This window comes from Centroberyx affinis, unplaced genomic scaffold, assembly GCF_046629955.1.
Source record: "Centroberyx affinis isolate AG114_WGS23_722 - 3 ecotype Tasmania unplaced genomic scaffold, CSIRO-AGI_Caff_v1 ptg000602l_1, whole genome shotgun sequence".
NCBI classification, from domain to species: domain Eukaryota; kingdom Metazoa; phylum Chordata; class Actinopteri; order Beryciformes; family Berycidae; genus Centroberyx; species Centroberyx affinis.
The window spans coordinates 19,395-91,139 of NW_027279238.1; the positions used below are offsets into that span (position 1 = coordinate 19,395).

Below are 71,745 nucleotides of genomic sequence, written 5' to 3' on the forward strand. Positions count from 1 at the left end.
GCTCTAAAACTGGAATATCAGATGGGAATGTTAATCTCAGGTAATCACAGGTTTCAGTGCTGCGTCATGTTCCACGTTAAAATGGGAGATCCTTTGTCTGGGGTCTCTTAGCCAATTTAAAGTCAGCGTTAAACCTGCAATAAGCAATTTCAGACCCTATAACTAATCCTGAAGCTAACGTGTGGAGATTTTTTTGAGAGGTAATGATGTAAACAAATAGCCACTGTGTGTGTGGCTATTTGTTTACATCATTACCTCTCAAACCAGCTGTGTTTTTGTTTTTACCTTGTTGTCAAAGTCAGCCCGAATCGAAGCTCCTCCCCCTGCATTCAGTAGCTTTTCATTTTTTAAAAACTAGCTTGTCTCCTGCCTCGCTGTTTGAAAGCAACGCTCTCCCCCTCCCATCCCTGACATAAAGTCTCGTAATGGCGGAATCGATGGCGAGTGAGCGAGTAAACTTGTTCAACTAGTAAACTTGCTACCTGCCTCTTCACTTGTCATTGTGGGACATGTGACCTTCAGCAGGAGAAAGTTCTGGCAAAGTGAGACTGGTAACCGGTGACAATTCTCAGCAGGTACGTTTATCTTAGCCTTTATGCACTGTCCTTCGCTAGGTTTGTCTTTTGGGGCTTCCATAGTCCAGAAGCTTTGCTGTGGGTTTACTTACAAATGTGTTGTGGTTTCTGTCATCCTCTAGTGGTCAGAAAATCGCTTTAAGTGATCAAAGGGCAATCATGCAGATCAGGCTAGCATTGAAATGCACTTTTATAGACTTGCTTTTAAATAATTGTTTTGACTGTTAATTAATTGTAACATTAACTATTTTTATTTTGTTGTTCTATTATTATTGTTATATTAACTGGCACGCATATTTAGTTATTTTATGTATCAGTTTATTCATTGTTTAATGCTTTTACTCTTCATTTTCCTGACTTTGAAATACTTTCTAACTTTGCTTTTGAAAGGTGGTCTGTCAGTAAATAGCTTTTTATTCAGTCAGGAACACTTGCCATGAAGTTAAAACCATTAAAGTGGTTACAAATGGTTATACAGTTGTTTTTGGCAGTACATGCTCTGCTCTCTAGGCCACTACCTGTGCAAATATGAGCAGGATGCTAAAGATTCAGCGGGGAAAGTGACACCTCGCAGGGGTAAATAGAACAGAACCCAGCAGACATACTGTATATCACTGAGATTTGGAATATACATCATTTCAAGAGACAAGCCTACAGAAACATACCATCGGAGGCTGGGGCGGTGGAGGGAGAAAGCAGCACAGCCAGTCTGCAGCGTGGCAGGTAGGAACCACGGGGCGAATGTGCATGACTTGTGTCCTGCTTGAACTAACGCAATGCTTCATTTTAAAGGTAAAGAAGGAGGATCTAGGATATCACAATATACTTTTGACTATTGTGGAGGTATTGTGGGCTTAATTCAATGAAACACCTGTGATATGATACCTTTCCTCTAACATCTAAGGCAGGTTTCTACAATACATAGGTCATTCTAATTAGAACAAAGGGGAGTTGCATCAGATCCTATGTATTGGTAAAATGATCTGCCCTCAACAGCGCAGATAGTTGTCCTACTCTATTATCTTAAAATATATACCACAGATCTCTGTTGTCCTGGTTGCTCTTCTCCGCTCTGTCTGAATGTCATCCGGTCCATTCTCATGCTTTTATACTTGTAGCTCACCCCTTGGTTATACGTCAATCTTCATGACGCGTAGCACATTGTACTTTATGTATATTGATTTTAGTCTAACAGCAAAAAAATGGCAAATAAAAAACCAAAGGACAAAGACAGGAGGAAAAAAAATGAAAGGGGAAGGTATGACATTTGGTACACAGCTAAGAGCTAGTCAAATGCAAACAAAAGTTATTCAAATGTAGATAAATAAAAGGAGTGCTTACTCTGAGTTGGTGCACTTTGGCTCTCAGAATTAGAGTTGAATTTCAAAAGAAGGATACCAAGGCACTTGGTATGGATATGGTAAGGATAGGATACCAAGGCACATGGATATAACACAGCGAAGGTTATCCATGCTTTTACATCTTGTTTAGACATAAATCCCTTTACATGGGCCATAGTCAAAAGTGAATCTCTTGCCTTAAGCTTGTACACAATGCAGCAGCCAGTCTTAACTGGTGCTAAACAAAGAGACCATGTTACCCAAATTCTAGTATCTTTACACTGATTACAAGTCAGTTTTTGAATTGCTTCAACTTCTGACTGTTCCTCAGTCTAGACTCAAGACTAAAGCGGATTGGGCGTTGAACCATTAGGGCCTCAAGATTGTGGAACGACCTTCACCGAGGCTCAGGTTAGCCAAATCAGTATCATCTTTTAAATCTCTTATTGAGACTCACTTGTAAAGACTGGATTTTCATTTTGTCTTCTATTCTTTTTACAGTGAAGCCACACTTGCAAGCGATGAATTTGCATGGCATCGCTGCCACCCTCATCGCACTACACCCAGCAAACTCCTAAAACGATTTTGAACGATTTCCTCAACAATTTGGTGCCATGACGTGATGACAACACACATCGACGGAGACTCTTTATCCAGATAAAGGACACACCAGTGACCTGCTCCTGCAAATTATACTAAGAGGTAAGGGATCCTTTTGAAAGCCCACATTACTGTTGCTGTGTGTGGTTGAGGGTCTGTGGAATTGTGGTCCCGAAGAAGTTGACATTGGAAACGTCTCCGGCAGGCATGTTCCAAACATGAGTCGAGCAAGCCGCATGTTATTGGACTTAAGTTGGAGGGATATAGGAAGCTGGACATTCCCCTCAGAGGGCACAGGAAAACACCGCCAAGTATGACCCAGAAATAGAAGCTGAAAGAACTTCCACGAAATGCTGTCTGTATTAGATTCATAAATCCAGGGGTAATTAAGGAACGGGAGGTAGGATTCGTTGAAACCGCAGATACAGTATGTCTGCTCAAGGCATTTCACTCAAAATACTTGAAGTCACTGAACCACTTGGATTGGATCCCTCTCTCTGTGTAGGATTTTGTTTCGATGGTGCATCGGTTATGTCAGGCAACAGAGGGGTGGGGGGGGGGGGGGGTACAAGTTATCCTGAAACCTACATTTACAAAAGCTGTATATGTGCACTGTAATTCTCACCGCCTCAACTTAGTGCTTAAGTGTCGGGACATCTTAGCACTTTTTTTGAAGTTGCGAATCACATCTACAACTTTTTCACCGGGGCCCAGAGGCACGCACGGTTCCTCGAACTGCAGAAAGAGATACACCCAAACCGTCAATGTATGGAACTGGAGAGATCATGCGAGACAAGGTGGAGCTCAAAATCTGGATCAGTGCATACAATACTAGATTTACTAGATGTACTATTGGAGGCACTCGCCGAATACGCCAAATCAAGTGGATGCTGCAAGGGCAAAAAGTTAATATCTCATAATTGACTACATACATTTTTACATTATTTTGGCCTATTACATAACCAAATCTCCATAGATATTAAAATCGAAACTTCAAAAATTCGTAAAATATCAGCCGTGTGTCGTACAGAGTTGGAATTTTCAGAACACATCCACCAATATGTGAAGAAACTCACTGCAACCTGTAATAATAATAATATTTCTCATGTCGGGTCCCCAGAAATCCTCTTGGACCTCTCCCCTCTCCCCTCTGTGGTCATCATCATGTGGTCTGCTGGCTGCATGACGGCTGACTTTTCCTTCAGCCGTTTCAGTCTTCAGTATAAATGTACAAAATATGTTCTTTTTTATATGTGCCTTAATGTCACTAAGGGTTCCTCCTTCTAGTAAGGCACATACCCAAAGCTGCTTGTCTATATATATAGATTACCAACACCTGTGAAGTGAAGTGAATATATTTGGAAGGTGTATAGTTTACTCAACACACCACCACTGTGAATACAAGCACATTTCTGCACATCTTCCATATATTCTCTCATTTTTCATACTTCTCTCATTGTCATATACAATACTGTTTTTTCCTGTTGCAGTAAGGTCTGATACTACTGATGCTATTTTGCACATCCTGGAATCCACACTTTTTGCACATTTTTATTTATACATTTCTACTTAATATGTTTGAGTGTTGAAATTGTCCATTGTGTATGTTAACATAGACCCCACTTGCTCTGTTGTTCTTTATATCCTATTTTTCTTTGATGTATCCAATTACTACTTACTGCTGCAGGTCTAAAAAATATTGATGATCTGTTTAATTTGAACTGAGATCATGCAAAACTAAAATGCATAGATTGGTGATCATTTGGTTTCTGATTATCATTTATGCTTCTAAGTGTTGCCCTGCTGCGTAGCTGTAGGCTGAAGCACTCAACTGATAAACTATGAGGTGTGTGTGTGTGTGTGCGTGTGTTGCATGTGCACTCTGTAAGTAAAACTAGCAGTGTAGAAGTGAATATACTCTCCTGTGAAAACATATAATACTGACAACAGGACAACTCTGAATTAGTTTTTGAATGAATGGGTTTATTTTTGAAGGGAGAATTAATTAATTAATTAATTTTCTTTTACATTTATTCCTCCTCAGGGTTAAAGGGCTATACTGACTTTTGGTTTGGCCCATTGGCCACCTTAAGCTGGGGACACATTAAAAGATTTTTCCAATCATAAATGACAATGAAAGGATTGAGCAGCGCACATTTACCAACTGAAATTTGCAGATGTCCAGTCTCTTGTGATGCACACACACATCATGGCTGTCTCTGAGGAGCACAAATCAAAAGACCATAGCTCGTATACAAAAGACTGAGAATAAGCGGCTGCAGTTCTTCACGAGAATGTTTTTTTTCATGGTACACCTGCACTGGCGAGAATGTATTTTAAGCCCAGTGAAAGCAGGGGCTCTATGGATCGCACTGTCGGTCGGTGGCTCTGTCACTCTGTTCATCACTTTATGGTCATGTGGGTGAAAGTGTGCTGCAGGGAGTTAGACTGCAGACTCTTAATCAGGAGACCCGAGTTTGATTCCCGGCTGGGAATCGTATTTTCTATGAGAATTCAACGTCACGGGGCTGTTAGACTCTTAGTTTTGTTCTGCAATATTTTGATACCAAAACACACATGCAGCCCATAAGGCTCGCAGCAATTATAGTTTGTGCTGCAATTTGCATGGAAAAAGGACTGAGAACACATTCTGATGTCTGTTCTGTCCCGGCTCAGCCATCGTGCACGTGGGATCTTGTGTTTACACTTACGTCTTTTTTCCGTCTTGCTTCGTCTGTCGCAATCTCCATTTTCAAATTTTGAAAATTGCCGCGAAGATGCGAGTCGTTGACGAGCGCAAACCACACGATCATGCAAAGACGAGCCCCAATAAAATCAAACATGTTTGATCTAATTGTGACATTGCCAATTCGAGAGAGATTTGAGTCTTTCACTTTAACACACACAACAATTACAGATGCGACCAAACAACGCGACTACCCGGGACTACCCGGGACTACCCTGGACTACCTGGGACTACCCTGGACTACCGCTGACTCTGCCTGATCTCAAATTGTTGCTAAATCGGGCTTCAGAAATGTGTGATGTGTCCCAGGCATTACCCAATATGTAGCAAGAGGAGGAGTGCTGCAGGCTATCCCAGCATTTAGATTTATGGACAATTTAGAGTCAGCCTGATCTGCATGTCTTTGGACTGTGGGGGACAAAACCGGAGTACCCGGAGGAAACCCACGCAAACACGGGGAGAACATGCAAACTCCACACAGAAAGGAACTGGTGTCCTTGCTGTGAGGCGACAGTGCTAACCACTGAGCCTTCATGCTGCCCACACAGAGAACTACGAAGGTTTTTTAGCAAAACTCCTGAGAACTTGCATGATGGATTTTACACTCAGAAAATACTGAGCCATCCATGTTCTTAATCTGACGACAAAAAATATGGATTTTTTTGTCCAGTTTTGAATTGGACAAAATATGGCGGCCTCACAAGTAATCGCTATCAAGCTTGTATTCAACTTGGTGATACTTAAGCTATTTACATCAAATGAGCTAAAGTCTAATAAGGGACCTTACCACTGGTGTCACACAGACAGGAGAATTACAATTTACAATTTCACATTTGGCAGACGCTTTTATCCAAAGCGACTTACACATGAGATTTGCATACAACACAAGCAAGTTTCTAGATAGGAGAGAACAACGAGAGTAAGTGCTATAGAACTAAGTTCTGGTCCAACAGGACAAAGGTGCTACGAGACAGTGCAACAAGCTAAGTTCTGGTCCAACAGGACATAGGTGCTACGAGGGAGTGCTACAAGGTAGTGCTATGAGGTAATGCGTAGAGTGCATCAAAATGTTTTTTTTTTTTGTTTTTTTTTTTATGAAAGGAGGTATTCGCTAAAGAGCTGGGTCTTTAGCCTTTTCTTAAGGATAGAGAGGGATTCTGCGGATCGAATGGAGTTTGGCAACTCGTTCCACCACCGGGGAACCACAGAAGAAAAGAGTCTGGCTAGAGACTTAGGGCCTTGCCAGGCGCCGCTCCATGGCAGAGCGTAGTGAGCGGGAGGGAGCGTAGACCTGAATGAGGGAGTTCAGGTAGGTCGGAGCCGTTTTGGTTATTGTTTTGTAGGCGAGCATCAAGGACTTGAGCTTGATGCGGGCAGCAACTGGGAGCCAGTGGAGGGATATGAATAGCGGAGTGACATGTGCTCTTTTGGGCTGGTTGAAGACCAGACGCGCCGCCGCGTTCTGGATCATCTGCAGAGGTTTGAAAGTACAGGCCGGGAGCCCTGCCAGTAAGGAGTTGCAGTAGTCAAGGCGTGATATTACAAGAGCCTGTACCAGGAGTTGTGCTGCATGCTCAGACAGGTAGGGTCTGATCTTCCTGATATTGTATAGAGCAAATCGGCATGACCGAGTAACAGAAGTCACATGCTCCTTGAAGGTTAGCTGGTCATCAATCATGACACCCAAGTTTCTGGCAGACTTTGTGGGTATGAGCTCAGTTGATTCGAGCTGGATGCTGATTTGTTGTTGTACAGAGGGACTGGCTGGGATGACAAGGAGCTCAGTCTTTGACAAGTTAAGCTGAAGGTGGCGTTCCTTCATCCAAGCCGAGATGTCGGCGAGGCATGCCGATGTCCGCGCAGAGACTGTGGGGTCGTCTGGCGGGAATGACAGGAGGAGCTGGGTATCGTCAGCATATGAATGATAAGAGAAGCCATGTGAGCGGATCACTGCACCCAATGAGGTGGTGTATAATGAAAAGAGAAGGGGTCCAAGCACTGACCCTTGAGGTACCCCTGTGGACAAGTAGTGGGATTTAGACACTTCCCCTCTCCAAGACACTCTGAAGGATCTCCCTGAGAGGTAGGACTCAAACCAGCAGAGGGTAGATCCTGAGAAGCCGAGCTCAGCGAGTGTGGAGAGGAGGATTTGGTGGTTCACCGTGTCAAAGGCGGCCGATAGGTCAAGTAGCAGTAGGACAGAGGACTGACCGGCAGCTCTAGCTGATCGCAGTGTTTCTACTACAGACAAGAGCGCAGTCTCGGTAGAGTGTCCGCGTTTGAAGCCAGACTGGTTGGGATCATACAGGTTGTTCTCAGAAAGGAATTCAGAGACTTGATTAAAGACCGCCCGCTCAAGTGTTTTGGAAAGAAAGGTGAGTAGTGAAACCGGCCTGTAATTATCAACCTGAGATGGGTTGAGTGTAGGTTTCTTTAGTAGCGGGGTAACCTGGGCTTGCTTAAAAGCAGTGGGGAACACACCCGCTGAGAGTGAGGAGTTGATGATGTGCGTGACTGCAGGGATAAGTGTGGGAGAGATGGCCTGCAGGAGGTTGGAGGGTATGGGGTCCAACGGACAGGTAGTGGGACGAGAGTCAAGTAGTAGTTTGGAGACTTGCTCTTCAGTGAGATGGGAAAAGGACAGGAGTGAGGTCCTGTTAGCTGGTGGCAGCAGACTGAGTTGGTCAGGCTCAGAGAACTGATTACTGATGGTAGAAACCTTATCAGTAAAGAAGGATGCAAAGAGGTCAGCCGTGAGCAAACTTGAGGGTGGGGGTGGTGGAGGTTTGAGGAGTGAGTTAAAAGCTGAAAATAATTTGCGAGCGTCCTTGGCGCTGCTGATTTTATCCTGATAGTAAGTGGTCTTGGCATTTTTTAGATGGGAGGAGAATGCCGACAAGAGAGTTTGATAGTCAGTGAGGTCAGTGGGATCACTGGATTTGCGCCATTTTCTCTCCGCTGCTCTGAGCCCCGCCCGTTGCTCTTTGATGACACCGGTGAGCCATGGGCTAGTGGGGGTTTGGACAACAAGCCTAACTTGCATATTAAGTACATTCCACTTTTCCAATGAAGACCACTGTCCATGGCAGTTAGCTAAGATTACCTTAAAATGCAATGTGTTGTAGCGTAGTCAAGCAAGTGTCATATAGAAGGCACAGCTTCACAGCAAAATGACAATTAGACAAAACAGTCACAGCCATAATGGCTAATAATCTTTTATTATATATTTTTTGGCTGTTGTGTAACTATAATTTTGCTTAGATCCCTACATTAATAGAGCTACATGTTTAGTTTTGCAGTTGTCACGCCATGCTTGCTGATTTGACACTTGCTGAGCTTGGCTACACTACAAGACATGTTGCATTTTATGGTGATGTTAGCTAAGTGTCATTTATTTGGAAATGTGGAATGTGCTTAATATGCAAGTTAGGCTTGTTGCCCATTTTTCTCCTGTCTGTGTGACACCAGTGGTAAGTTCCCTTATTAGACTTTAGCTCAGTTGATGTAAATGGTTTTAAATGGAATCACTAAGTCCCAAACTAATTTAATAGCGAAATGTGACTTGTATTTGTGAAACATTTATTCTCTCAACATTAGCTGTTATGGGCTTGAACGTTTGCAGCCATATTTCAAATACTGATCTTTTCTGAGTGTTTTCTGAGTGTAAAATCAATCATGCAAGTTCTCAGGTGTGTAGCTAAAAAACCTTCATAGTAAGCTTCACTCCACATCATTGTCCTTGCGCACAAAGCTGCGAAGTGCCTTCATCATTCTGGAGAAGAAGCGTCGGGTTCCCTTCTTCTTCTTCTTCTTCTTCTTGGGCTCGCTGACCTCTGAAAATCAAGAAAGCACAGTCAATGCCTCAACCGACCCTAATGCAATTAACTTCAGTGTGGAAGGACTTGGTAATTCAGACACAAGTGGAGGTGAATATCTCCTACCAGATGTGGTGTGAGAGGACTTGTTGTTGTCCAGGTGGTCCATCTGGTTCAGAGCAGCGGCTGCAGCAGCGCTGCTCAGGGGAACCGATGTGGTGTCCACAGAGTCAGAGAACTGAGAGGAAGTTGTTAGTATTAATAATAATCCCATTCATTATTGATTGAGTCCATTTTTCTACTGTACAATATTACTAATATATAAATCATGCTCAGCAAACAGTGATTCCTACCTCTGTGGCGTTCAGTGAGGGAGTCGCCTCAGTTATGGCAGCGGCCATGTCAGATTCACTGAGCGACTCCAACTTGAGCGGCATGGCAACAGCCATGGCAGTTTCACTGAGAGACATGGCAGCAGCCATGTCAGCTTCAGTGACAGACTCCAACTTCAGATACACGGCAGCAGCCATGTCAGTTTCATTGAGAGACTCCAACTTGAGAGCCCTATCATCCACGATCTCCGGACAGCTGGGGGTCTTGTTCAGAGCAGTGTGGGGGCTAAACACACACACACACACACACAGTCACTGTTTGTCCATACAAGTTTTAAAGAGCAGTTCTTTACCAGAGTAGAGGGAAAATGATCTCATCTTGTTAGGAGTAACTTGGTGTTAGTGGGCATGCTTGCCCTAATAGTGGCGGACAAAACACTGTTCGCATACTATTCCTTAAAATGTTATTTGTCACAACGCCTTATAACAATTGTGCAAATTTTCCAGTGCACATACTCCCTATCTGCTCACATTATGGCCTAATTTGACCATTTCCCTCCTCTTCCACCCTTATCTGAGGGATGACTGGAGTGACCAGAGGAAATAATCTTACCTAATTTGGTGGTTGTCACTCTGTTGTTCAGTAGCCCCATCCTCCTGCATGCTGTTCATGGAGGACATGGGCTGGACCAAGATGACACGTGGCTGTGGCGCTGTGGAAGTTGTGCCAGTGCTGACAAATGAAAACACATGCAGTTAACATATACTGCTGCCTCAAATCTGTTGTTCAGCTAAATTCTGCAATAGATTCAGCAACATCAAAAGGTTTGAATCTGATGATAAAGCAACTGTGGCCTCTACGACACAATCTAGCAACAGCAGGCAAATAGAAAAATGGACCAACACCTACCAGTCATCAGCCTTGGTTTTCTTCTGGTCTTGGCATCTGGCCTTGGCCTGGTTCCTGCTGGGTTCCAGGACTGCAGGCTGAGACTTTTCTTTATCCACCGTCTCACCGTCTCTCTGCTCGGTGGTGGCAGGGCGCAGAGCTTCACAGCTACCAAACAACAAACTCACACTGTTATACTCAGGAAACAGGACTTACCACTGAACAAAGTATGTCAGTCAATGAACCAATTGATCAATTTATAAATCATTACAGACAGTGCCTGTTGTTGTCTGATAACCTATACGCAAAGCAGAAATATAAGGACTTGCACGCACGCCACACAACACAGAAAGACACTTACTGAGATCTGTGGCGGGAGCTGTTGAGGTGGCCCATTGTAATGAATGGATGGGCGAGGACTTCACTGGGGGTAATCCTCATCCCGGCATCCACCTGAAGCATTTCCTTCAGTAAATCAACAAACTCCCTTCTGTCCTCGGCACTGTTCTCTTCACCCAGGCTCTCCTAAATTTGGAAACAAGCAAATTCCAACAGAAAATCAGACAAATCATCATCCTGACTGATGAAAAGGGAGTCGGTGAAAGTCATGAATTCAGCCAATGCTATGTCTTGTCTTTTCAGCAGCTTCCACCTAGTTGACCACCTACCTCTTTCAGTCCTTCCAGAGAGCTGAATTTGTAGTGCCTGGAGTCTTTGAACGGCATGTCGGCAGTCTAAAAGAACATAAAGTCTATTTGAGATACCTCTTAATCACTTTACTGTATTTACTTCAAACAAATAATCTTAAACAGAGGAGAAAATGTTGAAGAGAAAATGATAGCCAAAGAAGGGGCGTTGTGGTACCAGGAACTTCCAGCGTTGGCGCCAAACGTAGAAAGGGGTTTTTTCGAAAAACTTCTTTGTATACAGCCCAGCATCCAGGAGATGGTCTGCAGGCTGACCCAGCGTTTCGACGAACAATCACATCTGGAAACAAAACATCACAAACTATAATTGCATCTTTTACATAGTGAACTGAAGAGTATATGTGGATGCAGCAGTACTAGATGTATTAGGAATAGTGTCCAGATATAGTAAGGTACTGACCATGTGATATTCAGTCATCCCAGGGAAGAGTGGATTGGTGCGATACAAGTCGAACATCACACAGCCCAGCGACCACATGTCAATAGCCTCAGAAAATGGCAGACCCAAAATGACTTCTGGAGACCTGAGTGTGGAAGAACATGAACACACAAAATGAAAAAGAATACAACATGGGACATGGCAGAAATCCCTCACAAACAAGGTTGTCACAGCAGCTGAGGATTATGGAGCCCTGAATGCATCACTTGTCCTAACAAGTATGGACAGGAAACACACACTCTGCTACTTATTTACAGTAGAACTGAGAAACTACACGCTGTTTCTATAGACCTCACCTCCAGAAAATGGGCTGAAGAGGAGCGCCAGCCTTGGCTTCACTCGTCTCAATGGCCAAGCCGAAGTCAATCAGCTTGACCTTGAAGGGCTTCCTCAGATGATCCACCAGCATGATGTTGTCCGGTTTCAGATCAGTGTGGATCACTCCGACGCTCTTCAGGGCGTCGAGTGCTGTGGCCAGCTGCAAGTACAAAGTCAGTGATAAAATATAGAGCATGTGCCACAGCTGAACATTTGAATTTGGCTTTCTACCTGATATATCTGTACCTGTTGGACGATGGGTCTGATGTCATTTAAAGGCATAGGGACAAATTCTCTGAGGATCGTGTAGTCATACAGGCTGATGTCCAACGCCTCGAACACCAGACTAGTGCCACACTCCATAAAGAAGACCTCATGAAATCTCACGATGTGGCATTTCTCAGGGTCCAAACCTCTGAGCTTTTGCAGCATGGACACCTCTTTTAGGGCGATGCCTTCTTGCCCTGTGCTTTCTATGGTCTTTACAGCCACAGTCTCGCCGGTGTCCTTTTTCAAGCATTGGGCCACTCTCCCAAAGCTCCCCGCTCCCAGCTTCTTCAGTTCCAAATAGTTCCTGGACCTGCAGCAGCCACTGGAGCCCGGGAGGGGAGGAGGGGCCAGGGGGTGACCCGGTGGTGAATTCTCCTTAGCGTCTGTCATTCACTATTTCTCTGAGAGGAAAATACGGAGAAAAGAGAAAAAAAATAGGTAGCTACTTTCAATCTCTTTAATTAGACTATCTATCTATCTATCTATCTATCTATCTATCTATCTATCTATCTCTACCTACCTACCTACCTTCCCTCCTTCCTTTTAATTATAAGTTAACAGTTAATTTTTCTAATAATCTTCTGTGTTTTTTGTGGAGTAACGTGTTCCAGGCTCACAGCGGCCCCTAATTGCATAGGAAGAAACAACGCTGGCTTTAAGGAGGAGATTAGTTAAATTCCAAAATTAACTCTTTAGTTTTTGTTTTTTCCCCCTTTCAGATCGTTTTCATTGCGTCTTTGAAGCATTTACAATGACTGGAATGATTTAATTAGTGTCTTGGGTGTCTGGAGTGTAGTTTTAAGTTTAGGAAGCACTTGTCAACATAGCCTATTAGGCTACATTTTCATTATTTAGTAATGTAGGCTACACCACTAAAGGCTATCTGTATTTTCTGCGGTTACTCTCTAAATTGACATTGGTGACCCCTAAAACTCATTATCTCTGTCTCTGTCTCTCTTTATCTAAACACCTACATACCTACCTAGCTATGTATCTGCTCACCTATCTACCTACCTACTAAGATTTTCTAGACAAGTAGTTATATTCTCTCTGACCTCCGACCACCAACATGTGGTTCTATTAACTGAGTCAATAATTCTTCCTTTCTTCAACTTGGAGGCTGGACTTGTTTACCTTAGATACTTTGCTACATTAAAGAAGAAAACCATTGACTTACCTTAACCAGTTGCAACAGTAATGTGAGAAAAATCCACATCTTGGACACTTGATGCATTAGTTCCACAATAGATTTATTATGCAATAATCTACAAATTCTGTTTTGATTAGGCAATGAAAATTGGTTCCAACCAGCAGGCTAAGACAGTATCCTCACACCAAGATCACATTTAGTCCAATAATAATGTAGTAAATCATGTATATACTGTATATACATGTATATCATGCATATACTCAATTTATACTGTCACATAAATTGAGCAGAAATAACTTCTAATTCTAATAGAATTGAGAAAAAATGCACAAAGTGGATGGGGTGGGGCAAGGTGTGAATACCTTTTCTTGCCATTATAGTTGATGGATGGGATGATGGATGTGCTGCAAAACAACAAACTCCTTAATGATGAATGTTCACTATATTGAATTGTGTGAGCCCTTTATCTGCCCCTTGTGGATTTGAAATTGATATAAAATTAAGTCAGTCATTGACTAATACATTTTTTTCCCATAACATAATATAACAGCAATGAGGGCCTGGGTTAATATGTTGGAAACCTCAAATCCATTTTGATCAATGGAATGGATGATGACTGATTCAACCAATCAGTGTAGGCAGCAGCAAGTCCACACAAAGAGTAGACGGTACACCTTCACCATGTTCAAATGACAGAGAGAACATATTGAAGAAAGAGAGTTTACAGGCTTGGACCCCACATTTCTGCTAGGTCCCCAAATGACAAGCAAACTAGTATGTTTTAACACATCATCTGCAAGAGATCAGACTGCTGTGCTGTAAACCTCAGGCAAAAGTTGTGTTTCTGGTTAAATATGTGTTTCTGTATATTCTGTATATTATTCAAAACCATGTATATTCCACATGTCATCAATAATCAAATGTATCTGAGTACCACAGCGATGTTAGCATTTATCTTTGACATGTCAAGCACATGAATAGGACAGGCTGACAGATTAAAAGACAAACATTGATGAAGCTCCTCTGGTTGGCAGCAGTTTGGTTTGTATTTGCACAAAAAGTTGGCAGCTCACATACACACCAAGAATAAACGTTTGCAGCAGTATCCCAGTACCCTGTCCTGAACTAACACGATGGAGGGAGAGAAAGCCAAGCCCAACATTTCCTCCAGAGAGTCTTCCAGGGCGACCTGCCTCCAGGTGCTGCCTCCATACCTGCTGGCTGGGCTGGGTATGGTGACGGCCGGCATGCTGCTGGACCGGGTGCAGGTCAGTGAAGCACTGCTTGGTGTTGACTCAGACAGCTCTGCTATACCAGCACAGGTCATCTGTAGCCCTAGTTACACTAAAGCTTTTTACACAACAAATATACGTGACATAAAAATGCAAAAACAAGGACTTCTTCTTATCTTTGATAGTATTGCTTAAACTATATGACTCTGATTGCATCTAGTATCTGTTACCCGATGATTCATATGTTTTATTAAGAAATTATTTCCAAACAGACGCTAATTGGAGAACAGCTTGCTTATTAACAGGAATATGATCAGTAAATTATCACATCGAGTAACCGGAAGGGTGCTGAAGGTAACCCTCTTTCTCTCTCTGTGTCTGAGGTGAGGTGACTGAATGGAGGTGGTGGTGGTGGTGTGTGTGTGTGTGTGTGTGTGTGTGTGAGGGGGGGGGGTCACAGTGGCCTAGTGGGTCTGATAAACTTACCTTGCCACATGGGAGCAAACAAACAGATCTTGGCAAACAATGAAATATTGCGCAGGGGGCTTGAGCTCTGATTTTCACACGTGTATGCATGCAACTATACATAAATCAGCAACAACCCTTGGCTACATGCAAATTATCTATGCATAGTTAATGCCCTCCCACCCATTCTTCCCCCAGTGCGATCCCAGAGACTGGTGGAGTCACTGCTATTGTAAACTGCTGGTAATAATAAGTAAAACCGTACTTATTGCACCTTTAATGCTGAGATTTTGGGAAACCAGGTCCTGCAGAGTGTGTACTTGTGATTTTAGGCACATCACAAAGGTGAATGGGTAGTTAACTTGTTAACTTTGGAAGTCTTTTATCTTGTGACCTCCTTCTTTGAATTCATATTCAACCGTTTGCCCTAATGACAACAAATGAAGCGCAAAGTCTAGACAGATTGCAGGGAGCCCAAAAGAAAAGCCAGTTCCCACTTTGCTTCCTTTTTTTTGTTTTGTCTAATCTGCTAATCAGACAGTGGAGCAGCAGTTAATCAGAAGTGGTCAGAGGCCCTAACTGGACCATTTGGACCGAGACCAGTAAAAGCATTGCACTGAAAGCTGTGGGCAGGCTCAGCGATTAGAAAACCCTTCTATCCCACTTTGACTGATTTCACGCGCTAATCTATGTGTTCAACAGCCATAAGCCCCCAGTTACTGCTCAACCTTTAGGGCGTCCTTGCAGCTGTTGCTCGACAATCCAAATTACAGCCGAGAGTCAGAGGGGGGAGCTGGAGAGAAGATAGCAGCCTTTCTACATCACGTCTCAGGGACACTTTTCAGCTGAGTCACTGTCATTGTCTCAGTGCGTGTCTGTGTGTGTGTGTGGGGGGGGGGGGGGGGGGGGAACACGAACACACACACACGTCTCGTTTCTCCCTCATTTCTGTCACAATTCAACACCGTTCAGATGACAAATCTGCACATGTAGAGGCTGTCGATTTTCATCTCCGTGCCAGACCCTGGCAAATATTTACGTGACGTGGAAGAGCAAATGACAGAAGGACAGAGAGAGAGAGACAGATAAACGAGAAGCGACAGTCTCAAGGAGCCAGTATCTCCCAGGAGACGGCAGTTAGCGGTGGCCTGCGTGTTTCCTCCTATCAGCGAGGAGAACGAGTGTCCTCTCCGGGCAGCAGCAGCACCACGTGTCGGTGACAGGTACAGCACCTGCTGCTACTCAGAGTGCGTCACCCACTTAAGAGTGAGGGCGTCGAGGAACAGGGACAGGGGGAGATCCAAAAGGGGACAAAGCAGAGCTGCAGTATCCTCCAACAGACGACCGAGTCCAGAAGGGCAAGTTACCCTGAGAGGGAAAGTGAGGAAACGAGAGCTAGAGGGAGCGAGAGAGTCCCGATACAGTCTGCTCACTCTGCTTTTCACTGCCTCCCCCGCTCCCTGTTATCCCTCCCTCCATCAGGGAGCGGCGTCACGACTCATCCGTCCCCCTGCAATCAGAGGGAATCCCGGCAGCGGCGGCGGGACAGGTGCTGTGGTCGTGCCTGCCTCTTCAGACGAAGCCTTCGTCCTAGACAACTCGTCCCGGCGTCCCTCTGTTCAACATGAGGAAGGGGCTCCAGAGCGGCCAAGCTCACGCGGGGCATCGGCAAAGCGAGGAGGCGGGGAGGGAGGAGGAGGAGGAGGAGGAGGAGGAGGAGAAGAACCGGCAGGAGCAGCAGCAGAGGAGGGCTGAGAAGAAGCTGGTGGCCTTCTGGATGTCCTTGTCCCAAAGGACCTGGACCTTCTTCAGGCCCCGCGAGCGGGCGGGCTTCCAGCGCTCCGCCTCAGCTGCCCGCCTGCTCAAGAGTGAGGCATGAGGAGTGTGTGTGTGTGTGTGTGTGTGTGTGTGTGTGTTTGTGTGTGGCTGTAGTGTATGCTTTTGTGTGTGTGAATGTGCGTGTGTGTGTGTCTGGGAGGTCCGTCAGTAGCAGAGTGTCAGAAGAGGCCTCACAGACCTGCTGTCAAGAGGTCCCGTATGTGTGTGTCTAATGTGTGTGTGTTCACCATTCTAGAGGACAGAGGCAGTTGGTTCCATTGCTTAGCCTGGCCCACCATTTGTAAGATTACTTGTGTTGTTGCCTTAGCAACGCTGGATTCCGCTGAGTGACAAGTGAAGGACAAAACAAGCTTGTTGAATCCTCTTCTTCAGCAATTATCGGTCAAACTAATTTAAGGAGAACTGCTTTTTTTCACCTTTGCATCAGAAACATTACAGCAACAAACCACCACTTCTCACTTTCGAAGAACCTGGATTGAGGCTGGAGGCTAGTGCAGCTTTGCTTGGGAACAGTCAACAGAGGAAATAATTCTCATCGCGTTCCCTCGGTGAAAACGGATCGTCCATTTACAAAAACACCAATCAGCTTTCACTCCCTACCAATTCCTCACCCAGAGGCTTTCCGGGCAGGGATGGGTTAACAGGGATCAGCCATGGTGGTGACCCATCTGGCGCTGGAGCTGTGTTTCCAGGGGAGGAAGCTGAGGGGCTTCACCTGCAAACTGACCCGCTCGGCCCACGGCTTTCTGCCCGAGAGCTCGTGGATCATCGCCGCCCAGGTGCTGCTGCCGTTCCTGGTGTCCGGACTGGGCATGGTGGCAGCGGGGATAGTCATGGATGTAGTGCAAGTATGAAAAAAAAAAAGATACACCAAAGTTTGCTTGTGTGTGTGTGTGTGTGTGTGTGTGTGTGTGAGAGAGAGAGAAAGAGGGAGAGGTTTGCCATGTTGTTAGACTTCAGTACCCTTCCTGCTACATACATACTGTACATACATACTGGACTTATAGTATGTTTGTGGTACTCAATGGGGAGTTTATAGTCATGTTATCATCTATTCTCATCTTTATGGTACCTCTATAATATTCCTACAGGGACTTATAGGGATTTACTGTAATATATTTGTATAGTACCCTTATGCAATTCATTAGTTCTTCTGTAAAGGGTTTATAGATAATTATGGATAGTATATGCTTTACCCCCAAAATAGCCATTTACTACATTTAAGGGACACTCAGCCAATCTGTCTAAACTTTGCCGTAAAAGAATTATGTGACACACACACACACACACACACACACACACACACACTGCTGAACCCAGAGGACACTGAGAGGCAGATAACAGTATTGGAAACAGAGGCAGATAAGAGAGTGCCACACAACAGCTCTTTCCCTTGCTTCACCTCTTGCAGCAGCAGGGCATGACCGGCTGCCTGAATTATGCAGTAGCTCAGCCAGCCGTGACATGAAGCACAGAGAGCTGAAGGATTGGGTTCCACTGGAAATGAATGGAAATACAGGCGCTCATCAGATCAATCAGCGCTCACTGGTAGAATGATTCAGAATGTGTAAAATTCACCACAGTCTCTATATGTTAGTTATACACTGGATTTTTTTTTTGTCGCACAGGGAATCATGTGGGTGTGTTTTAATAAGTCCTCACTGCGTATTTCAGTGTTGGGAAACGTTTTAAAGAGTCATTGCGGTGTATTTCAGCAATGGGGTGGGACTTTTGCTCTACACAGAATATCCATCCCAACAAGTCGTTTAGGATGGATCACTGTGATGTATGTTAACACTGGGGCGTGTGCTTCACCGGCTCACTGGGGACATGTTATGGCTTTAAGAGACCGCTGTGGTGTTTTTCAGCACTGGGAGGTGTTCAAGGAGATCACCGAGTTGTTTATCTTGGTGCCAGCCCTGGTGGGGCTGAAGGGAAACCTGGAGATGACGTTGGCATCCAGACTGTCAACAGCAGTGAGTGGAAGCACACACACACAGATACACACATATTTATGCGACTGAAAAACTATTATGCTTAATATTCTCTGAGATATCTTATCTACCTTAAAGATACAGAACAATGTTTTTAGTTCAGTCAGGAAAACATTGCTATTGATTTCTACAATAAGGAGTCTTTTTCTCAGGTTGTGATGGTTCATTTAATTTGTTAACCGTTTTAATAACCCAGTCAGTGCTCAGTAGTTAGCTAACCAAGGTAGCTAGCATTAGTGACACTAACTGTACCCCGACTGAACCAAAAGTATTGGTACTAGGAAGGATTAAGCTAAATGTACCTGCTGAGAAGTGTCACCAGTTACCAGTCTCACTTTGCCAGATATTTCTCCTGCTGAAGGTTACAAGTCCCACAATGACAAGTGAAGAGGCAGGTAGCAAGTTTACTAGTTTAACAAGTTTACTAGTTTAGCAATTTACTAGTTTAACAAGTTTACTAGTTTAACAAGTTTACTAGTTTAGCAATTTACTAGTTTAACAAGTTTACTCGCTCGCTTCATCGATTCCGCCATTACGAGAATTTATATTATTGTACCACTTATTGCTGGTTTAACTGTTCTTCCACTGCATACTAATATTTGTTTCTTTGGGGAACAAATATCTAGTGCAGGGCCTTACAACAATGTTAGATTTAAAAGGTTACAGACAGAGCGGGAGACGTGCATTCGGTACACACAAAATGTTTCTTTAATTTGCTGTAGGGAAAGAGAAAACTGCTGCATAGAAACTAAAAGGAAAAAAGGTTAGTCCAAACAATAATCTTTTTATTATAAAAATAAATATGGATAAAATATTGACTAGCCTGATGCAGGTTGTAGCAGCAGAGAGCAATAATTTCGGAAAGCCACCACTAGGGGCAGAGTGAAACAAGCTTATTTTTAACAATACAAGCAGCCAGTCTTCAACAGCATAAAAATCCAGCACTAAAGCAGGAATTGGTTTAGCACACAGTGTAAGAACATACAATTTCCGATGGCTAGTTGGATAAAACAATTTGAATAAAACACTCAATCAAATAAGTCACTAGACAAAATCATACTAGGCAAAACAGCAGCCTGGCATTGGATCATAGGGGAAAAGAATGCAGGTGTCAATCCTCTATATTGGAGGGATGATGTTTATACATTACCTCGGAGGATTAACCCTCCTACTGTTACCACTACCAATAGGTCACCTGCATGGAGCGTAGGCTATGCTTGGTGTGACACAGGGAAGGGTGACTGGCCTATCACTGCCTGGAACGTCTGTCATAGGCCTACAGCACAGGACCAGTCTGAATCCTCACCATAGGAGCACACCTACAGTATTGAACATGTGCATATTGGTAACAAATTAATGTATGAATGTTATAGAGGGGCAGGTGTAGTAAACTCACAGCCTATACCTCATAACCACTGGGCTACAGCACAGGCCACACAAAGGGACAAAGCCACCCTAAAATCTGAATCACCAAAACAATATAAGACTATGAACTAAATATTACAATTTCTGATTCTCAATCCTAGACTTGCATTACCTGCATCAACTGTATTGCAGAAGAAGGAGAAGTACCCTACACACCAAACCTTTGTCAGGCTCAAACAAAGGAAGGCTGGCTGACACACGTCCTTATGAGGGGAATGGACTGTATACAACTATAATTTAATAGAAATATTTACAGTATAAAACGTGGAAATCAGAGATATGCGATTGATTTAGCAAACGTGGTGGTGTATGTGCTCAGATGAGAAAGAGAGAGAGAGTGAGTTGAGAGAGAGGGAGTGTGGTACCACCACCAGCAGGTGACACAAATTACATGCGCTGAAGTGTTTAGCTTTTTGCTAGCAAAAATACTACTTAGACTAGGAAACGGTCACAGAAATCAACGGACCCAGTGCGATTAGAGACATAAATATACAAAGGTAAAAACAGACCGACTTTGAAAATCCTGCATGAAACGTAGGCTGTGACAGAGACGATTATGTGAAACACCATTCATTTTCCCCAAAGAGAAATCACTATGGAACCAGAAGCCATATTTGGGCATGTGGGCGTCTGACTTATGAGGTCTATCCATAATGGAAGTATGGTGACTTATAGTTCAGCAAGCAGCACCTCATTAATTATGCATACTGTCGACGAGTCAGAACATTTAAAAAAATCTGGGTATGTGACATCATTTACACCAGGAAGTAGATTGGACGTCTAAAACAGTTTGATTCTGTTGACAACCAGAGGGAGAGTTTCAAAGGGCGTTAATATATTTTGGACAACTTCACACTAACATGCCCTTTGATAAACAATACCATGTGATCGGGAGATGTGATTCTCACTGCACTGGACCTTTAACACTATCTTCACCCGTTCTTCTCCATAGGCCAACACAGGGCAGATGGATGAGCCTCAGCAGCAGTGGAGGATGGTGTGCAGTAACCTGGCTCTCATTCAGGTGACACTCAGCTCCACCTCCCACTCTCTATCGCATTAATAAGACACTCCGTCACTTTGGTCTTTCTCTGTTGGCCCCTGGACAACTCGGCTCAAGAAGCTTTATTGGCGTGATAAGTTCATCCTTACATTGCCAACAGTTCAAAACGCTTTATCAGTGGATCTCAATTTAGATTAAACAAGCAAGCTAACAATTAGATGGATGGGGTGGTGCAAGAGACTCCATGTTGCATTTATGTTGCGGTCTCTTGCAGCTACAACGTTTTGAACAGGCAAATCAGGTGTTTTTTGCTGCGTTGGTATTGTCTTTCATAATGTGACATAGTTTTGATGAAGTAACATAGCTAGGTAGCAAGCCCAAATTAGGTAGCATAATTAAAAAAGAAATTAAAACTTCAGATCTTACCATCGACCCCAACAATGTATGCAACTGTTCTCCAAGCATTGATTTTGAGCCATTCAGCTGTGGCTAACAAGCATGTTAACCATCTACTATCAGCCAAGTTTCCCTGGACACTGAGCTCTATAGGAAATTAATGGACTGGAATGACTTATTGATTATTGTATTGCTCGCAATGTGAATATTGGGTTAATTATGCAAACATTTCTCAAACATGACTGTTTTCATTAGCTCCCTCCTCTCTTACCCCTTGCCTTTTTTTTTTACTGGGCATAGATAGATAGATAGACAGATACTACTCGTCCACTGTGCTTTCTCCTCCATCCCCAGGTTCAGGCCACGGTGGTGGGCTTCCTGGCGGCGGTGGCGGCCGTGGGGCTGGGGGTGCTGACCAGAGGGAGAGTGGATTTGGTCCAGGCTGCTGTCCTCTGTGCCAGCAGTGTCACCACCGCTGTCATTGCTGCACTGTCTCTAGGTCAGACAATGGCACAATATTGCTGTGACTGGGGAGCTGCAGAGTAATGAATGCCTGAGAATACAACAGATATCAGGGTGTATCAGCTTAGTCTTTATCCCGTGTGTTCCATCAGGGCTGGTGATGGTGGCGGTGATCACTGGCTCCAGGAAAGTGGGCATCAACCCGGATAACGTGGCCACGCCCATCGCCGCCAGCCTCGGAGACCTCATCACCCTGTCTTTGCTTGCCGGGGTCAGCGGCTTCCTCTTCCATTACAGAGGTCAGAGGACTTACACATACACAACATGCCCTTTTAACTAATTCAACCGTTAGAATAGCCCAAACAGCCTCAAGATGTCGCTGTCATTCATTTGCATAGGTCAAGTAATATATTCATGTAAATGTCAGCGTGTCAGCAGTACTGAGGTGATTAAAGAGCATTTCAGTCAGAAGAGGGCAGCAAAGTTCACCTTTGATTCTTGCAGAACTCACCCAGTAGAAAGCAGCAGCAGAACTCCGGTGGCATCTTAAAAGCCACCAGAGTAGAACACGCTTGCCATTGAAATCTGGTCAAAATCTCATAGTGTTTGTCCACTGTTCATTTACTTCTCAAAGCACATGAAGTGTGTTTATTTCCATGCAAATACCCATTCCTTACGTATTTTGTTCTGTGCTGTGTTCCAATCCAGACATGTGGTACCTGCCTCCTGTGGTGTGCATCTTCTTCCTGGTACTTATTCCAGCGTGGGTCATCGTAGCCCGTCGCTCTCCACCAATCAGAGAGGTGCTAAGGTCAGGCTGGCAGCCGGTCATTGTGGCCATGACCATCAGCAGGTAACTGTCTGGGGACAGCATGTCCTCCAGAGGATCTGACTAGATTGCGGTCTGGGTCTGAAAGTTGGACCTGATGAAATCTATCTTTATTTGACTTGAATTGAGTTGTAAAAATTGGTAAAGTTGGGAATGGTATAGCTATTTTACATAGATTACATTATTTTGTCCTATTCCCAGTATTGGTGGTCTGATTCTGGATAAGACGGTGAGCGATCCAAACTTTGAAGGCATGGCAGTGTTCACCCCTGTCATCAATGGTGAGTGGACAGAATACTCAATGCTAAAAAGTAAAGCATATGCTTGAACCTTCAGACTTCATTTTATTCTGCATCTCATTGGATTGCAATTTCTCCAAACATCCTCAAGGAGGCATCTGACATGGAGCAATATGGGTAAAATAATAATAATAAAAAAAAAGGTACTGTACAAAAAAAGAACTGTACATCAGTGTGCGTTTTGTTAATATCTAGATTGTGATTGGCATACAATGAGTCACAGTCAAGCAATATGACCTGATCAGAAGTGGTGAGGACAATTCATCCAGTGTCCTCCATGTTACTATATACTGTATTTCCCCCTCTTAGATGAAAACTTGGAGCTAGAAATCTCCACAATTTGCAAAAAGTGAAATTTACTCTTACAAAATTATTGATGGCACAATATTAAATCACATTTTGCTATTTTTAAAGGATTGTAGGTGGGTGAAGTATGTGTCTGACATTTTTTTTACAGCCTGGATCTTCATTTTAGAAGTATTGAGTGATTATTGGGTGATTGTTTTGTTTTTTGTTTTTTTCCCAAAATGGATATATAGCATTTTGGAAATTAACTCTACAATTGTACTGAGACAAATTAAAGTAGGAATGTGTATTCTGTGACTTTTCTATTTCAGATGCTTTATACATATAGCAGAAAAAATAAGCCATATGACATATTTTGATAGAGTAATAAGCAGAAATGGGATTTGGGGCTGTGATGTTTTCACAGAAATTTAAGCTTCATAATTGGCGTCATTGTTTACAATAAAAAAAAACTCTCATGTAACTGATCTCATATGGAATTTGTTGGAGCATCCAGACTCCCAGCAACTAATCTCATTATTTATAAGTCCTGGTATCCCCACACCCTCACAGTGAACTATTAAGAGTTTTAATGGGTAAGCTCTAAAGCCAGATATTGAAAGGACTCCAGACTATTAATCATTCATAAGGTATTAAAGGGCTGCTAACGTTAAACAATCTCCCGCGTATCAAAGGAACCTCAGGGAGGCGTGGGGGAAAGTCCTGAAGGTGCCAGATCTTCAGTGACAGTAGTGCGACTTGGTGTGTTTGCTGCCCACAATGAGGCATACTAAGTAGAGAGGAATAACAATGGGCTTTACATAAACCACAAGCCTGTTCAGAATGCCAACTATGCATTCACTGGTTCCCATTTCCGCAGCATCTCTGCCAGCCCCAACGCTACCAAAGACTCCTGCATATATTGCCGTCCCAGTCCAGGAAGTGCATTTGCATTCCCATTCAGTGCTCTGCCCTCCTGGCTCGCAGAGCAGAAACACTCCTACCGGTCTCGTCCACATGATCCATGCGGTTCAAAGCTCTGCGAGCCAAGAGGTTTTGTTCTGCTCTTAATGAAGCCAGCCAGAGCGGAGTATAGTGTTACTATGAATGAAAGAGTATGGCACAACACTGCGATCGCCTTTTCCAGTGCTTCGGAGAAAAAAAAGCAACAATGACCTGTGACATTGTGACTTTGGAATTAATGCTAAATAGCTTTCAAGCAAAATTGACTTGATTTACAGTTAGACCAATGTACCGGTTTGCCAGTATATTGGGACACAAAAGTCTTTTATGAAAAAATAGATATCGGCCAGTCAGTGTCGTCCCCCTCTGGTATGATGGATGTGATGCAGTTTGTTACATTACATATTTATTGTATATTAATGCTACACTGGTTGTCAATGGGAAGACCTTAACCTGAATTAATTGTCATGAGACATTTTGATCATATTCCCCACAAGTAAGCATGAGTGAAGTTATAGAATTATTATTAATAGTGTGTTTCAAGGGGGAGTTTTAGTTTAGTACAATTATGTGGGAAACACTGAATACTTATTGTGTAATTTTTGGTGTAAAAATTGTCAAATTTAAAAAATCTTGAATATCAGCACCAAATATTGCCTATGGGTAGTTTCAATCCAAAAAACTAGCCCTCAAAAATCGATGTTGATTGAACCCTACTTTTTCCTACCAGATGAGATCCTGCCATCATCACCAGGACAACTGTAGATAGTTTCTTCCAAACCCTGTTTCCATTCTCAACTGTGATTCATGTCCACTCAGGTGTAGGGGGAAATCTGGTGGCCATCCAGGCTAGCAGGATCTCGACCTACCTCCACTACTGGAGCGTTCCTGGAGCTTTGCCATTGAAGATGGGTGTGAACTGGCCTGGCCCCTGTGTTACCTTCTGCTCCTCAGGTCAGACACCGCAAAAGCAGCAGATCAAACATGATTTCAAGGTGCTACGTGTATTATTGCTGTTCTTCCAGAGTAAACATGGAAATGGCAGATGGTGGAGGGAGTGAAAGGCTGATGCAAAAATCACTTCCCACATGTTTATCCTCCTCAGAAAACCTTTGACCAAAGAAGCAAAGGTCCTCTTTGTGACATGAAGCAACAGGGTTTATGGGTAATGTGGTCTTAATGTGAAGAAACACTAGCATTAACAATACCACTGGTGTGAGATAGAGGCTACCAGTCTTCTCCACCATGGTCTCATTTATTTACAGTAATTATATGCTACTCATAGCACCTTTAAACAGAAACAAACAAACACAGTTTAGCTAGGCCTAGAGAAAAGGAAGCCGAAACATCTGATCCTTGTTAGAGAATCAAGAAGATCAAAGATCTTTGCAGAATACATGCATAAAAGTTAGTAGACAATGGACACAGAGTGGTACACACAGCTCGTTACTTGTGCTCTCATTCTGTTTGTCCATAGAAGTGAACTCCAAATCAGCCAGAGTCCTGGTCATCCTTGTAGTCCCGGGTCATCTACTCTTCCTCTACACCATCCACCTCCTGCAGGGAGGCCATACCGCCATGACACCAGCCTTCATCGCCTGCTACCTGTCTGCAGCGCTGCTCCAGGTCAGATTGCTCATTCAGATGATTGTGCCAAAGCTCCCAGCTCCATTACATTGCAATCTGAAAACTGTGCACTCATTTCTATTAATGAGCGTTTAATAGACAGCTTGTTATTGCTCTTATTATGCCTTTTGGCTTCGACGTGATGGTGTACTTAGCAGTCACTGAACTGCTGAGTGGACTTGCAAGTCTGAAGTGTTGTCCTTTGTATGTATTTGTATTGTTATAATAATATTTGCTGTTATATAGTCTTGTGCTACTTCTGTTCTAATCAGCATACTCCATGAGTGGTGCAAATAATTAAATGATGGGCAGTAAGTGATTGGTTTCACATTCATTATGGATAAAGAATCTCCGTGCTGTGTCGTATTTGTTTTCCAACAGTTTGTACCTGAGGTGTTCTTGTTTCAAAATGTCAACATCCAGGTAGTGATCCTGCTCTCCGTGGCCAACCTGATGGTGTGCTGGTTGTGGCGTAGGGGACTGGACCCAGATAACTTCTCCATCCCCTACCTCACGGCTCTAGGTGACCTGTTAGGAACCGGCTTCCTGGCTCTGAGCTTCAGACTGATTCTGCTGGCCAGTTCCTCTGGGACCGGAGTTTGACAAGAAGTACAGATTGGACCGTACCTTAGTTAAGTGGTGCTGTGTACCCTGAATATAGCCCAGTCTGTATGCAAGTGGCTGAAACACACCGCAAAAGTTGGATTAAAAAAAGGGAATGGGAGGGGAAGAACGCAGAGGAAAGGCCATTGGCTATGTGAAAAAAATACTAAAAAGAGAAACAACTTGGCAAGACAGAGAGAATAAAGCGAGGAAAGTGTGCGCTAATATTGCACTTTGGTCTCCTTATTTGCCAACTCACTGTGGTCAATAGCAATACAATGTTAACAGGAATTTCACTGGCCTCACTGTCAACACCACCAGGCTTACCTAGCTCTTTAGAAGCAGCAGCTATCTAAAAATGGACGGAACAAGTGGGGAACCTATATACTGCAGAACCACTACTGTAGAAGTTAACATTTGTACACCTATTGTAAACGCTTTAATGTCAAATAGCAAAATGATTGTATTAAAGCAATAATAACAATATATCATTCGAGTTTAAAGGTATCCAAGTATATAGCAGATACTGCACTCTCTGGATGGATGTTAGATTTCACCATGTTTATTTCATGTAGATATGTGCCTTTAAACCATGATGAGCCATGAGTTCTCTAATGTGTTCGTCTGAAGGGTCACACTCTATGTTTTGCGCTGCCAAATGTTCCATGGATGATGTTGTGTCTCAATGTTTGTGTCTGTTCTAAGTGTTGGCGATACAGATATTTCTTCATGCTATTTTTGTGTACAAAAGATTTAGTATGCAACTCTCTGTATGGGGCCTTTTCAATCGTTTGATATGCACTTTTAGAACAATGCTGGTCTTTACTGATCTAGGTTTATGGAAACGGTATAACCACCAAAGACTGGAAGAATCATATTTTCAGTGCTTCCGAGCTTAACTGAACTTTGTAGGTATGCGATTGCATTTGTAACACCTTCTCAGTGAGACGACATCTAGAGAACATCTTTGCACCCTCATGTTTTGCTGTTGAAATAAAGATTGACATGTACCAATCTATTGTATGGTGTATGGTGTCATGATTGCAGTGCCATTCTAAAAGGATAGACAGCCTAAATGTCAGAGGTGAAGCAAACTATACAGTACTGTGCAAAGGTCTTAGGCACATGGTAAACAAATCCATGAAGTGAAGATGCTTTCAAAAATAATGAAATGAAAAGTTTATAAATATCAAAAAATGTGCTATAAACAGCAGTCTACTGACACACTAATGCAGAAAACAAATACACATCTAAGACAAAATTTGCATAGTTTTACACAATTGAACATGCTAAATTAATAACTTCAGTATCCACACCAATAAACAATTGCTGAATTGCGTTTATTTGAAAATTGTGAAGGAAACTGTATGTCTATTTTGGTTTGCCTGACTTTGAATAGAGTCAGAAATATCACAATAAATAAAGTCAATGCCATGTTGCATAAAATCTCTTCCTACAGTACAAAAAATAAACTGTCACAGTTACAAAAGGATGTCATATGTCTTTTGGGGACAAAATAAGGCCCAAGGTAAAAGGCACGTACATTTGGAGACATTCATTGTCTAAATGTGATATTAATAATACTTTCATTATGCTACCTTCCTCCTGATGTAGAGATTACATTTGTCGTGCAAAATTATACCTTTGAAAACAGCAGACAACTATGGAAATATAGCAAACAAGTTTGCTGAGGATCAGTTTGTTCCTACTGTATACATTGATGGTGAATGACATGTCAGACATACCAAGACAGTGACCAATATCCACTGGCTCACCTATTACAGTAAAAAGTAATTTGCCTACTTTAGGCAACAACTTTCATCTTGTGATGAAATGTCTTCTCCTACTTTCTCCTACTTCCTCTCCAGAGACGTTTTCCAGCGTGATGTTGCTTTTTGAAAAGCACTTTGAATATAGTTCCCCAGGTTAGTACTCTCAAAAATAAGAATGAATATGCTTTGGAGATCAATTCAGGATCAACTTCTGATGTGTTTACAACACAGTATTTGCATTCTGCATAACGAGGCTTACACAGAGCAATCATAAGGATCTCAAAACTACTGGAAGAACCTGAACTGACCTGCTACAAGAGTTCAGGGTCAGAGTTCAAGCTGAGTCTGTGGATGAGTGAAGTTGCAGCCTCATCTAAACTTGAGGTAGGCTGGCGTGGAGTAGTTGAAGAGCAGGAAGTCCATGCGGTAGAGGTTGTACAGCTTCTTCTGGTAGAAAGGGCTGATATTATGGAAGAACTGGGCTGCCATGTCTCCTGTAGTCCTGGTACTCTTGGAAGAGGCCGGGAAGGCGACCTGGCCCTCCACCCCGGCCAGCTGCAGCACGTAGCGGGAGTCCTGCTCCAGCGTCTCGTACTTGCCCACCACATCATAGTGGATGAGGCAGGGGTGGCACAGCGAGTGCACCCGCTCCCAGTGCTCGTTGAAGGGCTCTTCTCGCTGGGTGGCCGGGTCCACAAGGTAGTACACGAACTCCTCGAAGGAGACGTCGTTGCCTCGCTCCAGAGCCTCCGGCCGGGGGTCCGGCCGGTGGCGCCGGACTATCTTCGTGCCGTATCGTTTATGAAAAGCCGTGTTGTAGCTCCGCGTGAACTTGTTGCGGTACGCCGATACCAGCCGCTCAAAGGGCTCGCGCACAAAGACGAATTTCAGGTAGGAGCGCAGACGCTGGTTGATCTGGGAGGTGGAGTACTCCGACAGCGTGCGGAGGTTCCCCGGCACGTGGGCCTCGTTGGCAGGAATGGCTAGCGGATCTCGGTGGGGCCCGGCGACGCCTGTCAGGACCATGAGCACTCGCTTCCAGTTGGTGCAGGCCACCTTGGGCACATAGCAATACAGCATGCCATGCTGGTCATCCACGATGACGTGCTTCAGGTCCTCGGGGATAAGGACACGGCGTTTGCGGGTGTACGAGCGGCAGGCCTCCTCCAACAGCTCCCGTCGGCCCTGATGAATCGCCTGTACTGCTGATTCAACCTACACAAAAACAGGAAAGATGATGAATCATCAACGATCATCAATGAACGATCAACCCTAAAATAACAACTAGTGCACTTGTGGTCAATCTTTGGACCACTTCAATGTATTTTTACTTCAAGAGATTCAAAAACTGCACTTCATGAGAGTCAGAGCTAACCCTAACCCAGTCAAACAAAACGGGACAAGCAAGGAAAAAAGCTAAAGAAAACTAAACAATGTATTATTTAAGAGTTTAAGTGGAGTAGATGCCCTGCGTGTTTTGCATCAAGCTTCATTTTTTCATCTTTTCCTGCAGTTAGGATAATGCGGAGTATACCGAGTTCTTCTGCAAATATACTCTCCGACACTCACACCCACTTCTCCTCAGGAGGTCTTAATCACAGTCGATCCCCTGCCATCCGCACACCGCCTTCATAACATCACAGGTCACCCAGTTCAGCTTGGCCTCCTCGCGGCACAAACCCCTTATTTACCTCTTTCATTTGCTCAGCCCGGCTCACCGCTGCAGCGGTCGGAGCCCTGAGACTCTCAGCCTGACTCGCTGTCTGACCGTATGTGTGGCTCTCTGTCTTCACTGGAGAAGACACTGGCACATCAAGGACAGACCGGGACTGGCCAAACACTGGCTCCAGTGCCAACAGTGACCCTTCTCTCACTGGGATTTTGCGTACTGTATGTATATAATGCTGTCTTCTAACTTCTATCCGTTGATCTGAGCTATATGCATGATTTAGAAACATATAGGGAGTGCAATCAGTGGACCAATATCTCAAGTGCGTCACCACTGGTCAGTGAGACACTTTCCCAAGTCAACCAATGTGATTTCAACTCAAGTTAAAAAGACGATTCTGTTGATTTAAAATAACTGAGTGACCAGGGAGGACTGATCTCTTTGGTTGGATCTTTTGTGAGCACTGACTGCACTTCCTGTGCAAAGGAACACAAAAGTCTTTACCTAGATATGCCAATTAATAAATCTATGGTATCTGGCGGTAATCCAGTGCACCAGCTGTTTCCATCCAGCTATCATACTAAACTCTAGGAGACTCTGATCCCCCGAGTACGGCAGCACAACAGGGTTCCACTTGGGGAAGCTACTAAGTGAAAAATAAAGAAAATACCAAAAGCGAATAAAAGTAAATCATGTCCTTCGGAGTTGTTTTGTTTTCTGGCATGTATACCTCCGTCCTGCTCCCAGGGAGCTTTAATTGGAAACAGCTCTTACAGAACCGCTATTAGTGGACTCTGTTGCCAAGCATGCATCTCTTTAACATTTATATGGAACAATATTTAAAATTTTGTCTGCAATTTAGGTGGAGGGGTGTTGAGACTCCAATGGGCGGGGAGTTTTTGTTCCAAGAGTATAGGCCAAGTAATCATTGAGTCACTGATTGATGAAGAACCCCATCAACCCCCCACAGATATATTATGGTCATTTTGTGCTATGGGGCAGTAAAAATCCTACTTATTGCACCTTTAATCTATAATAATGTTCACTGCATTAACTATGTAAAAAAGTTGTTTAATTTATTGTATTCAGCGATATAATGTTATATGAAAAACTGCCCTATGCAGAGGTCAAGATGCTTCTTACTCTTAATGACTTCCCCTCCACATAAGCAAAATAAAATGTTGACTTTATTAGACTTCTTGTGTAGCATCCCTTGCATAGCCTGTACTAATTATACTGTATGGTGCAGATCAATGCCTTCACAGTTACTCATGTCCTGAAACGTTGAGATGATTTAATAATCTATACTATTATAATACTATTGTAATACTATTGTACAACACACACCAGCTGGGAAAATAACTGCCGAGGTTATTACTTTTTATGATACTGCTGCATGCCTCCCCCATACCTGAAAAAAAAAAATCACAAGGTGAACGCCATCCTTATCATAACTCCTTTCTTGCCCTCATCAAACGCTGCTCCAAACCACTTTATTAAGCTCTTAAATGTCTGCAGTCTGAAGCTGCCAACACGGGCCCATGAATCCTCCTCAGTAAATGTCATTGGTGTAATTAAACAAAGATGCTTGACCTTTTTCCTGCTGAAACCAGACATCAGAAGGAGCTGTACTAGATCAAGGGTCATTTGTGTGTCAGCCACTGAATTTCTTTTGGGTTTCGACTGATATGAGTTTTTGATGGCCGACACAACACTGATTATTTTTGGATCGAAGCTGCCGATAGCTGATATTTCGCGCTGACATTCAATATCACTAAATGCATTCATTTTCAAGCAAAAAATTCACTCTGAATTATATTCTTGTCAGTGGAAAATCTTATGAAACAGCATTTAGACCATGAGACACTAAAACTCCACATGGAAACCCAGGATGACAATAATAATAATAATAATAATAATAATAATAATAATAATAATAATAACAAACATATACATTCTTGTGAGGAATCTGATCAAAATGTCTCATTAGAATTAATTCAGGATAAGCGCTTCCCATAGACGACCAGTATGGTATTGATCAATTCTACAATAAATATGTAACCAATCAAACTGCATCATATCCATCATATCCAATTTTTAATAAAAGGCCAGTATCAGTATAACCCTATAGAATTTTTTACCTCAAAGTAATTTGAAATAAAAGTTGAAAGCTGAAAGCAACAACGACCAAATTCAATTTCAAACCATTGCATTCAGTTTCAAATTTGACAATACAAATTCAAATTCTGCAATTCTGCAATTCTGCAAAATGGGCATATGCATTTGTAAACCTGATTTAATTCCTGTGGACTGAAACAAATTGTGTCAGACTGTTTGCAGTACAGCTAGGAGATCCTGGTTAGAGGAGACTGACCTGGTCCCCGTCGTAAAGTGTCTGCAGAGGACTCCTCCTGGATTTCTGCCCACTGCTCCCTTCGCCGACTGGATCAGAGGCTGAGGAAACAGAGGTACATCTGTCAGGAAATGTGACGAAAAGAGCTTCTCTGCACCTCTTCTGTACCGGGAGAGGGAAAGATGTGTTGAGTTAAAAGCATCAGAGCGTGTTTAAAATGAAGCTGCATTCAAACTTACAGTGCATGACCATCTATCCACTCGCTCTACAACAGTTAAGTGCTTATGTTAAAGTATGAGTCCTGTCTCTAAATGGTGTGTTTGCACAATATCAAGTGAAGTTTGATGATGACCGATTACTTTAATGCTTGTGCAGTCTGGCTTGAATCCACAAGTAGCCTACAAATCAGCTCCAAAGATCATCTCACCAAACCCAGCAAATATAGTTTCTGACAGAACTGAAGTAGGAAGAAAAGAGAATCCATTAGACGAAAACAGATAAAGTTTAGAGACAAAACTGGAGTAACACTTTTTAATTTGACTTGAGTCTATTGTATGATGTGAAATTCACTTCAAGACGTGTTATTGCCACGGCTTCATATGCTTCAGTGCACTTGTACATAAAAAAAAGGGTTTGGCAGTCCAAAACATGCAATTTTCTGCATTTAAAAATGTCACATTTGTCAGACACTGTGGTTGAAGGGAAGCAGAGAAAGAACCCAAAAGCCCAAGATAAGGTTTCTTTAAGTTGAGAAGGATTGCTGGGGACAGGACAGAGACACAGGATCAATCCACAGTACAAGAGAAGAGAGAAGCCCACTCTTTTGTCTATACATTCTGTGTCCTTTTGCATCTGGTTGCCAACAGATTTGCTTGCCAGGCAGGCTTTTAGCCTCAAGTAAACAGACAGAACTTTTGACCCCATATTATAAAACACCACTTGCCTATGTTGTGGGATATAACTTCTCAGTTACGACCATCATATACATCATTGAGCTCTCTATACATGATCTTAATCCACTCGAGTGTGAAAGTCAGCGGATGAAGACGTGAAGACTGCACAAGTGATAGGAGACAGTTTAACCAAAACCATCAACCGTCTTGATCTACGAGGTTCAGGACCAGACGCTAAATCTCTGCTGCAGTGTTCAGACGTGGCATGTGGAACCAAGCAGGGAACATTTACCGAGGTCAGCCTCTGACCCCAGAAGTCCCGGGGAATACAAGAAGAAATAAACCTTAAGCCATCATCCCTCAAGAGCGTTTGCACTTTTCTCTCACAAAATCCATCTCCATCATTCCATTCTTTTCTCGCGAATGTAAATGCAATCGTCCGCCTGCAATATTACTGTAGTGACAATGTCTACTTTCATTGCCAGTGACCATAACGACTCTTTAATTTTGGGAAAATAGTATGTTACTTTCACATAAAAATCTTGCCTACTGCAGCTTTAATGACATTTTTTTTTCACAAAACAGAGCAAATCCTAGGCAGTGGCAACTAATCTCTCCTCTCTCAAACTTAAAGATGCCAGGACTGGATTATTATTAAATATAGAAGCAAAATAACATGTTGCAATGACCTCTGAAGGGCTGCTTTCTACAAGCAGATTTCATTTTCCCCCCCTACGTTGCTGTAGCTTATTGAGAATGTGATGGACTACTGGAAAGGAATTCTTACAATTTCCCAGATACTGCCCACATTGGACCATGACATATGAATAACTTAATATTTTGTCAAACATTTGTAGCCACAAGAAGAATATAAATGCAGCCTGAAAGTAAGAGTAACGGCAATCATTTAGCCGCAATCAGAGATAAGCTTCTTCCCCAAAGTGATGCAACATCGAATGAAAGACAACAGCGAGGGCAATAAAAGCAATAGAAGCCTCCAATATAAACACCGCCTCCATTTTTGAGCAATATCATGAAGTAACTTACTGTCTGATGTGGAAGTTGTTCAACAGAAACTGAAAAAACTATTGCCAAAGTATTAATGTCCAAAATGATGAAGTGATGAGAGATAACCAGCCGCAAACAAGACACTTATTCAGGAAGTCAGCAGACTCTGTGGCCAATGGAGAAACCGAGGCCTTCATTTCCATTGCTTCCACTTTACAAACCCAATTAAATACGACTTGCATTCCTGAAATGCCAGCTTCTCCTGTCCTTTACGTCTTGTATTACACACATGTGGAATAGAGGCAGCGCTATCCTGAGCAACCCCCCCCCCCCACCCCCCCACCCCCCAGAGAGTTTCTACTATTATGGTTCACATTATCTTGCCACAGTCAGCAGTCAGGTTCAGAGGTCAACATGTGGCTCTTGTCAAGTAAAAGGCAACATTTCAACTCGGCAAGTCGTCACAAAATAGTACAACAGAGTCTTTATTGAAGATGTAGTGGATGCACAGCACTAGAAGAACGGGCATGCAAAAATGGCTAGCAAAGGGTTTGCGAGGGCCAAACTCCTAGAAAATTAATCTACACACAAGTTCCCAATATGTGTTGCTTCCGTGACAATAAAGGATTTTCACTGGAGGAATCGCCTGGAATCGCATGCTGTGGACGGATTAATACTAAATGCACGAATTCAGAGAGGGAATGAAAGCAGACCTAACTGCTGTGTACTATACACACACACACACACACACACACACACACACACACACAGAGGAAAGGTTGGGCACATCAAAACTAAGAGTGAAAGCTGCCACGCAGTCATTTCTCTCTTTCCTTTCTACAGCCCTGTGGATGGATGAGGACATGAATAGATTGCTCAGATAGGGTCCAATTTGATTGAATTTTCTGATGTAGACCTTCTAGTTTAACAAATAAGAGCAGCATGGACACTACTGCACTAAGTAGCCAGGCTCGCATGACAACCCTTAATCTTGTCTAGGTCAATACAATCAAGAAGTGGCATTGAATCCGAATATTTATGTCACCTTTGAACTCCTGACTCTGTAAATACCCTATCTGCACACATGCCAGCCAGCCAACACAGAAGGCCTTAGCAGACCTTCCTTGGGGATTTGATGCACAATTTGTGCAGGGAAAACATCTCTGTGGTGAGTTGCTTGGACTGCCAGAACGTTGCTGCATGTTCACTACATGAACTGAAGGCAATAGTGGCTTTTCAGTTGCGTCTCGAATCTCCCAGCGAGCACGTCCGGTGGCATCGTGGAGGTTCATTGGAGAATTGGCTGTGGGCAAATAACGTCTAAATATAAGACAACCAACCAGTAAAGAGAGATATCGGAAAAGGATTGTTGTGATGTGCATGTAGGTCCATTCAGTGACCATGTTGATTAGATTTTCAGATGGCTGAGTTGTACATTTAGAAATGTAATCAGCTGTTCACATGCAGCAATGGATGCCCAAGAGCTGAGGACCTCCAATATGGCCGCCAGTGGGTGTGTTATGTCAAATGAAAGCCTTCAAAAGGAATATTCTGTGTGTGTGGTTCTGTAGCCAGGATAGGATGGTGTGTGCATGTGTATGTGTCCACCTCGCTTTCCACACCATGGTGAGACTTGGCAAGTCATGGGTGGCAAGCAGCTTATGAGCGGTGAACCCACTGACACACTCCATGGGGCAGCCAGCCAATGGGAATCTCTGCATGTTCAGTACTAAATGTGTAGGTAACCCACCAAAATACAAGGGATACCTGAGTATATTAAACTGGAGAACCAATAAATAAAATGTAATTTTGAGTTATCAACGTTCATCCCAATGTAAAACATGTATGGTGAACTAGAGTGGTGACTATGCCCCAGTCCATAGGGCATTAGTGGTCACTGAATGATTTGATGAGCATGAAAGCAATAAAACAACAAATTCAATTCATGAAGCTTGCATGGGTGATGTTGCATTCCTGCAAAATGGCTCCAGTCAATTCTAGAAACTATGCCAAGGTAATTCTAAGTTTCCTTTATTTTGGCCTTGTAGTACAGTTTACTGTGGGACAAAATTGGCCTGTGGATACACAAGAAGCAAAAAAAAAAAGGTATTAGGGAACACACACATAGATTTCCATCCAAAACATGTACTTAAAGATCATCTGAACTGAATGTGAAGGAACAGTGGCAAATCCGGACACAATCTGGACCCTTTTCAGTGAGAAACTCTTTAAAAATTTAGACGAGAAACCACATCCAAGAGTGTCTAGATGGCCCAGCCGAGGGCATCACGCGGCAAATTCAGTTCATGCATTCAGTCAGTCAGTCATTCAGTCAGTCAGTCAACGCTTAGTGAGATGTTGCTTTGTGAGATGGCCTCTAGAGGGCGTCTCTGACTAAGAGATGGCATCTCGCCTATGGGCTAAATGCCACATTCAGTCTCATGCACTGATAATGCCATATTGGATCTCACATAGAGCCATGCTGTTCACCGTCAATACAGACATCTACATCTTCTTCTGTCCTGCAAACCTTAACGGTAGGTCATGTTATTACCTGTGGTATGTGACGTTGGTGGAATAGGTAACTTAACCGGTAAACGTGTCACGCTAGCCGAGCATTGCTCTCGTCATAAGCATCGGGCTTCTGGGCTTTAGCCGGGAATGTTTTTTTGACTAGCCCCGAGTCTCTTGACATTCGAAACAAATCTAGGCTATATCAAGGGGGTCATTGGTTCGGAATGCACCGTTACGTCGTTCTGGGAGTGAATTTGACTACGTAGCACGAGTTCCGGTTCTGAAAAAATAAATACAGAGCAGTGCTGGTGGTTGTACCTGTTTTAGGAGCTTAAACTCAGTTTGTTTTATGACCAAAGTTGTCTGGCTGGGCGGTGCTTGGACCTTCAGGTCAATCACAGTGCTTAAAACGGAAAACTCAACCGGGATGTCGGGCGACTTTAAACAAACGCACAATCAAATGACAAGCACAGACAGTTTAATCTGAGCCGAGGAGCTGACAGGTTGTGTTGTGAAAATGTCAAGAAAGAAGAAACTAAACATTCTTTCCTATTTTCAACCCAATGTGAGTGATAAAACAATGTGTTCAAGTAAATTCAACTTGTTTCTATGAAGTAGCATCATTAGAAGCGAAGCTAGGCTACTGTATTTCTGCCTCTCCACCATGTTGACGTTCCCAAACAGCCCAATGGACAGAAATCTATCCGTCAATAATTCTGTCCGTTTTCCGACGGATCAGTGTGGCCACAGCTAGTGGGCCTGGACAGGATCTGTACTTGTTAACTGTCATGATGTTAGCCATGCTGACTTATGCATATTGGTCGTCCGCATTGTCAACAGACTGTAAAATATTATGAGTTTTGAATAACTTTGTAATATTTACATGCATTAAGAGAGACTAGAAACAGAGAGTAGAAACAGTGGAGTTCCAACCTGGAAGTGGTACAGGATTGGGGCTCCCACCATTGCCAATAATGGAAAGAAGCCCACATTCCTTCACCTCTGACCAAGTGGCCAAAACCACAGGTGAACTTTGAAGCCAATAGGCCTAATGAAGTGGTGGCAGACGGCTAGATGCCGGCTCCAAAAAGACTCCAAGACGCCCAACTCCATGCAAGTCAATGGGGCCACAACCCAACTTCTCACTGAAAATATAGTCAATATTTTTTTTCAACAAGAGGTTATGGTCTCAGTAGCTAATTTCACTTCTTGTTATTTCTTATTTTGAGATCCAGTGAAATGTTTAACATATCTTTCCGTATTGGTGCTCATGGGAAGTCCCCTTACATGGCGTTTTCCCCTTCTTTCCAGTCACGTCCTTCCCCTCCATTTCTATCTATACACACATGCCACACGCCATGGTGAGACCAGAGATGAAAGCTACCTACTTCGGTGTTACAGCATAGCAGTTTAACTTTGGCCATCTGCAGCCCAGCCACTGTCAACCCAACAGCTGCTCACTAGCTACAACTAAGTGACTGTATGCCAAAAGAGCCATCTTGACTGCCAAACTAGCTCACAGAAATTAAAGCTAATTTCTACCACACAGTCATAAGCTTCTCACTCAGTGGATTCACCTCTGCCAAGATGTCAAATGCAGCCTATTTGCTGGAATGAAAAGAGTCAGAGATGCTGATAGATCCTGCACCCAAGGGAGGCTTTGTCCTCTGCCTCGAGGTACCAAGGTGAGGGGGCATTTTGTGGTGAATGTTGCTACAGTACACTGATTTATTTCGACCTGATTTCTAAACATATTACCACTTCCTTATGGAAACTACCAGTGAGTCCAGAACACATTTCTAATATGACCACTCCCAAAGCCTGCCTTTTTTTTTTCTTTAAATGAAACGCCGGCCAGTCAGCAGAGGTAACGTCTGAAAGAATTTGGGCTCTGACAAATAGCTGGCAGACTATGAGTGAGTATTTCAGCAACAAGCTGAGATGGCACACTTATTGGGCTGAAAGAGCGTATTATGTGTCGTCACTACCCTGCTAATGCGGCATCACTCAACGAGCATGGAAATTTACAATCCACCTTTTGTCATGTGGTATTTCAATACAACCAGACTGCATAAAAAACACATTTTCAGGGAAGAAACTGCTTAAATTGTTGAAGTCAAACTGCTGGGTTTCAGAGGAAGCCAAGGTGAGGTACCGTCCATTTGAAATAGGAGTTTCTCCAAAGTGACAAAAATGTTACCACTGAACCTGGGGAGACCCACACAGCATCTAAAGCAGTAGACTCAAACCATGTGCCATGGGGCCAAGAGTCTGTGGGTCATCATTCCAACCAAACACTACACCAGCTGTTTTCACTAACCAACACACCTAATCAGTAAATCATCTGCTGTAGTGTTTGGGTGGAATGAAAACCTGCAGACTCTCAGCCTCGTGGCCCATGGTTGGACTTGTTCTAAAGGGATTCACCAACACTCAACCTGAAGACCATTCAGAGCAAGCGGACCAGTCCCATTGGTCTAGCCCTCTCTAGACCCAATGCTGTCAAACCCTCTCTTCTGCATTTCGCCTGGCTTGTACAAAACCAAAGGGCGTAGGAAATGCAAAATATAGAAAGGCCAATGTGTGTTCCTCCTGTCCCTGCCATAAACGGAGCTCTGTGTTTAGGTCCCACTGGGAAAACTGGGGCCCCCGCCCCCTCCACGGCCTCTCCTGCCAAAGAGCTTTACTGAGAGACACACTGTGCGAGGGAGAGCCTGATCCTTAGGCCGCAAATGCGTGTGTAAAGGGTGTCAGAGCAAAGGCAGAGGCATGTGGGTGGTGCAGTGTCTGTTTATTGAATCTAGCATATGCAGATGTGCGATATGCATCTTACTGATCTTTCTGAGACATAAGTTCAAGAGGCTGCCAGGATCAAACGTGCATTTGTGTTGTTCTAATACCAAAAAACAAAGAAATCTGGTGCACCGACATATCCGGCAGTAAGACATAAGTAGATGTGTTTCAGCCAGTGAATACCTGCCATTTCCCTTAGCTTTCAATGTTCATTTCTGAAAATGCAGAGTCAGCACGGCCTGCATAAGGAGAATTCTTGTACTACATGGCAAACCTTAAATCTTACTAAAACAATGGGATTCTCTAAAGAGAAATAAAGGCAGAGTGGAGGTCTTATTGAGCAAGATCTACCCTGGATGAACATGCCCACAAGTCATCTTGGTCCCATCTCTCCGTGGGGTAAATCAAAATCCTTTGGGGATTTCTTCCACGCTGACAGCAGCTGGCCTTAATGGAAGCCAACTCTAGACAAAGGAAAACTTGGACTGAGAGGAGAAATCCATGCTCCAGAGTAGTCGCTGAATAATCAGCTCCTGCAGCACCATGTTGTCATGAATATGCAGCTGGCTGGGGGAGGAGAGCAGGTTGGAACAGCAGGGCCACCCTAAGCTGTCATCAGATAGCCTTGGACGGCCGAGGATGTGACAGCACTTACGAGGCAGAACTGATTTCAACTGGCAACTCCAAAGTATCATTAGGAGGATCAAGTGAGCCACTTTGACTTTCTGGACGTTCTGTTCCGAGTCAGATTAGATAATGTCAGATCCAGAACTCTTCTTGAGATTTGTTGGAACGGAGAAAAGACTGATACTGTGCTCTATCTTTGGAACTTTGCTTTGCGCCCTCAAGATTTCCACCGCCATGTCCGAAATATTTCCAAGGGACTCCTAGAGCAAATTTGTTTAGTGTACAGCAGGTGTTCCCGATGACGCTGGTGTGCTGAACAGTTCAACTTTACGACCCTCATGGCCTTAAGTCAAGCCCAGACAAGGAAGGTATGAGGTGGGGGGGGACTCTCCTTAGTGCAGTGATAATGGCAGCTGCCCCAAGGCCTGAACAATACTCTCAGGCTCACTTTTACCTGCAGCTCTTGATGGTTTTGCTTGGAATACAACAGCTTAGTAGGCTGCCTGATAACCATCAACTGGGGCAATTCAGAGTAGGCGTCAACTCACATCTGTATCACTTCCTGACATCATATAAATCAGTGTCTCGAACACCACAAGCAGCTGACTGAGTTTTATAGGGGGATGTGTAGGAGACGATCCTGACAGCGGCCATACCGTATACATTCCACAGACCATGTTGTGCCACGCAAACTTCTCCTCTTCACTCCTTGTGTTTGAGTTACGTTTCTAGATAATGCACAACTGGCCTCATAGGAAGGCCGCACATTGCGAAAAATGTCCATCTTAGCAAGTCATTTCACCTGGTGCCGAGTCATAAAATCCCATATTTCTTCAGTGTAGATTTTTCTAGAGCCAAGTGACGCTGTCTTGAAGTGAGGTGGATTGCTCCACTAATATCAAAATCATGTTTTGAGTCAAGAACAGCCTTGAAATGAGTTGATTTGTATTGAAAACAAGTGGAATTATCTCAACCCAAATGTCATGTTTTTTCACTTATTTTAAGAAAAACAGGGTTTTAGGACTCAAAACAAGCTGGCATGACTTGATATGATGATAATTTTTGGCAATGTATGGTGCCAGGGCAACATACATGACATATAGCCCCCATCCGAGGAAGGTTATATAATTATCCTAACTTTTGAAAGGGCTTTAGATAGCGTGTGCATAGGCAAACAATTCAACAAGAGAATATCCCACTGTGTCATGGCAGTACATTCCTTTGTTACGTGGTAGCTCTCTTGCAGCTTTATACTGTCTTTTAACACTGTGACCTTTACCCCAGACAGAGCAATCTAGACTGAGAAAAGAAGGCGTTCTAAATGCAAATAGGAAACACTGGCTGCATATCTGAAACCAGTTTAAATTGATTTCTTACAGGCAGGTGGGTTTTAAGATAGAAGCATGAGGTGCATTATTCCATGTAGATTGAAGCTAGCTACTTGACACCAAATTCCCAGAGCTTCATCTATAGCCTCAAAACAGTGCTAGATGAAACTTGCATTACTAATAAGCTACTTCAATCGTGTAATAGTGCATATGATGGAACCCATATGGTCTCCATCAGTTTGAGGTTGGTCTTTCATACAGTAGATTCCCAATAAGAATTAACCAGAACTGGGCTCTTTTTTAAAGACATACTGAGAACCTCCTCACAGTACGGGCTATATAAGCCTTTTTGGCTCATGATATAGCTGGGCATGTCTGAATGAGGCCATTGTATGTGGCAGAGAGGGACCTGGAGGAGGTGGAAACGGGTCTCAGTGTCGGGCCAACCCCGCTACCAGCTGCAACTTCTCCCAACCTTCCTCCACGTCGCAGAGGAAACACTCAACCAATCAGCTCGGTAATTAAATTGTTCCTCTATTGCGTTCTACAGCCGGCAGGGAAATGGAGACACAGGGTGGGAACCAGAGAGGAAAATCTTTTAGTGAAAGCTGTTGAGAGACAGCAGGACTAGGAGGGACAGTATAATGACACAGTGTGAATAAATGAACACACACACACACACACACACACACACACACACACACAAATTCCTTCACAATGCTCTGCATGTCCCCAATGGTTCAAAATAGATTTGGGACCCCTTCCTCCAGTGGTGTGCTTATTAATAATTAGATCAGATCAGAATCAGAACAATGTCATCTTTATGGTGAATGACATGAGGACATGTGATCAGCAGACCTCATACAGTGTGGGACCAGTTGGCCTGCTGCACAGTGGTTAAATTAGGACTTTTATTAAAATAATATGGGCTAGCTTTTCAAAGGAAGCAATGTAATATGTCTAGTTAATTCTACTTTATTAATGTTGATGCAATAGGATTTAACTGCAATAAAAGCTGCTTAAATTACACTATACATCACCTAACAGTGACAGTATCTAGCTCTGAAATAAATGTATTGTCTAGATGACACTTCACATACACACTTTAGAAATATGTTCCAAAACATACCAAAATAGTAAAACAAAAAAACACATTTTGAAACAGATCTCTATTCTGAAGTGTGTGTAAAATGTATCCTTTTCTGATGACTCACCTGACTTCAGATTGCTGTGGAAATAGAATATGACCATGATGAAACATCCTAGACACAAGGCGAGAACCATCCGATTTACTTTGGGTTTTCTCATCCTGAATCTTTGGAAATGACCAAGAAGCGGAGCCAAATCCCGTTGAGGTTCATGCGAAAAGGGGCTGTTCGGCTCGGCAGAATCGACCGGGCTGCATGGCATCTGCGTCGTGTACGTCTTATTTTATGACAGATAAGAGCATCGATCCGACGAGCTGACCCTTGCTGTTCCTTACTTTCCTGTTCATCCTTGCATGTCCAGTCCGGGAGTTAGAGCTGCGGAGAGCCTACAGCGGCAAGCCGGAGGAGACGGCTGCACGCGCCGCTTGCCAGCCGCGCATACTTTGTCTTGGCGCAGGGAAAGTTGATCAAGCTGCAACACTGACAGTACAGTCCGAGCCAAGGCCAGTTTGTTTTTGGAAGAGGGGATTTATATGCCCTCAGAGCGTCTCTCCAAAGGTTTGGTTCACTCGTTAACTCCTTACTCCCCAAGAACACGGTCTGCAAACGTGACAACACACCAGGGTCAAGATCGACAGATTAAGAAGGTGTACTTCCGGTTATAAATTTCAAAATAAAATCAGGGATTTATATAGGCTCATAAAAGTACACAAGAAAGACCGAAACACAAAACATATACCAGCTAACGTTTATGGGTTTTAACGATCTTGAAAGAGTTGATTTCACCCATAGCAGTGGTACAAGTGTTCCTATAGACTGGGACCTCTATGCCAACGACTAATTTTACACTTTTATTTTGAAGGCAAAATTGACTAATTTCCGGTGTCATTCTGACTGTTTCTGGCTATCTTGACATAACTATGGTGTTGGATACACCCTCATGTATTAGACCAAAATATGACAAACTGATTGATTAGGCTGTAGCACATCTGGTTTTGATTTTTTCCCCTCTCACCTTCTCAGAATTACTTGATTAATCACTGTTAAATCACTAGATTAGTCAAACAAATTGTTTAAATCTTTTGGGTATACTCGCATGCAGAGGAAGTTATCTATTTCTAATCCTCACCACTTTAGGCCCTGGGTGGATTCTCAGCTAAATTGTGATTGTGCAAGGTCATCCCACCAAACTCAACTGGAAAATAATGAATAATTTCTGTATTGGAATCAGCCTTCTGTCAGGATACATATTGCCCTACTGGAAAAGATCTATTATAGGCTAATACAATATAAATAAATAAAAACAAAACATAAAGTAGGGGTCAGGTCACTATAAACTCACTATTTAGTACCACAAACACACTTTAAGTCCCTATAGGAATATTATATGAATATTAGACTGATTTTTCATTAGGGTAGTATGTTCTTCAAAATTATTTTTTACCATTTATTAATCTATAGCCTATATCATCCAGGTTGAGGAGTAAATGATTATATGCACCAAGATCATTGACATCGTACTTCTTGATCCATTATGCCACTGAAATAAAAAATAAGATTACAAATATTGAAAAAAAATGGAATGAAATTGTGGATAAAACATAATTTTACATATATTGAAAGACTAGTTAATAACGGTTATAGGTGATATTAACTCCATTCATGTTATCATCTGTAAACTGGAATGAATGAGTTTGTGGTGCAGACATTCTTGGTGATCCTCCCACCAGCTAAAGAAACTAATCTGAAGACATTTTGACGATAACACAGTGTGATTCAACCAACAGTTTCACCCAGTGACTGGTATGAGGTCGGCCCACGTGTGGAAACCACCCAGGATAACCCAGTAATTTATGGTATTTTACTGTGTGTCATCTGGGGTCAAGCATCGGAGCAAATTCTCAATTTGTTTCACATTATTGGTTTATGTAGACATATTTTGTATTCAGTCATTTTCAACAAAATGAATGTCTGGGAGAATTGGAGAACCGGATCATGTCGCCACCCATCCCGTCACGCTGTGTGCACGCGCTCGCTTGCCTCTCACAGACGATGAATGGGGGCCAATGAAATGAAATCGCATCTGGTGTGCGACTGGCGTGAAGATGGCGACCTCCTGCTTTGGCTTTCGTTGCATCTATTACAGAGTGCAAAGGTGGAATCCAGGTACGCAGTATGAGCCACCAGGATTCACTCTTACCAATTTGAACAAAGGAGGAGGAACTGGTGCAAACGCTGGGAGTCCATCGCACTATGGGATGGGCCTGGAGGAATAAATATCAACAATAATATTTTATCCACTTATGAAGCACTTTAGAACTTCAATTCCTGCATGACGCATCCAGCAGCAGTACAAATGAGACTGGGACAAAACATAAGAGTACGAAGGGATGATGTACGGAATACAGCGATACGTTCCACAACATCACCTACAGTATATCATGGAGGCGCAGTGGGGAGTGCAGCCTCCACAGGGGGAGAGCACATGACTGCAGTGAGGGCTTCAAAGTTCACCCTTAATCCCCCCCATGTGATAGGGCCGCTCCGTGCCTGAACCTCCAGGGTTCGAAGGGCGAAACAGTCGGCGTCTTCCCAGGTTCCAGCCCGGCTTCGGCTAATTAGAGGAGAGACGACTTCCCGCCGAGCCGCTTTTGACCTTTGACCTCCTCCGCATTCCTCACGTCCGTCCGCCCGGAGTCCGGGGGCGGGCGGGTCCCGAGAGGAGCCAGGATGGGTTAGGAGCCACGCGACTGATCAAACCCGAGGCCCGGTGGCGAGACGGTGTGAAGCCTGTTGAGGTGTTTACTGTCTGAGAACGGGATGATGGGGAGCCGTCGGGGGGGCCAGGGGGGGTCGGCGCGCATTCCCCCGGCCGCCGGCCAATCAGACAAGAGGTGTCTCCTGGCAGTAACGTGAGAGTCAACACAGGCTTCAGGCTGCAGCAGCTTAGAGGTTAGAGAAGCGGGCTTGTGATCGGAAGGTTGCCAGTTTGAATCCCTCTCTCTGAGCCCCTTGAGCAAAGCAATGAACCTCCAACTGCTGCAGTGGAGCTGCTCGGTGGCCACCAGTAGGAGACTGTGGTTGTACTGGGCAGCTCCCAGTGTGAATGTGTGGAACTGTATGAATGTGAAGAGGGTGTTGTTGGAAAAGAGCATGGAGCTCAGCTGACTTTCCCTGGATAAATACAGATTCAAATGAAAAAAAAAAAAAAGAAAAAGTAAAATGTACATCACTGAAGTAAGTTGCTGGCTCGCCTGTAGTAGTTGTAACTAAGAGGAGAAATATTTCTCCGTTGGACTCTGCCATGAAATGTTACTCATATCTGGCAGGGAAATATGAAAAGAAATCACAAAGGAAAAATTCATGTAAGAGTGAGGAGATTTTATGAATTGTAACAGCATGTCTGAATACTCACTCCGTGATAAACAGCATGGGCAACAGTGGCTTTCGCAAGGTGAAAGAGCAAAAAGGGGGGTGTAAGCAAATATTTGCATGACCTGAGAATTGAGTTAGGGTGTTTTCATTCCAATGGCCTCTCATAACGTCAAAAAGCAGCCTCTCGCCACTACACTGAACTCTTCCGCTAACATAAATCTCCTATACTGCGGCTCTTTCCTTTCACTGTGCACTTTCTCATGAACCAGCAAGCCGGGGCAATGTCTACATTCCAGCCTAATGCTTATTGTCAGAGATGAACTTTACTGTCAGGCTACATCGAATGGCCTGTCAGGTGAAGGGAAGCAGGCGAGGGAGAACGGCAACAACAACGACAACAGGAGGGTGATTCGATTTTTTTGTCCAACGTTTTTTGTGCCTCCTCTGTCCAGTAGCCTATATATGTGAAATGAAACCAGTGACATGGAGGAAGGAGCAGCTCTCTGTGTATCTGACACAAGTCCAAGGCTGAACTCCCAGCCGCACGGTCACTCTAACTCCCTCATACGTTGTTTCTCTATCCTCCTCTTTTTTTTTTTTTTTGTATTCCCTTCCAACAAAACCTGCATTGGCCCTGAAGATTCATTGCAAACACATTTTCCGCAGAAGAGGAGGAGGAGGGTCCCGTTTGCTTTTTTTTTGGGGGGGGGGGAGGGGGGGAACATCATGTACCAAGACAGGGGAGCAAACTGCAGCGCTGCTTATCAATTCAAAAGAAGAAGAAAAAAAAAAAAAAACAGCATGGAAATTCACGAATGATGGCACTTTTTTTCAAGCACAATACACGTGTAAACGAATAGAATAAACTCAGCGTATTTGGAATGATTCCAGCTCATTTAGATGCGTGAAGGTTGGCAGACATGTTTTCAAGGTATGTCAGTGATCAATTTTCAGGGCAGACAGTCATTAGCACTTTTCTGTAGATTGGTGTTGGCGTTTATTTGAAAGACATGACAGGAATGCACAAGTAGGAACACGTTATGGTGTCAGGTAGACTGTACAGTACAATGTACAGCCTTCTTATGAGAAAAATATGTCTCTTCATGGAGTGGACTGAGGCCAGAATAGGATGCAGGGATTTGTGAGACTGGGCTGCCCTCTAAAGGCCGATGACTGTCAACAAAACTGACAACCAAGGTGCATGAACTGGGAAAAGGCAGAAAGGAAAGGAAAGGAAAGGAAAGGGAAGGAAAGGGAAGGGAAGGAAAGGAAAGGAAAGGAAAGGAAAGGAAAGGAAAGGAAAGGAAAGGAAAGGAAAGGAAAGGACAGGAAGGTTTGGGCAAAAAGCCTTTTATCTATGGAGGGCCAGGCCTATCATATTAAGGAATCAATGAATGAATCAATAAATAAATAAATGCAATATGAATGAATGAATGAATGAATCAATCAATCAATAAATAAATAAATGAAACAATGTTAGGTATTTATTCATGTATTGATTTATTTTGGAAATTCTGTATTAATTTACGCATTTCCACAAATAATCTCACATGTATTTGACCCTTTTATTAATTAATTAATTTATTCATTCATTCATTCATTCATCATTGATTTATTTACTGCTTTATTTGTTATTGCATTTATTTATTTAGTGATTCATTCATTGATTCATATTTCACTCCAGATTTATCAGGGTTACATGACAAAGATACAAACAAAATCCATCACCCTTCAAGAGCAGCTGAATTTATTAGACTGAAATAGAAAAAAAGATCCAGCCTAGCAGTGGAAAGTACCTTCACATAGCCTATTGAAAATCTACTTTATCATAAGGACCTCCTATCCTATATTACACCCCTAAACTGACTTCATTATCATTTGAACACATCATTGACCACACTTCATTATCATTTGTTATGCATTTATTATTGATTTATTACAATAATAATACATGAAAACAGTCTTGTAAAACCTGCAATGAAAATGAATTTTCTTTGCACATTTTATTTATTTAATTTCATTGTTCAGTGATGTTTTGTATCAGTTTATCCTTCATTTAAATGCATTAATGCATCCCGGAGTTTCCCTACCACTGAATTGGATAAATCCTAAAATTTAGTGTCCCATGACAGTCTACATGCAGTTTCAGAGGCTTTTCCACCCTCCGATACAATCCTGGGGGGAGACACTGAATACATAGCATTTTGGAGCATGAAAATGGTCGAATTTAAAGATGCTGAATATCAGTACGAAATGCCCGTTGTGGGCAGCTTCAGTGCAGAAATATCAGTATCAATACTGTCAATTTCGGTCGAACCCTAGCGGAAAACAAAACCCCAAATGAGGCCGCGACCACACTGCTCCACTAAACAGCAGGGTGTGCCACGATGAAGCTCGAGCGCTTTGGGAACGCTCACGCGCACCGTGTTATGATCCATGTATCCAGGTAAACACACTGGAGATTGCATGACTCGCTTTCTGGTAAAGGAAGTCTCTCATTTACGAACCAATCATCCTGAGTTTCACCATTAGTCTGTGTTGTGGGCGGCGTTGATAAGGAAAACTAGCAAGTCATTGTGAGACAGGGATGACTTTTGACTTCTGATAAGGATTGAGTTTCTTTCTGGAAACTTCCATGCTTTCCCAGAACACTCTACCGCCTAACAACCATATCCACCCTGCTATCTCCAAAACGGAATCAAAGAGAAACGGATCAGTTTATAAGGGTTTATGTGGCAGCTTGGTCCTATCATTTTCTAATGTCAGAGAGATTTGATTCACAGTCGCTGTCACGCAAAAAAAAAAAAAAAGCAGACACGACTGAGGTTTAAGGAAGAGGTTAAAGTGACGCCCTAGTCTAGTACCGGCATGAGTCGTCTCAAATGTCACTTCCTTATTGCTCGGTGGTTGAATGAAGAGACTTTGTTCTTGCAACAGTGTTATGTTCGCGGTTGCAAAATATTCTGAGTTAAAAAAAAAAAGAGTTGTGGGCTTTGAAGGAAAGGAACCGAGACATTTTTCTCCTCTCTCCTCCAGGGTTCAACCGGCTTTTTAAAGAGCCGATGCCGATATTTGAATTGAGGTATTTTGTGCTGATATCCCAAATCTTTAAATAAGCCGATTTTCATGCCAACAATTGCGAGAAATGACAAGGATGACCAGTTTTTCCCCCAGAGTTTTATTCTTGGCAGAGTGGAGAAGCCTCTGAAACAACATGGGACACTAAGGGTGTGATTGTTTTCTTTGAGGAAAAGTTGCATTTTTTGTATTTGGTTCACATAGTTTCACTCTGCCCAATTACAAGCAAACCAGGGCTTGTAAACAGAAGTCACATGGACACACAAGTAGCTGCTTTATTGAACAGAGTTGTGGTAACCTGACATCCTGCATGGATATAAGTCTTACTTCAGTATCTGGCCAATCTATTGGCAAATCACTGCATCAGTCCATTGGATGACCGAGGCTGTAAATACACTCGCAGTTTATGCACACTGTACATACAGTGAGTTTGCCAATTATCACCCAGGTAACAGGAACATTTCAGCCTCGCACACATGAACGCGCCTCTGTTTTTTTGGAATAACAAACACCAGTGAATCAATTCGCTCCTATCTGCGGCAGATTGTCCTCAATAAAACGGTCATCAAGCAAATAAAAATGAAAATTCATCAAAGCCCGAGTTGCCATGGCAGCCCAGGTGACAGCCATTTCAGATGTGGGCCGACGAACCGAGCGCAGGCCATTAAAGCCAACAAAGGCTTCACACCAGCCCGCACGCTATTGATCATGACCGCCACTTGTCCGGTCTGAAAGGCCGACAGAGGCAGACGCCCAGAGGAAATGATGCGCTTCTTTTTCACAGCCCTCTGATGTGAAAAGGCCGCCCGCTTCAACAGGCCCATTTTGATCCGCTGTACCCGCGTGGGCAGCACTCAAAATAACCCCCTAACCGGCTCTTCATCAGGCCTATTTATTGAACAGGCTGCTGTGTTGTTTATCAAGCATTTTCACAATCAAAACCAGGCAGCAGGCAGTAGAGAAAGAAACTCATCTGCTGCAGACTCTGGCAGCAATAGTAGAAATGAACTAGCCTATAAATACCAACAAAATAAAATGGGAAAATAAGTAAATACAAAAAAAGACGATAGGTCTTTTTATTAACTTGCACACTATCATAGAGAGTCAGGGCTTGTTTAGATCTCTCATTTCTAACTTTCTAACTGATCAATTTCCTTCATGCACACAGCAAATAGACTGTAGAAGTTTTGAAAAAGAAACATTTATGTATAAAGTGCTTTGCCAAAATGATCAAATTATTAAACAGAAATTCATCTTTTTTTGTCCTCCAACATGAAACCTGATATGATGGTGTGATAGTTTACAGTGGGTATTATCAGATTATTGCTTCTAATCCAATTTAGGTTCATCAGACTGACTGAGGGGCTGTCGGCAGGGGAGCCGCGAGGAATTCTGGGCCCTGCGAAAAACTGTCTCCTCTTTTCCTTCTTTCCTCTCTCCTCTGAAAACCAGACTGAGCTGTGGGAGCAGAGGCGATGCCAGCACTGCTGTCAGCATCGTTTCTTTTTGACCTTCTCTTGCGGCTCTGTGATATTCTAATTAGAAAACACCAGGAATAGAAACTCCCGCGGAAAAGCCTTTTAAACGCCGACAGACGCCGGCGGGCCGCTGGGCTAAACCACTTTGTACAAAACTCGGGGGGTGTTAACTTGCAGGTGATGGCTATTTTGAGCATGGTGTTACATGATACATTTCACTGCACAAGGCATACAAGGCTATTTATATTAACAATAGTTGTTTCTATTAATACACCAGTTATATTATTGTAGCAAATATTTACCTCACAATGGATTCCGCAACCCATGTTATCTTCCAGGGTCCCTGCCGGCCCTGGGGAACTTGGTACCTTCCTAACGTTTCACTCCATGCTTTTAAGACTGCAACATCACAACATGTGGCAAGACCAACAATGTCAACATGCTTATTACAACTGTCCATGTAATAACTTCCCAGTAGCGCACTAAACTATTATTGTAATAACTTTTTCCTATTAGAATCATTACATTATTGGGGTTTGTTGCATTTCTAAGGCTGAAATTGGCAGTTTTCACAAATGCAATAACTGAACTGTAGTAATCACAAATTTGGTTATCAACTATGGTGCTGCATCAAAAAAAGGGTTGAATAGGCCTGCGTATGGAAACCAAGTGATTACATTAATGGTAGTTAACCTTTATTTAGTTCAATGGGATATAGGTTTGTTAGGTTCATGGGAAGTTAATATGGGAAGTTTCTCATCTGTGTACAAATGTTCTGTAACATAGTAAGGCAGGCTGGAGAGTTGCAGATTTGTCTGATAAGCACAGGCTCTTTCCAGTAAGAAAATAACTACCTGATCTCTCTAGCTTGCCTCCAGTTTGAGCCCAGTCCCTTATCTGTGTTCAGGAAATTGAGAGGCAGGTTGCTTGGGAACATGAAACACTCCGCTACTTCCCCCCCCTGACAAGACTGTTGGATCCGTGTTCAATACTTTGCTCAGCACATAACATCAAAAACCACAAACCCTGAAGTAAAGCAACACGTTTATTTCCCTCTTTCAATTGTTCTGCATTAGAACCCCTGACAACATCATGTATGACGTCATCAGGTTTGTTTTTTCTGGAAAGGCAAGTCCGTCCAGTTTACTGCTTGAGGTCAAGTGCTTCTTTGAAAAGAAAAAAAAAAAAAAAAGATGGACAACTAATAAAACCTCCAAGTGCAAACGTCTGACAAAACAAAATCCTCCAGGTGTACACATCTTTATTAAAGAGAATTCATCTACAGTGGTATGATACCAGTGAAGCAGTCGTTTATACATGTGACCAATGTCACTCACTGACAGTCAGCAGAATACTGTCCTCTAGAAGATTGGATACATCTTTTACATACACATAATGTAGAGGCAAACAGCAGATCAAACAAACAAGCATTAATTTAACTGATAACTTCTGAAAATGTTTTTCTTTAAGACAAGGAACATTCAGCACAATTCAGGTTGTATTTTTCCATTCAGTTCTCGTTTAAAGTGTTTTGATGCAGCGCACCGACCGGTCGAAAGGTTTGGATGCGCGTGGCGAAGTGTAGGGTCGGCCCGCTCTCGACGTCTCTGCGCCGTGGGCTGTTTTTGGTTAACACTTTGGTAGAGGTATAAACTGAGTTGTCTTTAAGGCGGTGTCTCCACACAGCGATGACAAAATGCTGACAGCGACACAGCATCGCCCCCCCGTCCGTGCCTCGATGTCCGTCTCACGGATTTATCGAGAGGAATAACGTGCGGAATGTTGAGGGCTCGACGCGATGACACGTTTCATTTATATTTATATATGTGTGTGAAATAAAATAACCTAGTGTTTACACCACGAGCTGGAGCAGAGGTCAGAGCCGCGCGTCCGTTCAAACCCTGGTTGTGTGCCAATTTAAATCTGCCTCGCTAAAGGAGACGTCAGAGCGTGTATACCGAGTGTGAATGAGAAGTGTGTTACGTTGGGGAGTTGGACGAAGGGTTAGGGCCGCCGCCGGGTGCCTCTGCAGAGGGACATCGATCCTCGCCCACCTCAGTATTTTGGGTTACGGGCCAGGACGTCACAAACAGCCCCAACACGCAGGTACACAGCGGTGCAGTGTGTGTTGGCGCTCCTCTGAAGAGGGCACGCTGCTGGCGCCCAGTAGAAATACAAGCAGAGTAACCCCGCTGTTCAGCAGGCTGCTCTCACATAGAAAACCAACCTCAGCCAGAGCCAACGACTCAAGACATTCATGACTCTGGCCTCCAGTCAACCTCTTAGATCTGAACCACACAGCAACACCCCCCACCGCGCCCCCTCAGTGCATTTTGCTTCATTCTCCATCAAAACCCCCACCCAGCTTCTTTACCCAAATGAGTGGTTTCACCGATTTCAGACTCTGGCCACGGTGTTAGGTTTGTCCTGAGAAACAACTGGCCTGGATATTGAGCGAGGGGGCGGAGGGGGGCAGCTGGGATCGAGGCTGACTGGGAACTAGCGTTGGAGAGATTGGTCGGGGAGTCTAATGTGAGAGCGGCCCGCTAAACGAGCAGGGTTTAACCTCAGCAGCCAGACTGGGTGATGTCTCCACCGGAGCTCTTGGTCACGTCCAAAGTGGTGAAGACCTGGGAGGGACAGGAGAGACATGTCAGTGAAGTTTCTTTATGCACCTTTCACAGGCTATCTACAGGTTCCAGAACCCAAATTTAAGACTTTTTAAGGCCTTTTTCACGATCCCCGCAATTAAATTGATGAAAATGATGTATATGTAGTATGTACGTGTGATGTGTATTTGATGGTATGTTAAGCCCTTTTAGACATGGCTGTGATAAAGTGATCAGCGTGGCTCTGTTGAAGTGAACTGTGAGATCCTGTGTGATTCCTCTCACCTCGGCGCAGGTGGGGTGAATGCCGATGGTGTTGTCCAGCTGCTCCTTGGTGACGCCGCACTTCATGGCTGCACCGAAGCCCTGCGTCACCTCCCCAGCATTTGGACCCAGGTAGTGGAACCCGATCACTCGATCCTACGCGACGAGACGGCATTAGAGTAAGACACAAAAATAAAAATAAAAATATCACACTGCATCATTCCTACGATATAACAAGGAGTTCAAGCTGTTATTATGGGTTCAGTAAGCCATGGCGTTAAATTAAAATACAGAAAGTATCATACTGAAGCGCACCATGGCTCATGGGACACACCAAAGATACTGTGTATCACCTGCTGCTGCAACGCAACTACGCAAAAACAGGCTGTCTTACATTGTCCAGTTTATTGCAGATGATCTTGGAGTAGCATTTGTTGTTGTCCCTGTTGGGCAAAGTGAACTCCAGAGGCCAGAACAGACTGTGGTACACCTGAACAGAGGGAAACCGAAAGAATGAAAAAGATGAAGAGGTCATTAACCAGCAGGATCCAGTTTGAAGACATGTCTGCAGTGTAGTGTAGTAATATGGTACGTTTAGATCACAAGTTTAGATCACAAAACTAACCCAGTTAGAAGAGTGCTTTGCTCATAAACGGCAGCTATTATTGGTCTCCTGCCATGTATTTCAACTCGCATTAATGTGACACTGTGACAGTTCTCAAATATGAACACGTGAACCAGCTTTGTACTGAATTTGGAGAAAAGTGAAGTAAAATTAAGGAGAAATAGTGCAAATGCTGTGTGTTTGCAGGTATTAAAAACAAACAAGGTGTAGTTTTAACAACTCCCACTTATATTCCCAACATCTCATGTTTAGTCATTCAAGAGTACAGTTCATTCCTATTCCTCTTGGACACCAAAATTACCGAGCAGAACCACAGCTATTGTCTTGTGGTTGGATTTAACTCCAGTCAGTTAGAGAGTTTAGTGTCAGGTGAAACAGATATCTGTAATTAATTATTCACATGAGAGTGTGTGTGTGTGTGTGTTACCTCGAGGTTGTCCTGCCCGTACAGCTCGGTGGCCCTCTCCTCTGACAGGCCACAGGAGCCATACTCCAGTGGGGTGAAAACAGTGGTGGGGACATTGACATAGTCGCACTGCACAAACAAAGACAATTAATCAGGGTTCGTTAATGGAAATAAAGCCTCTTTAAAGCTATTGCTGTCACATGATATTCTGGTGAGAATCGACCATGGCAGATTTCACACTGGCTATCATAGGTTGCATCCAAACAGTTATTACATGTTGGCGTGATCTAAAAGGTTTTCACTGAGGCAGCATAGGCAATGCCTTCTGTCCAATACATTATGAGACATAGAACTTCCTCTATTCATTCTCTTCAATTACTGTCAAATACACATGAGCATAAATAACCAGTGTGGTTTACCGTGCAGTCCTACTAGCTATGGGTCCCTTGAACAGATACTATGTAAGATTAACCCCACCTTGTAAACTGCCTATGGTTTACAATTGGACTAGCATGATTTCCTGGTCTGTATGTGTGCACCTTGAGCGTCGAGCCCCCATAGAGGCGTCGTGCCAGCAACTTGCCGGCCTGGATGGCTACGGGCGTCAGCTCCCATTTGCCCTCCAGGATGTCGCCGATGGCATAGATGTGGGGCACGTTGGTCTGCTCCTCATCGTTCACTGGGATCTTTCCATTCCTGGACAGAGGGAGGGTGGGGGACAGTCAGACAGCACAAAACACTCTGCATTCAACTTTTAACCATTTTCGAAGACCAAAACTAAACTTATGTTTGTCAGGCTAAATGTATAACAAACAAATCTTACATCTTTTGGAAAGTACTGTATAAATTACAATGAATAATCCTTATTTTATCGTATTCTCAGATTATTATTCTCAATCCTTGTTATACACTTGTTATTTATTAATCCTTATGTATAACACTAGTCATTTTCATGTATTTCCATTTGCATCATCTGGGATTTGCCTCAATGCTAGGATTTGTATCAGCTCACTTGCACACAATTGTTTTGATTTACACCATGGGTTGATTTTCGCTGGACTTTCCACTGTGCCCATCTCAATGAACGGATGTGAAAAAAATAAAGAAACATGAAGTTTGAAATCTCCCGACTGGCCTCAACATGCATAAATAGGATATCGGCAACAAAACACTTTAGTTGAACTAGATATTTTACTTGGCAGAATTTACTAGAACTAGACACATCAATGAAATAACAGCACAACTTTAACGTCATTTTACACATATGCTGCATTACATAACAACAACCCATCAGCAGATCCCTCAAACGATCAATAACACATCTAATACTTTGCCAATATTATCAAGAACTGTAAATAACTACAGCTGTGATACAGGCCAACCCGCTGACGGCCTCTGAACCTGGTGGCCCTCTGGCTATGTGCCGACCCCATTGAAATACTACTATGGTCATAAGACTGAGGCATATGACTCAGAGCGCCGTCTTAAGCCTGCCTCATGCTGTCTTAATCCCTGTGGCCTCCGAGGCTCGCCCATTCAGTCATTCACAACATAGTAGAAAGATTACATCCTCAAATCTAGCAAAGATGATGCCCTCAATGCTACAATCAATTACAAAAGCAAGGCAGGATATCTGGAGGTTTCAGAAAGCCAAATGTACAACATTTCAATGCTACCTGGAGTTGAATTTAAGACCAAAACTAACCTATTTCTGATTATACAAAGCTAATGACAGATCTGAAACTATAAATGGGCAGGATAAGAAAAAGGACACTTAATTAATTGTTAAGGGGTGAAGTCCAACTGCAGACAGGATGCATATTGTACTACTAACCCTGTTCTGGATTAAAGTCCAAAGGTGGGACATGCAGCACAAAGAAACCAGCCATTGCCTGATGGTAAAAACAGACCTCTAAAAACCTATTAAAATGTCTACATAGTTATTAATTATTTTAAAATTTAGTTAATTTATTTTATACCTTCTAAGGCTTTCTCATATTACCAACCAAACACTTGGCCTCTCTCTCTCTCTACCCAAATCCTCCAGTACACTCTTACAACACACACCACCCCCAGCTGAGAGCCATGGGATGGCAATACTGCTGAATCACCATGACTGTACATGACCTTAAAGGCACAAGCACACACCCACCTGGTGTGACTAGCAAATGTAGATGAAATACGAGGAGCGGGGAAAGGGAGAGGAAGGAGTCTGAGTGACATGGGGGGAAAAAAGAGAAAGAAGACAGAGAGAGGGACAATAAACTTACTTGGGGTTGACTTTGACCCCCGTCTTATCTAGGCCGATCTTCTCTGTGCATGCATCTCGGCCCACTGCTATCAACACCTTAGGAACAAAGAAATTGCTTCTTTAGTTTTGAGAAACACACCATCCTCGCATCATTCCTGCAGAGACGTTACTGGCGCTTCGTTTATACATTATAAGAGCAGCTAAAATAAGGCCCATAACAAAATGTTAGTCTAGTTTGCAAAATAGGAAGTAAAGGCACGGCAACTTATTCATACCATAGTTGCCAGGTGTTAATAAAGGATAAATCCACCCTCGGATCCTTTTACACCGTTAGATATCAATCTGTGGTTCGGTGCATTCCAGGAGTTATTTTGTGATGTTGTCATTTACTTTTTTGATGTACCCACTTTGCCTCAACATGCCTCGTCTGCTTCTATTTACTTTCTTCCCTCTTACTCAAAACACAACATGCCTAGTAGCTGCATTGCATTCTGGTCTATTGAGGCTAGCGTTGGTGGAGAAATTGGTATCTTTGCCTCTTCTACGACGGATTTCTCCCTGTATGATAGTTGAATATCAGCTCTTTGATTCTGAGGGACTGACACAAAAACCTGACGTTTACTGTCGATGTTTTAGATCGCTGAGACATTTTCTAACAAACTCCATTGTAGCTGCGTTGGAAATATCTCCAAGTGACGTCACGATGTATGCGTTGGTGGCCAATTATCCCTCATTATCCCTTTAAGGGTGGATTTTTCCTTTCAAGCCACAGTAAAACTAATAAGTGCTATGGGTTATGGGAAGGGTGAATTGGATACAGCGGTACGTACAGTGTTGTACTCTCCCTCGATGATCTCGTCGCTCTCTGTGGACTTGGCTGTCACCTTCAGCCTTCCAGGAGTGCCTGCTTCCAGCTCCTCCACCTGACACATGCAGGCAGGCGCAAAAAAGAAAGAAAGAAAAAAATATGAGTGCCCCTGCGAAACGTGAAACCGAAAAGATAAAACGAGATGATGAGATGACACAAGATGCTATGATAGTAAATCTGGTCCATAAAAGGCTTGACAGCTTGCACAACTTTCCAACATTCCAGCCATATATCTCATAAACAAATAAAAAGGAGTCCAGGACAGGTGCTGTACCACTACATACAGCTCAAAGTTTGCAGAGTACCTTTCATACTTTAAGGCATATCTATTTGGGCACGAGTGTGATTACCTGAACAACCAAAGCACCAATGGTTAACGTGTGTCAGTGGCTGTTAATGACAACTTTACTACCCATGGATTCATTCTAAAGCAAGACAAAATTGTTGTACCAAAAGTGAAATATTTTTTACAGAGAAATAATTAGCTAGAGGAGGTGAAGCATATTGGATTGCTAGAGCTTGATTTCAAACTGGTACACGCTTGTTCCTAGGTTGCCATGCAATGAAAAAGTGTTGAGATTAGCTGACCTACCACTACCGACCATATTATGCCGTTATGAAACTGACAGCCTCATGCTGGAATGTGATGGCTGCAGTTAAGCCTATTTAGTCTTCTCTTCATTTTACATTCACTGTGATTTCCTTTGCTCTTTAGGGTCAGTGTGCTAGCCAAGTCAGCATACATTTACAGCTATGCGTGCATTAGAAATACATGCTCCGAAGATGGACCGTTTCTTTGGATTGATCAATTCAATCAATTTAGGCTGCGTTCACACTGTTCTGCAAACTGCCACCATCTTTTTTTGCACTGAAATCAATGGAGTAGCATCCACTTTAACCACAGTGCCCCTGGCTTCTTTTAAGGCAGAGCAGGGCTCTTTCTAAAGTTAAGAAATGTTCAACTTTGTAAATGGGGACCACATGACCCTGACTGTTATTTTTGTGAGCTGACAAATCACAACAAAGTGGGAGGCGGGATTTCATGCTATGAAGGCCGCTGACAATGGGGATGCCCCGATCCAGTGTCTCCAACACCGATCCAGGTTATTAAACTTTGAGCACTTCATAAAGTAAAGCTTGATCCAATCCGCAGTCAAACTCAGCAGTGACATGGGGCAGATGTCTGAACTCAAAGAGGTGTTTACATAGCTTTTTGTATAGTAGTGGGAGTGTAGTGTCTGATTATTTTCATTACCAATATTTTTTCCAATTAATCGAATCATCATTGTCTATAAAATGTCAAAAATAATGACAAATGTTTACTTAGTCTGGCCAGCATCCAAAAAAAATCCATTTTGTAATGGAGAAAGCAAGCAAATCTTGAAGTTGTCAAGCTGTAACCAGCAAATGTTTCGGATCAAAACGGATGAAAGGCCCGCCTCCTGACCAATCAGTACTAACCAAACTGTGTGAACTTAACATGATTAAGCTCCAGTGAGGAGTGACAACTATATTTATTTGCAGTGTAGTGGCATTTAGCCTATAAGCGAGAGACACCCTCTAGAGGCCATCTCATGAAGCGACATCTCACTAAGCGTTACCTGACTGACTGACTGACTTGAATTTGGCTTGCGATGCCCTCGGCTACGCCATGGGAAAAAGCAGAAAAGTTGACACCTACCTTTACAGGGACGTATTTGCGGAGGAACTTGACTCCGTGCTCCTCCATGTGCTCCCCGGCGCGGTTGGCCATGTCCTGGTCGAAGCCCCTCAGCAGAATGGAGCGGACCATGACGGTGACGTCCAAACCCAGGCCGGCCAGGAAGCCACCACACTCCAGAGCCACATAAGACGCCCCGATCACCAGGGTCTTCCCCGGGCAGTAGGGCAACGAGAACAGGTCGTCACTGGTGGACAGACACAAAGACACATAGGAGGTCAGCCACAGCAAGCCGGTGAAGAGTAAACAAGGAAAAGCTAAAACAATGGCCATGTTAGAACCAAAACTGTAGGAGAATGCAAGCCTCTGAAGTTCTGAACATTCTCATTTACATCTTTTTACACCATGTTTCATCATCACAGAGAGAGCAATCAATGTATAGAAAAAGACATGCTTTGGATGCTTTTGGTGCCAAGTTTGGAGTGTCTATTGGCCCTGAAGGATTGTATTGGAGAGTTTCACACCGAGGCAAGCAAGACATAAGTAGCTTCACAGCTCCAGAAGGAGGCAATTGACACGATTTGGCTCAGAATTGATCGGTATGATGTATAAACAGTGTCCAGGTGGAAAATGTCTGGAGTTGTGTTAATTCACAAAATGACATTAGATTTGGTGAGAAAAGATCTGTGACAGTAAGTAAACAGCATAAGACCATCTCCCATGTAAGTTGCCAACACAGCAGCATAATCACCAGACACCAGGGGATAATCTTAGATAACACTGTGTTTATACAGCTGGGAGATTCCACATCTATTAAATGGAAGCCCTGAGACAAGGCCTCCTGGAGAGGACAGAACAGTCAAATCATTAAGGGAAGGCCTGTGTTTGTTTTTATAGATCACACTTGGCACACACATGCCGTAGCAAACCGCACCGGTTGAGACATCTGCTGTAAGTACCTAGTGTTCTAACAAGGAACTTAGGGGGGGGCCTTCCTCCACACTGCATGTCATTAGATGGGACTGGTGGTGTTAAATGCAATGTGTACTTGGTATTGTGATCTAACCTGGTGATGCAGTACTCCTTGTCCCCAGGGATGCCCAGGTAGCGCGGCCTCTCTCCTGTAGCAAGGACAAACTTAGCCGCTGTGTGAAAAGTCTCCTTCCCTCGCTTGTTTGTTGCCTACCAGGGAATACAACAGAGGATCTATGAGAGATTGTTCCCAAGCATGTGGTACAGGTATATTAAAGCTACAATATGCAACTGTTTGACATAGCAACAACAACAATGGCGGAAAGCAGTCAGAAACAAAAGAAAAGTGGCAGACAAAGCACGCTGAAAAAAAGGGCTGCATATCAACATTGCTGCCTCAGGCTAGGATGCTCTTTCAAGGTAAACCGCTCATCAAGATGAGATGACATGTGTTGGGCAGGAACTTGACCAACTGAGGGGCAAGAGGGCGGGACTAACAATACACTTCTTGTCTCAAGATGAAAAGTTGCATATTGTAGCTTCAAGGATACACTATTGTCAATGTCCTGAAACTGGAGCAATCACAAAACAGCAATGCCAGTGAAACATCCATCTGATTTCCCTCTGCATGCGACATGTAGAAAACTTGTTTACGAGTGCATATAGAGGTGACAAGACAAACAGATTTAAAACTCGAAATGTCTTTATATCACAAGTCAAACAGCACTGACCTTGATTTTGTGTGGCTCAATGAACTCTGCATAGGAGTTGACATAGTTGACATTCTTGTCTCTCAGTGCCACCCTGTAGCCCCAATTCAGCGAGCCGATGTAGTTGTTCACCGCCGTCTTCATCGTCTCCCAGTTGTGTTTCACTGAACACAGGAAGAAGAAACTCCATTACTAGAGAAGAAAAACCTGTTCCTCTTGCAAGCTGTGAGCCAAGTCTTCACAGGAGCATCAGATAACACCAAAGCCAACAACTGGACTTCTGAATAAGGAAGTCGAGTCAAGTGAGGCTCGCCCCAAATTTACCACGGCAAGGCGACGTGATTTCCCCCCTCCGTGACCTCCTGGGCCTGCGGCTGCCCTCTGAGCCCTCACCTGTCTCCTCAAACTCCCAGCCAAACTTGCGAGCGTCCTGCATGGCGGTGCCCAGCAGGGCCGTCTGGTGCATCAGCTTCTTGGGGATGCAGCCTACATTCACACAGGTTCCGCCCAGACCTGACCGCCAGAGGAGAACACGTTCAACAAAAAACAGAGAAGGATCCATTCTCAAGACTCAAACAAATATGGTAATACAGTTAACTACCTAGGTATGCTAGGGGGGAAATTTCTTACCCCAGGTGGTTCCTTTCGGTGTGGGCACAACATAGTCTAGTACCATCACCTTCTTCCCCATTATAGCAGCTTCCTGTTACAAACACAACCAATGTTACAACAGGATCACACTTGCTCCATAATGCAGTTATGCTTCTGCAGACTGTGTGCAAATTCTATGGAAGCATGATTATGAAGCATGATTATAGTATTACAACATCAATTTTAATTTCAGCTGGCTTAATTTAACTGGTTTATCCCTGGCAACATGGAGACTCAATCGCAGATAATATAAACAGCTTAACCTGAATAACACCTTAATGTGTGTTGCAATTTATTAGAGCATTTCTTTGTCACCTTTGAGCAGGCCAGGCCTCCAGATCCTCCTCCAATGACGATCAGGTCATAGTCGTACACTTCATTCTCTCCACTCAGTAGCTGCTGCAGGACGCCATCTTTATGGGCCTGGCAGAAAGCATGGAGACGATTTAGTAATTTTAAACAATACAATGCCATTTCTAAAGTGTGTTATCCAGTAGAAGAGAAATGCTCATGTGGCCACAATATGCATATAACCACTCTCAAATATCATTAGAATGACAAAAACAATCAAGATTGTGCATTTGGTTGTTTTGAAGGGAGGAGGGAAGAACAGACTGGGCATTTCAGATGAGCCATTTTTATGCTAATGGAGGTCTGAATAGTGGATTGAGTTTAAATGCCACTTGAGCCAAACGGGTCCCCTTATACCCCGTTTCTGGCATCTGAACATGCCACTTGATTGTGTAATATTACTGACCAATTACAGCAAGATGTGCAACATTTACTCTAACGTATGATCAAAGGAAGAACTATCAAAGAACAAAATCCCTTTAAGACAGATACACACAGATACACACCCCAAGTATACCACTATGAGTGATAAAACCCTTTACTGTTGCCTACCTGAATTGTTTTGTCACAGCCGCCAATATGCGTCTTGTTGATGAAGACGTTGGGAACAGTTTTCTGTCCAGTCATCTCAAGCAGCAGATCCTGGTAGTTAGATCCATTCTCTGGACAGATAGTTCAATGTTATTAAAAAGGGAAATAAGCAAGATTTTTGCTGTCCACAAAATGATAATATATCTGCGGTGGGTTGATCTACTATTGCATGGTGTTATATTACCTCTTTACTAGATGTTTCTGTTGGATCTCGGATCTAATTACCTAGTTTAATCATCTCTATTGTGAAAATGTGACTGTATTGTTTGTTTCAATTACAGGCCACCATATATTATGCAATTGTTTTGTTTTATTTTATTTGTTTTTATTTTCTTTTTTATATCTGCTTTATTTTCCCTTTATGGAAAAACCTTTAAATAAAATATTCCATTTAGGCTACAGGTCACCATAAGCTGTGCCAGAGACCTGTCAATGTTGGTGAAAGTCCTTGGTTACTGCTGGGTCGATAAAAGTTAATACTTAATGCCCCTTTGGCTCAGTTCATAGCGGAAATAATGCTTCCCGCCATAGCGGCAGAATAGTTAAAGCTTGTCTTACAAAATTTGAATGTCGTTAAACAGTATCATGCTAAATGCAATCAGGTTCCCTCTAGCATGCAAATTGTGCTCTAACTAGTTCTCCACACAATGATCAAAACTGGAAATCTAGATGAATATATTCAAATCAACAGCTGAGACTGGAAACAAGTCAAATAAGTAGGCAAGAAAGAGCAGAGGCTGGGGTTTACAGAGATATGGACTGCTGCCAAGATATCTCCAGAGAGTGACTCAGCACGTTTTGTGTTGCTGCATAGTCAGACTTGACAGCACATCCTGGCTATATGAAGCAGAACATTTTTCAAATGTGTTGGTAGAATCTGCTTAGACTCAAACTCAGCCAAAAGAAAACATGTTTTAAATTGATATCATTAATCCAGGTGGTGCTAGAGGGGCCGGGGCCAGGGCCAACCAGTTTGCAACACAGGAAAAAGCATTATTCCTCCCAGTTGACAAAGCAAAACATGGAACCAAAATACATACAACAGTCACAGAAGTGCTACTCACAGAAGATAAGCGACATGCATCTTAAATAAGTAGTGGCTGAGCATGTACGGTAGAGCCAGACTGAGATCACTGTACCAATATTGGACCAATATTAGTCTTACATAGATAATGTATCAGAATATATCCCACTAGTAATGAACAAATGATATCAGCGCTGAAAATCCAAGTCAGCACTAACATTTCTGAGCTGGTTTTTCCAAAAATATTTGCTTTAACAGGGATGGAACTTGCTAATAATTTTAGTGACAATTAGGCTACATGACATGAAACAGTTTAGATGACAAGTGTGCATTAGAGACCGGCATAAACACTTGTAGCTGACAGATGTTTCGCCGAGATTATCTGACAACTGTAGCCTACCTGCTTTTCCATCATGCCTGGAACATCTGGTTAAATACGCTTTAGTTGTTTAAATCCCTGTCTCAATTAAACTTAGCAACACCCTTTCATTTTGAAGTCATATTTGTAATAAGTTCAGTTATTTGTAGATGTGATCCTGTGATACATTATATGCAAGAGCAGGTGTGCAGGAGTCACTCTCTTGACATGAACATTCTTTAAAATTGGTTTTGACAATTCATGGTGATCTTATGTTTTTATTCTGTGCCAATTACGACAACATTGGGGCTGACTTGTCTCCCAAATGATATTGAGATTATGTTTAGCATTTTGCAGGCCAATCTGGAAATCATATCACTGTCCTGATGTAGGCTGAAACTATGTAACACAACCAAAGGGAACATACAAAAAGTTTCCAGGTCTTACCAATAAGATCCAACTCCACCACGTTGCACTTGACGTTCAGCTCTTTAAACAGGTCTTTCACCTGGAGAGGAAGACACAGATGTTGAGAAATGATACCTTTGTCTCTTCAGCAGCCGTAACCATTAACTAACATTAACGTTACGCATTCGCTAAAATCATGTGACAGCCCTACTGATGAGCGTTGTCTTTTCTTGTATGGAGTCAAGCCAAACACTGTTACAAAAATGGCAGAAATGCTGCTTTGCTTATCGGCACAGGTACACACCTCGTAAAAAATATCTTAAGACCTTTTAAGAATCCATGGGGACTTCTGGCAAATTAGGCATTTAAATTATTCACTAAGCAGCGCTTTGTTTAAATGAAATCCCACCTTTTACAATTCGTTTACACTACTTACTACCGCCATCCACGATGTATTTTGGCGGAAGACTGTGGGACTAACATACGAACAAACTCAAATTATTATTTTAATAAGTGCTGCTTGGTGTATTGGCTATGTGCCGAATCAAATAGTGGGTCATAATTGTTCATACAATGTGTTAGGTTATGTATTACGAATTATGTAACTTTTCCAATAAGCAAGGTCACATTAATTTGCCGGTTTTTCAATTGTGTGACGGTCTGCAACGTTGCCTACAAGAGATAGGAACGTATCGGTGATAGCGTCCCTCGTAAACTAATCAACAATAACTTGCTTTTAGTCCCCGAGAAATACGATATGAATGCCAGTCTAAACTAAATCCTATCATAATAAGCTTTAATAATGTTTTGTACTTCATGGCTACAGAAGTGGCATGCACTCTAGCGTAAACATTCGTTGCATTAGCAAGGACCGACCAGCGATTAGACCTAGCCCGTCTATTTAGCGGCAGCGGATGAAGTGGTGGGCACCGTAGCTTCCGCCCCAAAAAACAAGTAACTGCGCTTACCTTGACACAAAACGGACAGTAGCTTTTGCTGAAAACCATCACTTGATTGGTGTCAATAAGCCCCTGTATCCGAGATTTGAGTTCATTCCTCCCGGTGTCATTTTCTATGGGAGGCATTTTCCAAGTGTATTTCCGTCTGAGCCTGCCGCCCGGCAAGCTTCACTAGACGGCTAGCGAGTGAATGTGGAGAAACTCCCCGAATTAAATCACACCCACTTAATCGAAGTAAATGTCAAAATGCCTTTTAGTCTCTTGGTCCTTTCACAGAATAGAAAGTAAAGTTCGGTGCTGACTTGACTGCTGGCTCCCTCCTCACTGCTGTCAGCGCCTGGTCTATCACCCGCGCCAAACGTCTTATTACCATAAGTCTTGGCTTGTTAGTTTGGACGTGGTCGATTTGAGTCACCTTGTTAGCCGGATTTCCAGTTTCCCATCTTCCTCTACAACAAAAACACCGCCCACTCTGTCAATCCCGTGCTAAAAAACGTGCATCCTACAAAAAAAGACTCACAGGGTCGCCTATTTATATGCCATGACAATATAGGAATTATTATCCCTCCGAAATGTTCGCATTGCAATCAAAATACTTGATAATAAAAATGTATCTTTATATTAATCTATATACCGTCATAAAAAGAGAAATAACCTCAATATGGGGGCGACGACTGTAGAAGTTAGGGGACCTACAGGCGTTACGTAGAGACAGCTAATAGGAGTGAAGGCGAAGAGATCGCAGACCTGCGCGCGCATCCTCCACTAACCTCCTTGATGTAAACAGGAAATCAAAATCTTTATCCATCAAACTAGATCACATTAAACTCAAGCTACAAGTCCGCTGACTCTTCGGTTTAACGTGCAAGACTTCAGAACAATAATATGGCTTCTATTTTGGTGTATTTTCTCTGCTGATTAAATAGGCCGCTTGCAAGCTAGCTAACGTTATAACATTACTGTCGTTAACCAGCTACATGTAGCTATGCAGTTCTATGCACCTACTTACTATTTTATATTTATTTGTCTCGAAATTCTCAGTTTACAGACTATTCCTATGTACTTTTATTTATCCTATTAAAGTTATGAATATATTTGGGCTTTGGTGGTTGTAATTTATTGTACTGTCTGTAAATGTATCTTTAGATGTCCAACTTGAGTTAACCTGCATGAGTTACATACTGATAACGTGTAATATCTATGTAAATGGCATTGAGGCATTGAGTCTATTTCCAACCAGGTGTGTTTCTGAGCACTGTATAGGGAGATCAAGTGTATAGAAATTTTGCTATGACAAAAGTCTAGATACTAATAACTACTTGCAAACTCAAGTAAACCTTGGTGTTGCTGTGACACCAAACAAACCCAGAATATTATTAATGATAATAGATTAACTGATTTTTTCACAGGCAAAAATTGATCAGAGAGCTGTAATATTTATGTCATGGCCAAATGTTGTGAGGAGACTCACCTTTGATCCAGTGTAGTTCTCTCTCTGTATCATGTATCATGTATATTCTGTAAGACTGACTTGTAGAATTAAAAACACAATATTGATATTTGTGACTGGAAAAACATGTAATTAATGAAAATGAATGAAAATGTAAAATGTAATAGCTGAGGTAAGATGGAGAAAAGTAACTGAGGGCAATGACCTACAATATGATGACAGATAAGACTTATTTAAGAGATGATCCAAGACAAATTGTTAAACTGTATGTAGGGTAAAGTAAACATTTCTTTCAAAATACGTTTCATTCTACATGTTCCGTTTTCAATGGGTGAAACATTCTCAGGGGTATTAAGCATTACAAGACAGTCTCACATTTGAAGAAGACCAATCCAGTGATTAGAAAAGACCAATCACTGTGCTTTACCATGAGCTGAAAATGGATACAAATGTGAGGCTCCACTGCTGTTGCAGAAATGACTTTATTGATTACTTGAAATAATGAAATAATGAATTAATGAATTACTGATATGACTGATATAAGATTGATTAATATGATAATTGATATAATAAAATGGATATAATGAATTGAGCTGATTGTCTAATTGTCGTCTGAGCCCACGACTTCCTCTTCTGATGCCTGAAAGAGAACAGCAGTGTTTCAGCATCTTGCAGCAGTCATGGTTCCAGCAGATGAATCAAACAGCAGATGAATCAAACAGCAGATGAATCAAACAGCAGATGAATCAAACAGCTCAGTACCTCAAAAAAGGCGTCTACGAGCAGATCCAGAAGAGCGGCCTGGGAGCGGTATTCTTCGGTGGTCTGCTCTATCTCTGCCAGTAATGCCAGGTACCTGCGAGTCACAAAGCAAACCCAAATACCCAGTCGATCCATTTGGATCTAATCATGAAGAATCAGTGTGTAATTTTCAGTGTGTCCAGGAGAACGCCTCACCTCCCTTCTTCAGTGTCGCCATAGGTCTGTCTGAGTGTCTCCTCAAGCACCTGCTGCTCTGACTGTGGCTCATTGTTCTGAGGCTCTGAAAATAGGAAACATGACATGTGACAAACATTCTCCTCTCACTGATCCATCAGATCAACAGCATTTCCCCTCTTGGAAGCTCAAACTTGAAGCAGAATTCTGAACCGACCTGTTTCCTGCTCTTTGTTGTCGTCCTTCTGTGAATTCTGTAAGTGACATTTTGACATTATTCATGTGATGAATGTTTTATGTCTACTGTTATTAACTCCAAATTACAATCGCTTACATTTTATATGGTCATATACATATATAGTATATATGTTGTAGAGCATATACCTTTTGTATTTGGGACGCCCTTATGTGCTGAAATTTATCCACCACCAGAGCAATGGACAGACTGTCATGAGAAAATTGTAAAATACATTATTTACATTTATATTCAGGATATTAAATGTTCCATACACCATATCCTGTTTACAATAACCGGGATAAGCCCACATCCTGAATCAGAAAAGCCTGAATATGCTTGTTGTTGTTGTTTATTGTTGGGTTTAATGTGTTTCCACAGAGTCACGAGCATCAAATGATGCACCACAATTTACACAGTGACCTGTTTACATGTATACAGCTATATGAAAACAGTAGTTACTGATCATTCCAGGTAAACAGCAGATCCCTGGAATAAGGCACATATTCAGAATATTAATGTGCATGTAAACCTGCCAACTTACTTGAGGAATACGAAGCACTGTATTACGATGTACGGGATCAGGAAGAAGATAATGTGAGCTGCACCTGAAATGATTAAAAAGATGACTGTAAGTCACAAGGACAAATACCATGACAAGAGTATTGTTAACTTATTATAGCGCAAAGAGATTTGGTATCACAAGCCAAACACCAATTACTGCAGCCCAAAACTATGACCCACCCCGATCCAAAGCCCCGCCCCTAATACTTCTGTTCAACAGATGCAAAGTCAAATCCCAGGAGTGCAATCACACTTCGTCGCCATCTGCTGTTCAAACAAATAATGATGCTGTGCATCGCATGAGGAATTCAGATGCAGTGGCTCAATTTAGTTTTCAAAGACGATCATTTGGATGTAAATGTGATTTCTTTGATTATTTTGCAATGCTCATAGCTTTGAGTTGCAATAATCTCTGTCACACATTAAAATTGGTTTTGTCATATTATGCCATCATGAATACCTAGGTTCCTTTTAATAATGAAGATGAAGGGAGAGGTCCTCTAACAAATACTCATTTGGACTATTTGCAATTAGTGCTGTAGTTTCTTGCTGCGCATTTTAAAAGCATGTGCCATGTAACTGTTCAGTGTTTGTTGTTTGTACTGTATGATCCTGACTCTGACAGTTGCACACGTATTAAACATAAGGCAATTCTGAAAATGGGTTGATTAAAATGAGTCATTGTTCATTATTTGTGATGATGGTACAGTATATGAAAATGATAAGAAATCATATCTAGACCTAACACTTGCCAAATGACTTCTTACAACATGACTGCTGGAGGGAAAGCAAAGCACATTATGAGTTGCCATTACAGTCAGCCATATTTAGAGATGTTCCCACAAAATATTTACATGTTTGAGGGTGGCATCATCTGTGCTTCTCAAATCTTCTCTAAGGATTTTCAAAATGGATGTATAGCATGTTGGAATGAAGCTGCTCAGTAATACATGAAGCTTCACTCACCATTGTTCTTGCAGGTGTAATAGATGCTGTTCCAGTCATCCAGAGTGAGCACCTGGAACAGAGTGAACATGCTCCTGAAAAAGGAGGCAAAGAGCTGTGGATCAGACTCCCTGAACAAGTCGGTGAGGAGGTAGGCAAACATGTAGTGGATCACAGCCATGTGGACGAAGATGCCCCACGCTGCCCGGACAGACTGGACAGCGGCGCTCATCACGGCCTCGAGGATGCTGACATGGCTGTTGGGAATTCAACAAACAGCAAAGATATTAGGACCAAAAAGACTCCATGGCATTTATCATGACGGTCAAATGATTCATGAGAGAAGAAGTAAAGCGAAGACATTTAGGCGCCCGACCTACCGCATGAGGCGCAGACCCCGGCACACTCGCAGGGCCCGGAAGACTCTAAAGGTCTTCAGGGATTGTGCGAATTCCGAGGGCAGACCTTCATTGGATCCCTCAAGAAAGTCTATGCGTTTCCGGTATAAGTCCAGGAGAGCCACGACCAGAAGCAGGAAATCTGGGTGAGCCGGATAGTTACAGAGAGGGAAAGTGTCAGGAAGAAAACAGAGAAAGTACAGTTTGTTTTGGGACGGGTTGTCTTGCATTATGAAATACAAAACATGGGAATATTGCTAGATTTATATTGAAGTCTTACCCATAATGTTCCATAGATTTTTAAAATAGAGCCGCCCCCAGGCCAGGAGTTTCAGTATAAACTCATTGATGTAGATCGCCAGGAACAGACACTCCAGAACCTCAAGGTGCCATCCTTGAATTTGAGAAAAGATGTTATTTGCACATTTGAGGACTTTTACTTAATTAAGGCTTGAAGCTATATTCTTATAAAGTAATAGTTCACACAAAAATAAAAACAATCTGTCATTATCTGCCTAATAATGAGCTGGTGTACCATATTTTCCTACCTGCTCTGAGCTCAACAGCGTCAGCTGTCCGGGCCACTATACAGACGGTGTTGATCACCAGCGCGCAGACGATCAGCCGATCAAAACACGGGTGTCCGACCAGCATGTCCAGGGCTGTAAAAAACCTCCACCGCCAGACCTTGAGTCTTTCTCCCAGACTCAGACTCATCTTTTCTTCTTCAGCTGAGAGAAAGTGAAAGAGTGAGAGAGAGATGCCTACATTTCAAGCTCAGTCACAGTGATTATTTTCTCTGTGACCTCCCTGGATGTCAGTTGGTGGCAATGTCAACAAGGCTAATATCATATAGTTTTATACAGTATTAACAGTTAGTTCTGGTCAAGTAATTTGATTGGACAGGAGGCATTCCATGAGTACTGATATGCAGTATAACAGAATTTTACTGTATGTAACACTCCACCTTACAGCTGTTCTAATATAAATATAAAGACAAAAATCTAAATGCCTAAATGCTCTATTTTTAATGGCTAATATTATATTTTGCTGATTTAATTTTCCTCACAAACACGAGTTACATAAACACAGAACCACTGATAGTCAGTGGACAGTGGAGCGTCTGAATACACAGCAACACACACACACACACACACACACACACACACACACACACACACACACACACACACACACAATGATAAACGTGAGGGGATGGGATTTATTTCCTGAAATATTGGTTGATTGATGATTAATTTCTTGTTACATGCTTTGGCAATATTTGCTTTATTATATATGTTTTTTTAAACTGTCATGCCAATAAAGCACATTGAATTGAATTGACAAAAATCTGTTGTCTCAAATTACCATTGGCTACTTGATAAATAGTTTTGTTTATAGAACAGCCGTGCTGATATAACGTTACAGTGTAACACCTCTGGTGTGTTATTGCTTAAATAATATTACACTATACTATTAATACCACTGATAATGTAATGGTATACAAGCTTTGAATCTGACCTGTCGTAGCAGCTGGCTGCCTGGTCTGAGAAGGTGTTGGCTGCATCCTGTGAGACAGACAGCAGAGACAAGACACATCTCACACTTCTCCATCTCATTTCTCATGGCCAATTATGGTTCAAAACAAATGAGGACTTCCTGCATAGTTGAGTTGTTGTATACCTAATTTTGATAATGCACATTTTCATGTATAATGTTACATTTGACTCTAACGTTACAGTTCATTCAAAATTGCACAAAGCCAATGGCACCAATGTTTGAATTAACGTAACGCTATGTCGATAATTAACGGTATATACCGTTAATTAACGTTAGCCGTAATTAACGTTAGCATAACCAGCTAACGTTAGT

At 42.8% G+C, this 71,745-nt stretch overlaps 3 protein-coding genes and 1 long non-coding RNA gene across 6 annotated transcripts; 1 reads left to right on the top strand and 3 right to left on the bottom strand.

The window, feature by feature from the left end:
• Positions 1-14,398: 14,398 nt before the first annotated feature.
• Positions 14,399-26,602, top strand: LOC139643424 (solute carrier family 41 member 1-like). 2 transcript variants are annotated; one of them, XM_071518569.1, is made up of 10 exons: positions 14,399-14,449; positions 18,586-18,693; positions 21,089-21,160; positions 21,890-22,034; positions 22,150-22,296; positions 22,706-22,850; positions 23,028-23,107; positions 25,193-25,327; positions 25,851-25,999; positions 26,423-26,602. In XM_071518569.1, exons 1-10 carry the CDS (start codon positions 14,414-14,416, stop codon positions 26,600-26,602), a joined length of 1,197 nt encoding a protein of 398 aa, XP_071374670.1. In that variant the 5' UTR covers positions 14,399-14,413. The 2 variants fall into 2 exon arrangements, with proteins under 2 accessions (XP_071374670.1, XP_071374669.1); XM_071518568.1 differs by lacking the exon at positions 14,399-14,449 and adding an exon at positions 17,371-17,565.
• Positions 26,603-28,101: 1,499 nt separating this feature from the next.
• Positions 28,102-42,867, bottom strand: LOC139643426 (carbohydrate sulfotransferase 11-like). Its single transcript, XM_071518570.1, has 3 exons — positions 42,774-42,867; positions 32,418-32,497; positions 28,102-29,589 (listed from the first exon to the last, which is right to left on the bottom strand). Exons 1-3 carry the CDS (start codon positions 42,865-42,867, stop codon positions 28,744-28,746), a joined length of 1,020 nt encoding a protein of 339 aa, XP_071374671.1. The 3' UTR covers positions 28,102-28,743.
• A 9,017-nt stretch (positions 42,868-51,884) lies between these two features.
• On the bottom strand, positions 51,885-65,754 carry txnrd3 (thioredoxin reductase 3). Of its 2 annotated transcripts, XM_071518566.1 has the most exons (16): positions 65,355-65,752; positions 64,426-64,486; positions 62,558-62,667; positions 61,970-62,077; positions 61,634-61,706; positions 61,397-61,516; positions 61,025-61,167; positions 60,388-60,503; positions 59,343-59,568; positions 57,624-57,716; positions 56,813-56,889; positions 55,082-55,238; positions 54,564-54,671; positions 53,906-54,001; positions 53,533-53,667; positions 51,885-53,268 (listed from the first exon to the last, which is right to left on the bottom strand). In XM_071518566.1, exons 1-16 carry the CDS (start codon positions 65,469-65,471, stop codon positions 53,206-53,208), a joined length of 1,803 nt encoding a protein of 600 aa, XP_071374667.1. In that variant the 5' UTR covers positions 65,472-65,752; the 3' UTR covers positions 51,885-53,205. The 2 variants fall into 2 exon arrangements, with proteins under 2 accessions (XP_071374667.1, XP_071374668.1); XM_071518567.1 differs by lacking the exon at positions 54,564-54,671 and having other exon boundaries at positions 65,355-65,754.
• Positions 65,755-67,322: 1,568 nt separating this feature from the next.
• Positions 67,323-68,644, bottom strand: LOC139643422 (uncharacterized). The gene is made up of 6 exons (XR_011695079.1): positions 68,511-68,644; positions 68,116-68,176; positions 67,949-67,985; positions 67,753-67,837; positions 67,558-67,651; positions 67,323-67,435 (listed from the first exon to the last, which is right to left on the bottom strand). It is a non-coding gene; the product is annotated as an uncharacterized lncRNA (long non-coding RNA).
• Between the last annotated feature and the right edge of the window lie 3,101 nt (positions 68,645-71,745).

What these genes read in the sequence shown, in the direction of transcription:
- LOC139643424 (XM_071518568.1), top strand. Translation starts at nt 17,371, where the DNA reads ATGGTGGTGACCCATCTGGCGCTGGAGCTGTGTTTCCAGGGGAGGAAG. An exon ending in CTTCCTCTTCCATTACAGAG is followed by an intron (nt 22,297 to 22,705) that starts GTCAGAGGACTT and finishes GTTCCAATCCAG; the next exon opens with ACATGTGGTACCTGCCTCCT. An exon ending in GTTCACCCCTGTCATCAATG is followed by an intron (nt 23,108 to 25,192) that starts GTGAGTGGACAG and finishes ATGTCCACTCAG; the next exon opens with GTGTAGGGGGAAATCTGGTG.
- LOC139643426 (XM_071518570.1), bottom strand. Translation starts at nt 42,867, where the DNA reads ATGAGAAAACCCAAAGTAAATCGGATGGTTCTCGCCTTGTGTCTAGGA. An exon ending in CCACAGCAATCTGAAGTCAG is followed by an intron (nt 32,498 to 42,773) that starts GTGAGTCATCAG and finishes CTGTTTCCTCAG; the next exon opens with CCTCTGATCCAGTCGGCGAA. An exon ending in CACTTTACGACGGGGACCAG is followed by an intron (nt 29,590 to 32,417) that starts GTCAGTCTCCTC and finishes GTTTTTGTGTAG; the next exon opens with GTTGAATCAGCAGTACAGGC.
- txnrd3 (XM_071518566.1), bottom strand. Translation starts at nt 65,471, where the DNA reads ATGCCTCCCATAGAAAATGACACCGGGAGGAATGAACTCAAATCTCGG. An exon ending in ACCGAAAGGAACCACCTGGG is followed by an intron (nt 61,517 to 61,633) that starts GTAAGAAATTTC and finishes TCTGGCGGTCAG; the next exon opens with GTCTGGGCGGAACCTGTGTG. An exon ending in TTCACCCCACCTGCGCCGAG is followed by an intron (nt 53,269 to 53,532) that starts GTGAGAGGAATC and finishes TGTCCCTCCCAG; the next exon opens with GTCTTCACCACTTTGGACGT.